Source organism: Amborella trichopoda, chromosome 6 (genome assembly GCF_054954075.1).
Source record: "Amborella trichopoda isolate Santa Cruz 75 chromosome 6, AtrichopodaSantaCruz75HAP2 v2.0, whole genome shotgun sequence".
NCBI lineage: Eukaryota > Viridiplantae > Streptophyta > Magnoliopsida > Amborellales > Amborellaceae > Amborella > Amborella trichopoda.
In genome coordinates this window covers 8,911,907-8,966,517 of record NC_142341.1, presented here as the reverse complement: position 1 = coordinate 8,966,517, position 54,611 = coordinate 8,911,907, and the positions used below count along the sequence as shown (strand labels likewise).

The window sequence follows — 54,611 nt, the reverse complement described above, 5'->3', positions numbered from 1 at the left end:
GCACCGGTTCTAGCAGGTTTAGGCCTCAAAAACACTTTCACAATTGCCACACGCACATGCACGCATGCACGTGTGCACGCTCCCACACGTGCCACACACACTCCCACATGTACATGCACGCGTGCATCGGTTCTAGCTGGTTCAGACCTCAAAAACACTTTCACACGTGTGTACGCATCACACGTGCGACACACACTGCGTCACACGTGCGACACACACCACTCCCACATGCGCCACACGTGCGACACGCACATGCACGCGTACGCAAATGCCCTAGTGTTTTCACACTTATGTTTATCTTCCAATTACATTGTAATTTATATAGCATATTTGAATACTTATCCTTCGATGTGGGATAATTTTCAAACATCATTAAATGAAAACAGAATGTAAATATATGCTATTAATAGGTAATTTTAAATACATATGCTAAAGAGGCACGATAGTTATCACTAATGTTATTTGCTTTGACTTTTCAAGTTCGAATCTCCCCTTGGGCCATAAAATAGTTTATCCCTTCTTGAGTTAATTTTTGTTCCCCCTTGGGCATATAATAAATTAAAGTGTTATTTTCAAAATTTGTACATATTTTATTAATTTTTACATTGATAACCAAATCTTTTATTTTATTTATTAATTTTTACATTATAAATCATGTAATGTACTATTTTTCTTACAGTTGTCAATAATACATTTTAAATTAGATAATATTATAAAATATTTTTAATTTGTTATTATTTATCTAATAAAATAACTATAAAATATAAACTAATAATTATAATTTCAGTATATAATATTATAATTAGTTAGGTTGTAATAATTTTGTATTATAGTTAGTTAGTTTGTAACAATTTTGATTTTTTTAGCGGATTAGGGTTTTTTGCCAAAACGAGATTTTAATGGCCATTCTTTCATTGATTTAGTCTACTCTTTATTATAGTCTATGTATAATTATATATTTTATCCGTGATAATTCTAGGATTTTTCTTTTATGTGATGTAAATTTAATACTTAAGTTTATACAGGGAAAGAGCATCTCAATATTCACAAATTGATGAAAAAAATGAAAGTTAATAATGTAGTACCTTTATTTCTTATTGGATTCCTAAAAAACAACATTTATAATGAATTTTAATAATTTTTTTGGACTTTTTTGAAGCTTTAATCCAACGGATTCAGCTAATTCCCGATCCGGATCGCCGATCTAGATCGGTTGTTGAGGTGCTTGATCCGGGTCACCGATCCGCTTTTTAAACCATTGGTGTTAACTATATCAAGACTAAATAATAACTGTTCTTGTTTATGGGGATTCTTAACTTTATTTTCAAGAACTCATAAGTTTATGAATTCTTGAGGTAGAATCCTATCTTATCGGAGGTATTCATTTCTGTATTTGTGATCTTCATTGAGGCTTGTTGTTTTCTAGAGATCAAAGAAGTATTTTTCCTATTTACAGTAACCATGGGATCAAAATATAGTTTCATAGAACTGGGAGAAAAATACCGAAAGAGAAGATTTAAGAGTGATTGTACTCAGACAAGTAGCAGAAAATTAGAAGCGCAACGAATACTAATCTAAAATTGGAAATGAACAGAGAAAACCACTCATGCACCATTGTATTCCAAAAGAGTGATTTACATACGGAGTTTAAAATTTTATTTTAAGTAAAATACGAAATACTCCACCTATATGCGAAAATTACAAAGAATGTTGGTCAACCCTCTTTTTAGTTTTTCTAAGATTGCCCTTTGAGCAACTTGATTTTTTATTTATTTTTGTTTAGTTTTTTTGTTTGTAAAGAAGTGCCTTAAAGTTTGGGACACTACCTTACTAATGGAAAAACTAAAAAAATAAAACAAAATTTGGGTTGACCAAAGGACAATTTTGAAAAAAATGGTAGACGACATTGTTTGCAATTTTTGCATCTAAATGAACATTTCGTATTTTACTTAAAATTTTAAGATCTATACATAAATCACATGTACCAAAATTTACAGAGAAAAAACTCTTTTTTAAACTAATAAAATAAAAAAAAATTGTTTCATGTGGGTTGGACCGCATTTCTACAACATGCAGTCCACCAGTATAAAGCATCCATCTTAAAGAGGATGCAATTAGGTGGTCCATTTGAAAACAAGTGTAACTAATGGCTCACATATTTTTTTTAATATAACTATTATTATTAGTTTTCAATTTTTATTTTATATTCATGATCTCCATGTTAAAGATTAGAGTAATGATCCTATGAGACTCTCCCACACCTATATGTGTAGGACTCAAAGGATCACCATTAAATTTAGTACAGGTCTTTAAATGAATCAAGTCCAACGTCCATGTGATTATTTTTTTAGATATCTATACCAAATTTAATGATGATCCTTTAAAGTTTTAAGCATATGAGTGTTGGAGGGTCTCATAGGATCATTACTCTAAAGATTATATATTATTTAAATATTAAAATCAAATTATATTTTAAAAATATATTTATTATGAAGCCCCATTTCTACGGGCTGGCCGCATAAAAACCGTGTGCATAAACTTATTTTTTTTCTTTTTTTTTTTAAATCAGTGTCCATAAAGTAATAATGAGCATGAAAGATGACCGACCACCTATCTTCTGTCGTACATAACACGCTTCTCTCTACATACTTTTCTTTACTTTGGACGTGATTCTTTCTCTTTCCCACACTTGTTCTGACTTATTTTTATGATTTTATGCTAAACTAATTCAACACAATCCTCTATATATATTAAAGTAATACTGAGTATGAAAGATGACAGACCGCCTCTCTTTTGTCGCACTTAACACCCTCTCTCTATATATAACATTTCTTTCCCACACTTGTTCTAACTTATTTTTATGGTTTTATGCTAAACTAATTCATCACTATCCTTTATATATATATATATATATATGGATGGAAAATGATCTTGTGAGTTAGTGGGCCTTCAGATTGAATCTGGACGGATCTGACGATCACAGATGTCCAGTAGGGTTTGAATTTTAATTTTAATTTTTTTTTTACAAATCTGAAGCACTTGAAATTTTAAGGGTGTGTTCTTCTCTTCAAGTCGTACCTAATAATACTAAAAAAAAGTAATACATAAAAACAAATTAATCAAAATACCCCCTTTAAAGGGGTTTTTTGGTCAATATTTTTCATGTAAAATATTTTTTTGATATTTTTGAAAGATTTACCTATTGTTTATGAACACACGCCTAAAATTTCAAATGATTTGGATTTGTAGATAAAAAATTAAAATGCAAACACTCTCAATGGGCTCTGCTTGTACTAGCTGGGTGCTGAAAACATAATTTAAAGCAAAGTTAGCAACAGTAGGATCGTCGATGGCAACAATGCTATTACTAAGTTAAGTGTGGATGAAGGCACCCCTCCACTTGTTGCGGCACTTCTGGCAATGGCGGATCAGCCTAGTTCGGACTCCGATCAAGCGTTCACTCTCAAGAATGGCCATTCCCTTGGAAGATCTCAGCGACCTCCCCCACACTTTCTAACCTATTCTCTATCATTCCTGAAGATACAAGCGGCAAAGGATTCCTTGGCTGGGTCTATCAAGTCCTCCAAATTCACATATTCTGTGTCTATCAAGTCCTCCAAATTCACATACGCCATGATGTGACTCTCCGATCCGAACTTACATTGCTCGAACATCATCATATTGAGGAGGTCGTATTCCTGCCCCATGTACAATTATAAACTTAAAACAGAAATGGATCAACATAAGTTTTGACCACCTCTTGAGTGTGGCAGTGGTTTTTATGAATGAAGTAAAGGTGTGGCGTGCTCGCCCCTTAGTTTTTGTAACGTCTTACATTTTATTTGATGATGCTAGTGTCCTCTTGTCAAGGGATTGTATACAATGAGACCACTTACCTTTGATATAAGGTGGTCACAATTACTTACAACCATCCGATGTGAAGTTTGATAGCTTAGTTGTATCAAAAAGTTTGAGAAAATTTCTTTTGAAGTTTGAACTTGGTCAATGGAATAATTGCGGCCACCCAATTTCACATCTAATGGTCAAGATTAATGTCTCACCTTGTAAATGGTTTCATTCTATACTTTCCTAAAGATTATTCATGTAACATATGCTTTCTTTTTTAAATAAAATGGGTAGGAACGCAATATCCCCACTCATTCGCCCACATAGAATAGTGAGGACGACATGGACTGTAACAATCCTAAACTTTTGGAAAAAAAAAAAAAAAGAAGAAGAAAATAAACTTTTAATACATGATGATTCGTTTGAACATGATGGTCCTTAGGGACCATCTCTACTTTTCAAAGCTTTTCGTTTAAAAGCTTTGTTGCTTCTTTGCTCTTGACACGTCTACTAAAGGATGTGGGCTGTAGTCGTTTAAAGCGTAAGCTAACGTTCACACCTGTAACGTAATAAAAGAATAAAATAATATATTAGTAGAATTTAAATTCAGAGAGATGAGGACACTGACCTTAGAAAACTTATGAGATTTTTCCCTCTGGTCGAAACACAGTGAACTCCACTCTCTAGCCGAATTTTTATCGGAAGCTCCTTCTCAAGTATTTGTGGGTAAGTGACATCGTCTTCCTGAAAAATAGTCTGTTTTTAATAAATAGTGATATTTCCGTCCAGGATCTTTATTTTATAAGTTTTGTGTGTAAGTGACATCGTCTTCCTGAAAAATAGTATGTTTTTAATAAATAGTGATATTTCCGTCCAGGATCTTTATTTTATAAGTTTTGTGTGTAAGTGACATCGTCTTCCTGAAAAATAGTCTGTTTTTAATAAATAGTGATATTTCCGTCCAGGATCTTTATTTTATAAGTTTTGTGTGTAAGTGACATCGTCTTCCTGAAAAATAGTCTGTTTTTAATAAATAGTGATATTTCCGTCCAGGATCTTTATTTTATAAGTTTTGTGTGTAAGTGACATCGTCTTCCTGAAACATAGTCTGTTTTTAATAAATAGTGATATTTCTGTCCAGGATCTTTATTTTATAAGTTTTGTGTGTAAGTGACATCGTCTTCTTGAAAAATAGTCTGTTTTTAATAAATAGTTATATTTCCGTCCAGGATCTTTATTTTATCAGTTTTATGTGTAAGTGACCTCATTGTCTCGAAAAATAATCCATTCTTTTTAAAAATGAAATGAAATAATTATTTCTGCTTATTATCATGAATTTTAGATGCGATAAATTTTATGCGCACGTGACCTCATTATCTTGAAAAATAATCTTTTTAATAAAAATTGTGATATTTTATCTATGTTAGAAAGTTTGAATGCTGTAAATTAGAAAAATAAATTTATTTATTTTTCTTGTTTATTGTTAGAAATAAATGTGATATTTCTGCTTTTAGTAAAATTGTGATATTTCTTTCTACTGTTTTGAATATTTAGACATTGTAAAATTCTTGTGCAAATGACTACCTTATAATTTAAAAATTGACATTTTTGCAATTGATTATAGTATTGTTGTGAAATGTTTATTTGCAAATTAACATCCCATAAATTGTGATAATTCTGTATTCTTGAATTTTTATAAGAGTTTTTTTTTATACATATTAAATTGGCAATTATGCTAGAATGCCTTTACAAACTGCTACCTTTCTAAATTTGAGCCCAAAATATTTGATTGGTTATTTTAGAAATGTTATAGAGAGTGACTGTTATTAATGGTTTAAGTGAAATTCATTTTAATGATTTCAGTGATATGTTGAGTACATGATATTGCTGCTTTCGAATGTTTAAGAGATTTAGAAATAATTTAAGTATGCAAGTGGACTCATCCGGTTCGCCGGTGAGGTATAAGTGGACCTATCTGGGACGCCGGTAGGGATTAAGTGGACTCATCCGGTACGTCGGTGAGGTATAAGTGGACCTGCAGGGATTAAGTGGACCTATCTCGAACGCCGATAGGGATTAAGTGGACCCATCAGGACGCTGATGGGGTCTATAGGTGGCCTACTTGGGATGCCAGTAGGGTATTTTGTGAAATCTTTTGAATTATGTACTGCCGTTAAAAGTGTTATAAGCATTTCAATTACTCGGATTATACTTAATTATGCATTTATTGAAAATGAAACTGTTGATGTATTTCTGTTAATAGACCTTATTTTGGAAAATATTGATATCTTTCAATCATGATTATTTTTAGGATTATGATGACCACTTACTGAGTAGCCAAACTCATCAAACTATGGTAAACATATTTTTCAAGATAACTGCGGATTCATTTTGAGTGCTAGTCAAGATCAACCTTGGAAGATACTGTTGTGGTGCTAGCTTTCTTTATTTACTTTGTAAGACCTCGCCACTGTAAATTTGTCATATCGATAGATGTATATATGTTTTGTCTGTCACATCTTAGAAATAACAGTATTATAAATTCTTGGGGTGTGACATGGACATATTTATTTTTGTAAAATAATCTCCGTGTCTCTGGATAGTCGGCCCAAACAGCCATCCTCTGTTCTCATTTTGTTGTTTTAGATACCTGTGATTCGGGCATCACTCTTATGTGAGTTTCCGTCCCATGAGGACTGGGACACCATCTGTAAAATGAGAAAATTTTGGAAATGGAAAAATATCAATTATTACAGTTTCTTGTAAAAAGTGAGGCCGGAATGAGCTAAAAATTTAAAAAATAATTTGAGGTTTTTCTGTTTCTCAAAAGTGACATAGGGCATCTATTCTACAACTCTCGTGTGCATCAAGGGACGTATTTTTTTTATTTTTTTTCAATTTATTGATCTTAAATCCTCAAGTAATGTTTAATAGACTTGGGAAGAACCATTGTAATTCTTTTAGTATTTATTGGATTTTATAGGCTATGCTTAAGGTTCCCCCTCATTGTAGGATTTGAAGGCTGATCTGACAAGAACAATTGGTTTATTTGTATAGGCTAAAAGGGAGCATGTTATATATTGCGAAGATCTATATGCTCCCATTGAGCATGATGGAGACAAAGCAAAAGATATAATAGATGAGGAATCGAAGAAGCTGGATCGAAAACCTGTTGGGTTCATTCAACAATGGTTTGAATGATAGTGTGTTCCACATATATCAAGTAAAACTTTGGCAACATTCCATAGGAAAAATGTTGGAAAGGTCATATATAAAAAAAAACATAGTTTTCTTGATCCAAATGCTAGTTAATTTTGAAGTTTAAATAAGGTGCTTCAATTGCATAGCACAGGGTATCAACTCTCTTTGATGAAAATAGTGTCACATTATGATTTACAAGCCTTGTTACTACTCAGTTTGTTGCATGATAGTTGGTACAGATTGGTGGTGGCTCTTTGCAATTCCACATTGGGTGGGAAAGTATTAAGGGTCAAGTTATATGTAGTTTATTAAATAAAGTAACCAGAAGAAAATCCTTTGATTCCTCTTGCTCATAGGCTCTCATAACAAACAAAAATAGGTTTCTAGTATATATAAACAGGATATTTGTATTCCCACATGGGATTGGCCAAGAGACAAATATTTTAATTTTACCCAACTGTTAAAATTCATTATCTCTTTTTAATTTTGAAATACTAACATCTTGCATGATACTTTTCTGAGAAAAAAGTTTTGGAAAAATTTACGCATGGGCCTAATAAATGCAAAATTATAGCTTGGTCAATATATTCCGCCATTTGGCACCCAGGTCATACTTTTTTATTTTTTTGTTTTATTTATGCCCATGTTTTAATGTTGGCAATATGGAACCATTTTTTAAAAAAATAAATCTCTCTCTCTTTTCTTTTTTTTTTCTTTTTTTTTTCTTTTTTATTTATTAAATACATGCACGGCACTATAAAATTTTTTATATTCATACAATTTGTATAAAAAAAAAAAACTACTAAGCATTGGTTGTTAGATCAAACGGTCAGTGACTCACTTGGTTTAAATTGGATGGTTGGATTGGGGGGAATATATATAGGGAAAATATAGAAACCTTTCCCTTATGTAAGAGCACTTAACGTTTTTTAAAAAATAAGGTGGTTGTTTGGCCAATTTTTAAAAAATAAGGTGGTTGTTTGGCCAAAGATGTTCTTCTCTGGTATTATCATTTATTCCCTTGCGTAAAGGTAACAGCAGTTTTAGGATCCAAAATAAATTGAAACTGCAAATTTTATGTGGTTGAAAAACTTAACATCCCAATTCCCAAGATTGAACAAGTACTCTCCAATTTTTGAAACGCAAGGCCTAAGTGTTGTAGAGCCTACAAGGTTGGAGTAAACTGGTAAACTGGCCGGTTCAAATCGAACTAACCAAGCAAGTCTCGCTCAATCAAAAAATACTAAAAAGATAAATAGTTACAAAACAAATCCAAACAAATATATCAAGTATATTAAAGCATGATAAAACCAAGCACATCCAAATGACATCGAAAAGTAGTGAAAAATCGATTTGAAAAAATGGATTTGTGCCTCAGGGTATTTTTGAGATTTTCTAAAAAACATGGAAAAATGTAAAAATAAGAATTCTTGATCAACATACTTTCTAATCTTTTCCAAAATGATAAAATACATCACAAAACAGTTTACAAACAAATCTCTTATTTTTGGAATTTTATATTTTTTAACTATTTTTTAAAATACCCTGCTAGACCACTGAAAACAGCCAAAATCGGATAAGCTAGTGCCCTGTTACGGTTTGACTGGCCGGTTCGAAGTTGGACTAGTCGAGTTTTTGAACACTGGAGCTTAGTATCCATGTTTTTTCTTCTTCTTTTTTTTGAAAATATTTCTTTAGTGATTTTTTGACGGATCTAACATTTCATATCAAAGAAATACTCCCATACAATAATTTTTCCTGGAGTTAATATATAGTACACTCCTATGGGAGCATGCTATATTCAGATCAAAGAAATACTCCCAGCCAATAATTCAGGATTTTTAAAAACTTTTTTGAGGAGGAAGTCTTTAAACTTTTTTTGAGGAGGTAACTAATTGAACTAAGAAAATAAGTATAACCCCTCAAATTGAAATAGAGATTATTTAATTGCTTCAATTATCTTTTAAGGTGGTTTTATCTTCTCATTTGATTTTTTCCCTAAATTTAATAAAGAAAAAATGGGAGCAAGTATGCCTCTTTTTAGGGGATAAGAATTTTTTTTTTTTTTTTTTCGGTGAATCAGTGGAGATATTGGGCCACTAGCCATTTTATTAAAAAGGCAATAATATGTTACATGAACAATCTTTATACAACCCTTCACATGTAAGGAAAACACACCATCTTCTTGGAAAAAAATAAAAAATAAGGATAAATATCACATAAACAACTTAGGATATATTGATTTCGTCACCTCACTTACTACCTTATGATAGACCAACGAAATGGATGACATTTAACATGGGGATGTTTTATTATTTGAAAGATCTCCAACCTAATTTAATTATGACTCTAATCATCATCTAATAGATCGCCTAATTAGGAGTATTATCTTAATTGGGGGGTGGTTTATGGTAGGCCAAAACTGCATATAGAGCTTGGGTCAGTGTTAGCAGCAGGAGCACCGCTGCAACCAACCCAATAAACTTCCAAGGATCACTGAGGTAGCTTTGATGGAACTGAACCGAGATTCGGTTCCACAGCTTCTCGTAGCGTTGTCTCAGCTGCTTCTGCACCGTTGCGAATCGTCCATCCGAATCCATTGTCAACTCCTTTGAGAGTCTGTTGAAGAGATCTGCCACCTCTGCATCACTTCCCATTGCATTCTCAATGATGCTCGAGAAGCGCAAAACGTCCACGTCCTTAGCAGTGTCTATGAGGTTGTCCATGAACCACACGTACGACGAGACCTCGCACCCCGCCCCCACGTGAAGACTCTCGAAAGCCAGCAGATTCAAGAACTTGGATTCCTGCTCATGGTAGAAAATGGGTTGTTAGAATGTCAAGTAATAGAGAGGCCAACATTAAATAAGGGAAAATTTTTTCATGATGGCTGGACCGCATTTTTATATACGCGGTCTAGAAAGTGTAAAGCATCCATCGTGTTTCATCTAAAAACAATGGAAACTAACGGTCGAAATGTTTTCTTACTAGAATTATTATTTTTAATTTTTAAAATTTATTTATTTTTTCATAAGCATGATCTCCATGTTAGAGATTACATGTCTTTAAAAATTAAATCTTAAAATGCATCTCAAAAATAGATTTATTAAAAGGGTCGCATTTCTACATATCCGGGATTGGAACCGAGCCCTTCAATAAAGGCAGCTTGTATAACGCGTTAATCATAACCAATCAAAGTAGGGCACATTTTCAACCCCGCCGGAAGATGCAGTTTTGGGGCCGTAAACCCTTATAATCGACCAAAAAAGTATTTTCACCTCCAATTACAAAACCTAAAGCTGCAAAACTAGGACCACCTTAAAAATCTATTTCCACCTCCAATTACAAAACCTAAAGCTGCAAAACTAGGACTACCTTAAAAATCTATTTCCACCTCCAATCACGAAATTGAAAGCTTAAAAAATGATAAAGATCTAACAAATCTATAAACACTTAAAATCGAAATAATCATTTTATTGCTCAAGAGATCAGTCGTAGGGATGAGAAAATGGATGTAGAACTGATATAAAACTAGTTTTATAAGAAATGCTACCTACACAAACAAAAATAGGTTTTGTTGCAGGTAACATAGCAATTTGATTTTAAATAGATTTATTTTTGCATTTTCGAACATCCAAACACGTAGTTGATTGCGTCTTAAGCGTAGTCAAACTTGATTACAATGATAAAAGGACGCTAAATTTTTATAAACCTCAGTGTGTCCTAAATTATAGACCATTAAAAATTTATGTGTATTATTATTATTATTATTATGTTTTGTATAATTTTGATAAAGATGGTAAAGTGTTTTTATCATAAATACTTATTTTTATATTTTTCCTTCATTTATAGATTATTTTTAAAATACCCCATCACAAATTGAATTTTATCAAATCGTTTTTCACTCCTTTTAACTTTTTTTCAACCTTTTTTAAACATTTTTTGTTTAATTTTATTTTAAACAGTTTATCCTATTTTTAAAGATTTTTTTTATTTTTTATTTTTTACTAATTTGTTGCTACTGCAGTACTTGAAGTCGGCCGAGTCTCCGCCTAAGTCGTTGATTCGAACTGTTGGTCCCTGCAACATTTGGATGATGTCCATGAGTACTGTTATGGAGATGAAGGCCCATGGTATAAGAGAGAGACTTATCCCTGCAACATTTGGATGATGTCCATGGGTACTGTTATGGAGATGATGGCCCATGGTGTAAGACAGAGGCTTACGTGTCTTTGGGTAGAGAGAAATTACCTTATATTTTTAAAGAGAGAAAAACTTATGTTTTTGAAAGAGGACCATTGATTTCATGATAAAATACAAATGTCAACAAATTTCTAATTTAATGCAATACATAACTTACTATAAAAAATTAAGGCAATAAAGAATGGGTGCAGTTGGCACACGGATGCATCGTGCATCTTTAAATTTTATCATGGTATATAATTTTGATGTAAAATGTTCTTAGGATTATCTCAAAATTTATTTTTATATCTAATTATAAAATTTTAAATTTTAAAAATGGTTAAAATCAAGTAGATCTATAAATATATGAAAATCTTGAAAATGGACGGTGTAGATAATATGTTGTAGAATGCACTATTTCTTAGACTTAAAATATTTTTATTTTTCATAGTCATACATCTTGATGTCGAGATGATCAATCAAAGGGTTTTTCAACACTAAAACTATCTTTTCCGATGGATTTTTTAGGGGCATCTGTAGTTCTACATTATAAGGTAACATCCTTATATTAACTTTTTCCACAAAGAATTTACTATAATATTTTTGTGATTGGAACCTACCAAATATTTTTCAGCAAACTAACCAAAACAAGAGGGAAAATTACAAATAACACCCAAAAGTAGACTTTATATGCAAGTTACTCCCAACCAAACTTTGTTTTCTCACGTTTACCCCAAAATATATTTTGTTAGCAAATACCCCCCAACCCAAAAAAAGTTAAAAAAACTCTAAACTACCCTCCCATACTTTTACCATGCCTCTCTCTCTTTTTTCCCATGAAAAGGCGGTCCAACGTATTTTTAGGGTGGTCCGGCCGTGGAATATTGGTCCGGTAAATAACAGTGACCGTCCGACAGTACAACTGACGGTTCGGCACTGACAAAGAACGGTCTAGTAATAGGTCCATGCGGTCTGGCACTGCCACAGAGCAATCCGACAATAGGCCCATGTGGTCCGACAATAGGCTCACAGTGCGGTTTAGCAATGTCAAAGAGTAGTCCGGTAATGTCAAAGAGCGGTCTGGCAGCCCATGTAAGCCCACGTGAATGTCTGGCCAAAATTAAATTTTTATGTACAAAAAAAGGTGTTTTCGTCAAAAAAATGTACAGGTTTTTACTAAGGGATATTCGCTAGCAAAGTGTATTTTGGGGGAAGAAATGAGAAAAAAAGTTTGGCTGGGGATAACTCGCATAAAGTATCTAGTCTAGGGCGTTATTCGTAATTTTCTCAAAAAAAAAATGGACTTTTTTTTTGTCATCACATTGCCATGAAAAGGCGTTGCAGACAAAAGAAGTGCAAAACAAAAAATTGAGTCAAAATACATATAATTAAATGAAAAATAAATTCAAAATGCACATAATTATTGAAGCAAATCTCTCTAATAGACCATTTTGAAATCAGATGATTTACGACACACAAATCCCTCTAAAGCACCCCCTATGTAGTTCAAGGGGTATTGCCCAACATGGATATCTCGAGTTCATATTGATATACATCATTATGGATGTATATGTATATATCTCTTGATAAGGTTAGGTATCTAGAATTTAGAGACCAAGTTACTTGGTCATCAAGTTATCATACCATATTTATCTATATTTATCTTCTGTATTGTGTGATTGTCCTCTATATAGAGAGGTACTTCTTGATGTAAACATTCATTCAAATACTGAAGATGTAGCCAGTTGGGCTTTGGATCCGTGGACGTAAGCGTAAATATTGTATTCTCTCTTATTCTCTCCATTCAATGTTTGTGTTGCTCCCACGAATTCTAATATGGTATCAGAGTAAGGTTCACGATTTGGTATTTCGTCTCTCAATATTCGATTTGGTATTTCGTCTCTCAAGATTCATGAGCCTTTGATTTGGTATTTCGTCTCTCAAGGTTCACGATTTGGTATTTCATCTCTAAAGATTCGATTTGGTATTTCGTCTCTCAAGATTCACGAGCCTTTGATTTGGTATTTCATCTCTCAAGGTTCACGATTTCGTATTTCGACTCTCAAGAATCGAGCCTTTATTTGATCGGTGAAGCCCTCTAAGAATCTATCTTGCCCAGTTCTTACTTGCCTTCCAAGTCCACATTTTTTTTAGACTCCCCGAAGTGAAAAGGTCGGTAATCATATTCACAGTTCTCTTTTCGTCATCGATTCTCACTTGATTCCAAGCCATTGATCCCACAACTCCTCAAATAAAACCCTACTTTCATTATCTCTGCCATGCCAAAAATCCCCTTTCACCGCAAATTCCAAGACACCCTACTTTTAACATGGTATCAGAGTGATCGACGAGGACCTTAGCTCTGAGGTCGAGAAATTTCAAGATCGTCTACCCTGTTGTTGGCTTCCGAAAATTTCAAAGACATCTCTCTCTCCTTGTCCTGAAAAATCAGGCATATTATTTCCATGTAGTCTTCGGCGTTTGGTATCCAGCTCCATGCTCTGTTACCTTGCCCTCATCCTGGACTTACTCTGCTACCTTCCTTTGCGGGCTTCAAAACCCTAGTTTACCAAGGGCTCAAACTACTTTGTGGGCAATTATTTCAAAGGCCCCTCCAAACCAAGGCTCACAACCTGAATTTTCTTATGTGGAGAATTTTATGAATAAATGGAACATTGTTTACATACCTGAAATTGTACATGTTTTACAAAGGTGGAGGCTACGATTTCGGCCACTAGTGGAGGTTTCATGCATCAGGTCATTGATGGCGTTTGCGTGGGTAGATTTGCAGAAAGATTGATGGGAGCCCATGTTGGGAGAGAGAGAGAAGTTATGGAGTACTTGGGTTTAGGAGATTAATTATGTAGGGAGACTTCTCAAACAGGACAAGGGTTTTGTTGTTAAGATGGAGCAAACTATTTGTGAGGAGCTAGGCTATGAAGAGAATCTTCTCAAATCATCTAAAAACAAAGTTTTGATACTTTTTTTTTTATTTTAGGAGATAAATTTTGGAACTGGTGTGAGTTTGGGAGTGACATGCAGAAAAGAAATCTTATGGTTTAAGAGAGAGAAAGGGAGAGGTTTAGAGACTTCACAAGTGGACTTATAGAGGGAGAAAATGATTTGTGCAACTTCAGAGGTTACAGCAAAGAAAAAAAATCAGATTTTTCCTGTGAATGCACACAAACTATATTTGCAGAAATTGTTTCACAGAGAACAATTCTACTATTTCAGGGCGCACGATCTATGAAAGCGGAACCAATGAAATTCTATGAATTCAGTCGTGGAGAAAGAGTCAAACAAGAAAGGACAGATGATGCAATTTGAGAGAGAGAGAGAGAGAGAGAGAGAGAGAGAGAGTTTAAAAGAGAGGGAAGGAAGTAAAAGTTCTTGCGTGCACGGTTTGGTGCCAAAACTCTCTTCGTTTTGGGATTGTTCTCTTAAAAAAAAAAAAAGAAATTGAAGAAGTGGAAAGAAAAAAAAAAAGGTGGTATTTTTTAAAGATGTGGGCTATTGTCTAGAAGCCCAATTTCATTGACATATTTTTTTTATATAATTGTAATCAAAAGAAAAAAAAATATTGTATTTTACAAGTTGGGTGTTTCTTCGCATCCAAACCCAACTTGAGGGAGAGATTATAGGAGATATAAAGATGAGATGAGTAGAGATGAAGTCAACATCTCTAATGTAATCTCTATGTGGACAAGAAAATCCAGATTTAGGATCAATCCAACTACTAAGCAAAGGGATGTTATGGTTGATGATCAAGAGTTCCGTCTCCAGATGAGGAGATGAAGATGATCGAATTTCACAGTCCTGATTTATGATCAAGAGTTTTGTCTCCAGATGAGTAGATGAAGATAATTGAATTTCTCGATCCTGATTGATGATCAAGTTTTTGGTTATTTGATCTCGTTTGATGATGGAGTTTTTTGTTATTCTATCCTATGTGATGATCGAGTTTACTTGATCCTGTTTGTTCCAGATGCCTATGTTTCAATGATTGAGTTTTTTGTTATTCAATCCTATTGGATGATGGAGTTTGTTGTTGCTCCATCCTGTGTGATGATCATTTTCTTTTAGAGAGAAAAAGCGTCTAGAAAGAAAAGAAGCCTCCGAGAGATAAGATCTTCAGAGAAGAAGACCCTAGAGAGATAAGTCTCTAGAAGAAAGTAGAGAGCCCAAGAAAGGTTCTTTTTTGGAAGACCTTAAATAGAGAAAGTCTCTAGAAAAAAGTAAAGAGCCCAAGAAAGCATGTTTCTTAGAAGACCATGGAAGACCATAAAGAGAGAAAATCTCTAAAAGAAAGTAGAGAACCCAAGAAAGATTGTTTCTTAGAAGACCTTGGTAACCCATGAAATGTATCATAGATTTGATCACTACTCATTATTTTTTTTTGGCAACTTAGTATTGTTCAAATTCCAACTGCTTTGTGTCAAAGCATCTTGAGTTTGAGGGAGAGTGTTCGGATATGGATATCCCGGGTTCATATTGATATACATCATTATGGATGTATATGTATATATCTCTTGATAACGTTATGTATCTAGAAGATAGAGACCAAGTTACTTGGTCATCAAGTTATCATACCATATTTATCTTCTGTAATTATGTGATTGTCCTCTATATATAGAGGTACTTGATGTAAACATTCATCCAAATAATAAAGATGTATCCATTTGGGCTTTGGATCTATGGACGTCAGGCCTCGGCCTGAACCACGTAAATATTGTTTTCTCTCTTATTCTCTCCATTCAATATCTGTACATTCTATGCTCCCACGAAATCTAACATTGCCCATTTCCACAAGCATGTAACCAACTAGGACTTTTCTAAGTACCCTCACTCTTGCCTGTATTCCTTTTTTCTTTTTTCCTTTTTCCTTTTTCTTTTTTTTATTTACTTGATAAGCAACATTCATAGATCCATGAAGAGGGACATATATCAACTCACTCCAATTGAAAACATAATTAGGCACATACAAAAAAGAAAAAAAAAGAAAAAAAAAGGAAGAGGAAATCCAAGCCAAACAGAGAAGACTAATTGAAAAGAAATAATAAAATCAACAAATAAGCATATTTACCCACCTGCATCCTCACTCTTATACCGTTTGTTGATCCCTGTAAAACAACAAATAAATAAAAAAAACCAGAGAAAACTAGGGATAGGATTATCGATACTTGGGATCTGTCCCCAAACTACACGAGGAGCATGGGGTGCTAATCCAAATCCTATAAGCCGTACCCCATGGTGATGTGTATACAATGCAAGCAAATCAGCTCCCTTCCTCCCTTCTTTCGCTCTTTCATTCATTAAGAAACCTTCTATTTTATAGAGTCCCTACTGCATAGAATTAATTATAATAATGATGGCCTATAGGAGTTGAAATCTAATTTGTAACTTCTATCTCTATTCACCTTAAATGGCATTGGCAGTTTTAACAAGCTATGCACTAAAGACCCTTATATGGCTTTTTTCATATCAATACTATGATGTTACTAACTAATATATTAATAGAAAAGTTTACAAAGAGCTGAGGCTCTAAACAATCAAATTTGAGCCTACATCAAAAATTTCACTGGAAGCGGTTGTTTTGATGCCCAAATATCCTCAAATTGATCATCTTGACATCAAGATGCATGGACATGAGAAAAAAAAAAATTTCAAGTTTTTATAGATCTGTTGATCTACACTATTTTTGAATCTTTAAACTTTATAAATAAAGATCATAATATTTTTGAGACTATCACAAATATTTTAAGTATTGAAACTACATTTATCGAAACTATTTGAAGGTAGGCTCTATACAAACTGTGCCCATATATAATAATTGAATATCTTGAATAAAATGGCGTGAAAGGCCACATTTTCCAACACGAACACTGGCTAGGTCTATCACAGACTTTGCCAAACTTGAATATGCTCTCTCTCTCTCTCTCTCTCTCTCTCTCTCTCTCTCTCTCTCTCTCTCTCTCTCTCTCTCTCTCTCTCTCTCTCTCTCTCTCTCTCTCTCTCTCTCTCTCTCTCTCTCTCTCTCTCTCTCTCTCTCTCTCGCTCTCTTTCAAACAGGGCATGTGAGCTATGATCTCCCGCTCATAGGGCAAAATCTGTATTCACAAAATCGGTTGTGTGGTCGATCTAACCATGGCGGTTATTGGTTAGATCGCTCGGTTTTTCAAACAATGGGCAAAATAGATGGTTACACTAACCGTTGTGTCGTCGATGATTAAGTGCGGCAGGTACAGCACCCCGTCGGTGAAATGTACATCCATCAACCCCTTTGTTGTGCTCGGCCTGAAGTTCACCCTCGCATCATGCAATGTTGCAGCAGACCTCACAGCTAGCCCCCCAGTAGCCGCACTCGCCTCCCTTTGTGCCAAAGCCGAAGTCGGTGCCCGCACTAGGCACCGCCTATACGCATCGAGCATGTGCACACCTAAGCTATCAGCCCCTGCTAAATCCTTCATCTGAAAGAAGTCGAGCACCATCCTATTCAGCCTAGTGCAACAGGATATAAAGGCCGAGTCCAAGAGCCTACGCAACACCAGCAAGGGTATCTGGTTATGGAGCACCAACATATCTCTGCGTACAAATGGCAGCACGTGGGTAGCTCTGTGGTACCCAAATATGGCGTCATCGTGCACGTAACCGGTGAAATTCCCTTCGATTGTTGTTCGATGGATCTCAAGAAGGAAGCAACCTTCTCGCAGCAGCATCAGAAGGAATTCATCAGAGGTGATGCTCGTGAACGGCACACTGTAACAGTCTATGAGGTCTTTCTCCACAGCTTGCAGAGCGTCGAGATAGTCATTGATAGGGCACCTTGAGTGGCGGAGGAAGTGGATGAGTGCCCGTTGCTTGTGCTCTTCCATGGGTTTTAGGTGGGCATTGCTATCCTTGAAGGGATGATGGAAGGGGCCGAGGGAGACACGATGTGGGATGTAGGCATCCTGGTTGCAGCCGGCAAGGATGGCTGGAACAATGTATATGCATTGCTTCTTCCATCGCATGGACTCGTCGTCAAGGTTGTGCGTTCTCACAACATCATCAATATTTTTCCACCTCGGGGGTTTGCTGTGGAGGATGCGGGTTTCCACTCGCTGCGTAGGTTGTACTCTGGCAGTACCTTGTGTCTAGCTCTCAATATCTTCTACCTCTTGTGTGCTACCCATCTTCTCCTCCTCCATGGGCACATAGAGAGTTCACCCGAGGGCTCGTTGTGGACGATGATGGTTTGCGCCCCCACTAGTTGTCCACCCACAATACATTATCTTGCTTTCAATATTTCTTGATTGCTGCTACTTGAAAGAGGGTGTTTTTCATATATCTATATATAAAAAATTGCTCTTACTTATTGATGAAGATATCATAAAAAGTAATTTTTTAAAAACAAATAAACTACAAAATTAGTAAATCCACCATTCACAACTCTCTCTATCTTTATCCTTTGTAATTTGAAGGGTTGTGAAGTTTAGATTATCCCATATATATATGGAAGATACTACAAAACGCCTATAGGCAAAAATGAACAGTGATTTCGCCTGCCCTCATCACATCCAAAGTTCATCGCTCGGTCATGATTATCCGGTAGCGTTTTATTTTTTATTTTTTTTAAAAAAATCGGAATGACCTAAAATTTGGAGCGTGTGTTCATCAAAAATAGATGAATCTACAAAAAATGTCAAGAAAATATTTTACATGAAAAAATTGATCAAAATATCCTTGAAACATTTTGGCGGTATTTTGGTCAATTATGTTTTTACAAATTATTATTTTTATATTTTTATTAGATACGACTCACTAATATGTACACACGTGCCAAATTTTAGGTCATTCCAATTTGTAAAAAAAAATGAAAAAAGGAAATACTACCTGACAATCGTGACCGCGCGATGAACTTTGGACGGTGATGAGGGTAGGCAAAATCACTGTTCATTTACGCCTTGGGTAGACTTTTCATATATATATATATATATATATATATATATATATATATATATATATATATATATATATATATATATATATATATATATGGGAAAAGATGGAATTAGCTCACTAGCTCATATGAACATATGAGCCCAACGTCCCATATTGAATCTGGGCCGATCTGACGATCACAGATGTTCAATAGTGTTTGAATTTTAGTTTTTTTTCTATAAATCCAAATCACTTAAAATTTTAGGTGTGTATTCATTAAAAAGAGCTGAATCTTTGAAAAATATCAAAAAATATTTTATATGAAATAAATTAACCAAAATACCCCTAAAACTTTTTGAGGGTATTTTGGTTATTGTTTTTTTCACTGATAATTGTTTTTATATTTTTATTAGGTGCACTTTGATGAGAAGAACACACACCTAAAATTTCAAGTGATTAAGATCTGTAAAAATAAAATAAAATTTAAGTACTACCAGATATCCGTGATCGTCAGATCGACCCAGATTTAATATGAGCCGTTGCGCTCATATATTCATATAAGCTAGTGGACTAATCCCATATTTGCCCTATATATATATATATATTATTTTATTTATTTATTTTTTGTTTTTTACCTCAATGAATACAATTGTAAGTCTCACACTTTCTCCATTAATATTCAAACCATCGTTTGGACCGTGATGACCCCTATGAGTGAATATTTTGATCCTTCACTAAAAGCTAAAAAAAATTATTCTCCCTTGGAGCATATTGTACATCTCTCTAGGGTAAAACTTTATTTAGAAGTATACCGAGAATCTCAATTTATCCGGATATAACCTCCTCAGCCAATCTGGATAATTCTGAAAAGGAAAAAGAAAAGGAAGCTCTCTCTAAAAAAAAAAAAAAAAAAAGACACATCCTGATATTGTATAGTGATCACTTAAAATTTCGACTGATCTAAGTGATTAAGAACTAGGAATTTGTTTTCTGTTTTCTTACTAAAAATAAACTTCTTGTGATTTTCGAAATATTATATAGGAAACGGTATTGCGTCGAGATGGTAGAGGCAAGATTTTCCTTGCCCAACGCTTCAAGTGCAATTCCTATGTAACCTTGTCCAAAAAAAAACACTTATTATATAAATAGTGCGCTCCATCATGAGCACGCTGAATATGCTCTAAACTAAGAATTTAATACCCAGTGTAGATTTGCATGAATTCAAAATATAATAAACAACAAATTTATAATGGGCAACATCATGTTAGTGTCTTTACACAATGGCCGTGCAATCACAACCTACGTATTAGTTGCATATTTTCATGAATTTATTTATATTTCCAAGGAGAAAAATTTATATAATATGGACATGCATGTTCTAGAAATGGATACGACATCCCCATTCACTGTCTTTTTTTTGACACGTTTCGTTTTTAGAATGTGACTTTTTTTTTGTTAGAAAAACCATTATTCAATAAATAATATTTTATTTTGAAAGCAGAAAATATTGTAGAATAAAATAATGAAAGAAATGTCCATGGTTCCCTATGTCATTTATGATATGCGCATTTTTTATAAGATATTTTTAATTTTGAAAATATAAAATTTGAATCCCAATTTCATATTTTAAATAGGAAAAATTGTCCTTGCTTAGATATCAAAACTGTCCATATCAACATAAGTCAATTTTCAAAGTGCCCATCCCGTCATTTTTTTCAAAAATAGAATAAGAACTAAAACTCGTTTTTTGAATTAAAAATTAGCCTAATATTTTTTGCTTTTTTCATGATGGGGCTATAAGAAATTTTTGATGAATAAAATTCAGATCGACAAAATAATAATGTTTTTGTTATCATGTTTTACTATTGCTATTACATATCAATTGTAGTATATTTAAATGTATATATGAATTACACACTCACGTAAAGGGAAATGCTAATAGCATTGACCAGTAGGTGTACGCCTACATATGAGCCCAATGACCCAGATTCAATCTGAACCAATCTGACGGACATGACATCATTTCGTATTTAAATTTTAATTTGTTTTTTACATATCCAAATCACGTGAAATTTTAAGCATCTATTTTTCTCATCAAGGTGCACTTGATAAAAATATTAACAAAATAAATTGCAAGATAAAAATTGATCAAAATACCCTTAAAATGTTTCAAGAGTGTTTTACTCAATTTATTTTCCATGAAATATTCTTTTATATTTTTATTGGATTCTCCTATTTTTAAATAATACTCACCTCCAAAATTTAAGTGATTTAGATTTATAAAAAAAATTAAAATATTAAATACAAAATGCAATCATGTTCATTAGATCGGTCCAATTCAATATGGATCGTTGGGCTCATATGTAGCTATAGACCCACTTGGCCTATGCTAACATTTCTTTTATATATATATATATATCAATTGACAATTTATTGGGTTCTCATTTCTGACACTAGTATCTATATCATACACATGTGTCCGTATGCAAGAGTAAAATTCTCTAATTTGGCAACAAATGAGATGCATCACCAAACTCACTATTAAATGACAAGGTTAAATGGATTAAAGAAAGTAAGGTTTTGACCAAGGGTAATATGAACATTTTGCGGGGTAGGAAATTTATTATTGGAGCATCCAAGCCCAATAACACTGAATTTGTAATCTTGCATGGCCAAGAAAATCAATTTCTTTCACAATTATATTTATCTAAAATCTTAATATTACAACAGTTGGTATGGTCACAACTCAAGAGGTCTGGTCCACTTGGTTTCTTTAGACTCCATGATTTTTTTCGAATAAGTATTTGTATTGCCCTGCATTCCTTGCACAACAATGTGGATGCCTAATCTTCTTAACAAACCAAAATAAAGAAAAGGGAGTGTCCCATGTAACTCTGATTGGGGTGAAGGCATCAATCGATGTATCCTTGTACAACTTTGCTAGAAGAAAGAGATTTCATGTGGCAATGTTCCTTCCTCTCTTTGGTATAAAGGGCAACTAACTATATTCCATCAGCAAAACATCAATGAAAGGCCTAATGTCTTTTCCTTTATGTTTTCTTTTCTTCTTCTCTTTCTTTTCTTTTCTTCTTCTTTCTTTTCTTTTCTTTTCTTTTCCTTTGTTTTTTTTTTTTTTTTTTTTTTTTTTTTGAGGGAGGGGTTGATAATATTTTGGTTAGTAGCAAAAAGAGGTTACAAGCTTACAGGCTCCATAAATCCCGCTTGTAGTCTCATATTGGGGAGAAACTTTAATTGAAAAATTTGAAATAGAGACCATCATTTTTTTACCCTAAATAGAAATAGTGACTGCCACCGAGTAAATATTAGAGCAAGTTCACGATGAAGTAGATAATTAGGTGATGCATGAAATTTGATGACATAGAGAGTAATAAAATTTCGATGAAACATATTGACAGTGTCAATAAGAAAGCATGAGAAATACATCATCGATTTATAGTTAGGAATAAGAAAATATCTTATTATATCCTATTTTTAACTTTTATATCTCATCAAACTTAAGAATTTAAAATATTATTTTTAAATTAAATGACTCAATCTTTTCTATCTTCCAACCCCCTATACCCTTTTAACCATGTATTATTGACCTTAACAACTTATGAAATAACTCTATCTCTCTCTCTTTAAAACTCCATCTCTCTCTCATATCACCGTCTCTCTCTCTCAAAACTCCATCTTTCTCTCTCACATCATCGTCTCTCTCTCTCAAAACTCTATCTCTCTCCCTAAAACTCAAACTCCATCTCTTTCTCTCTAAAACTCTCTCTCTCTAAAACCCAAACTCTATCTTTCTCTACCTAAAACTCCGTCTCTCTCTCACATATAAGAATGTGTGCTCGTGTTCGAGCTCAAGCTAAACCCCTTGGATGGTAAACTCACCAAGAAGCAAAGAAAGAGAGAGAGAGATGGAGTTTTAGAGAGAGATGGAGTTTTAGAGAGAGAGATGGAGATAAGGAGATATTTTTCCATTAGGAATTGCTCTCTCCTTAGGGTTGGCAATAAGCCGGACCTTGGCCGGGCCAGCCTTGCCTCTAGCTCAGCCATAGTCCCCATAGGATGGGTGCAGGCCTGGCCTAGCCTGTCTAGGCCAAAGAGGCCCTACCCCTACACAGCTAGCCCAAATAAAATAAAAAATTATAAAAAAAAAAAGTACAAAGAAAAAGATAGCCGGGCTGGACCGACCCTAGCCTAGGTCCAGTATGGTTCTACCCTCAAGCCATGGTTCCCTAGCCCCTTGGGCCATATTATGTGACCTAAGCCCCTAGTTTTTAGGGTCGGGTTGACCGGGCCAGCTAGGCCGGTCCACCCGTAGTAACATTAGGTTACCAATTGTCGCTCTTCAACCTCATCCACAGTGACATCTTGGAGCTGATGAACTCGTTCCAACGACTTCATCAACAACACGATCAATGAAACCATTTTTAGTTCCCTGCACAGGAACAATTGTCTCCCTGTTGGAAATTTGCAGGAGCATTGATGTAATAATTTGATGGGAAAATAGTAAAAAATAATAATAAGGGTGAAGAGGAAGCAGTATCAACTGAATGATAATTCCCTATTTCATTGATACAATAAAAATAATTGTGATAACAAACAAATATAACGGTCTTTTAGGGACCATGACCTTTCTTTTGAGGTTTCTTTTACATATATCTCTCGAAACCTTTTTTTACTTTTTTTTATTTTTATTTTTTTATAGATTTTTGGATTGTCCAAATATGTTGAATGTCACCCCTTTTTATAGGTGTTTCGTACCATCATATCATTGTTTGCTAAGTCGCTCGATCTATCCGCTAACTGCCCGGATAGATAGGAACCAGCCAATGGCCAGTTCTGGTTTTGGAATAAGGAATTTGATTTGTAATGCATTTTTAAATATTCTTTACATTATGGTAAAGATAAAAAAAATGTTTTGGTCATTAATACTCATTTTTATATATTTTCCCATCTTTTTTTAAAAAAATTAAAAATAGCCTTTGGAAAATATAAAATGAGTTAAAATCCTTTTTTTAAAAAAAAAAATTTCTATTTCATTTGAATTTATTTTGTTTTAATCATTCCTTATATGTTTTTCATAGTTTAGTAGATTTTTTTTTTTAACACTTTTTGAGACGTGTCTGTTTAGAGCGGTTGAATCAACCGATTTACTAATTAGATCAGTTAAACTGCTTCCAGATCCTTGTCCGGATAACGGCTCCAGTCCTATTTTGCGAACACTGTGCCCTATGCACCATCATTTGGTACAACCTATTTACACCGTCATTTTGAAATGTTCTTGCAATGTTCTTTGGCGGCTGGTCATGAACTTTCTAAGGCAGCTTCCAATACCCTTTTTTTTTTCTTCTTCACTAAATAATATCCAACCGCGTGACTTTTCCATTTAGTAAGTGAAGAGTGAGTTCTAGCGAGAGAGAGAGAGAGAGAGAGAGAGAGGAGTGGAAAGGCCGTGGATGGGACCGCGTTTTGTTATACGTGGTAAATTATTATTTTAATATCTATTTTTAATTTGTCACTCTCATTATTTTTTTGAATTGGATAAATTTGTCTATTGAAATTGTGTCAGTGAAGATGTTTGTAAGCAGGTCATTTGTGTTGATGAATTTTGGCTTCATTTTTTTTTATCAGTCAGCTCCTTGATGAAACGATTAGTACTTCTATGTGCTTTGATCGGTTGTGAACTACTGGATTTTTTGTCATTGCAATGACTGACATGTTGTCACAAAAAATTATTGTGGGAGAATTTTGCTTTTGCTGTAAGTTTGATAAAACTCTTTTGAGGCAAACAGCTTTACATGCTGTACTTGTTGCTAGGATGTATTCGGCTTCAGCTGAAAATAGAGCCACAGTATTTTGCTTTTTTGATGACCACGATATCACTTTTGTTCTTATGCATAATATATAGCTGGAAGTGCTTTTTCGATCACCAATAGAACATACCCAATTACTACCAGAAATCCAACATGATTAGTATTATTTTCAGAAATATATTTGGTACCGGGTCTCTTTGTTCCCTGAATATATCTTATTTGCTTCTGCAAAATGTAGTTTACTTGGTTTATCTATGAACATTGAACAAATATTGATTGCGTGCACAATATTTGGTGTTGTGTTGTCAAATAAATTAAGGATCCAACCAAGCTTCTATAAATTGATGCATCTATTTTTTTTGCACCATCATATTTTGACAATTTTTCATTCATTGCCATTGGAGTACTCACTAGCATGCAATTTTACATTCTGAATTTCTTCAAGAAATCTTTAACATATTTTTCTTGAGAGATAAAAATTTCTCCATCTGCTTGTTTTACTTGGATTCCAAAAAAATATTTCATAATTCCCAAATCAAACGGTTCATATTCTTTCATCATGGCTTTCGTAGACTCTTCCATTATTTTTTGGTCTGTACCAATATAAATCAAATCATCCACATGAAGGCATACAATTAGAAAAGAATTTTCATTTCCCTTTTTCACATAAAGTAAAGGTTCACTTAGGCTCCTTTCAAATCTACTTTTTTGAAAATATTTATCAATTTTACTATTCCAAGCTCTTGGAGCTTGTTTTAGCCCATACAATGCCTTTTTCAGTTTATAAAATTTTTTATCCTTTTTTTTTTCAATAAAACCCAATGGTTGTTCAACATATACTTCTTCTTCAGTTCTCCATTCAAAAAAGTATATTTTACATCCTACTGAAAAACTGGAAATCTTAATTGGGCAGCTATGGCAAAAATAATTCGAATAGTTTCCATTCTGGTAACATGGGCAAAAGTTTCATTGAAATCTATTTCAGGTTGTTGTGAATAACCTTTTGCCACCAGAGGAGCTTTATGTTTTTGAATTGACTTATCTTCATTATATTTGGTTTTATAAATCCATTTGATACCAATTACTTCCTTTACTTTGGGGTGATCTACTAATTCCCATGTATTATTATTGTTATAACTGAAATTTCTTCATTCATGGCATTTACCTAAGTTTTCTGTTTGGCTGCTTCTTCGAAATTTTGTAGTTCACTAGAAAAGAAAGCAACATCACATGATTCATAAATATCTCAAAGAGGCCTTACTTTTTGGGGAGCGTCTCTGATTTTGAATCACTTGAACTTGGACTTCCTTGTCTTGGACTTTCTTGACTTGGACTTGAAGGGCTTGGATCTAACTTTTTATTTGAATCATCATTCTCTAAAAGTTTTGTTTCGTGTCAAGAATTTTCATTCCAATTCCATTCATTTTTGTCATCATGTTTTTTGATTGTAAAGACGATAAGCTTTTGAAACTTCACTGTATCCAACAAAGATATATTTTTCACTATTTTCATCAAAGTTTTCTTTATTTTCAGTGATAATTTTCCCATAAGCAATACATCCAAAAACTATGAAATAATTTACTTGGTTTTTTCTTATATCATGCCTCAAAAGGTGTTTTATTTTGGGGGGATTTTGTAAGAGACCTGTTCAAAATATAGACAACAGTAGAAATTGCTTCAGCCCACAATTTATTTGGAAAGTTATTGTCTTTCAACATACTTCGAACCATCTCAACTATTGTTTAGCTTCTTCTCTCTGCTACTCCATTTTGTTCAGAAATAAAAGTTCTAGCACTTCAAACGTGAAACTTTTACCAAATTGGAAAGATTTATTTTTGAAAGAAATATTTCAGCCAAACAAACATGCCGTAATAGATAATTCACATATCACAATAGAAGCCCTCTTGAAAAAACGTACTCCCCAATGTTAACCTCCCAAAACCAAAACCTGATATTTCCTTCCTATTAAAAAATAACATCATCTTCCATGTTCCTTATCCAAGTATAGGAACGGACCTCACCCACAAAAGATAACAATTTATTTATACCCAAAAAAAGACTTAACTTCCTAAAAAATACAGACTTGTTAACTAATGCAAAAAAACCCATACTAATTTTGTTTCTTAAAATTAACTTTAATAAAATAAATAAAAAATCTACCTATATCTCTAGAAATAAAACTATAGCAATCAAATCACATCTTGATCTGTATAAGAGAGAGCGTGGGAGATTTCGGTAGAAGAGAAACAGTGCCATTGAGGAAATTTAGTTGTGTCGCAAAGTGAGCAGGCAGTCCTTTACTATGCTGGCATCCACAAGACGTTGTGTGTCATCAACCGTGTCGATAGAGGTCGTCCATAAAACACACATACCAGGCAATTTTGGTTCATTTGCTCGAAGGCCGTGTAATTCAAGAGCTCTGATTCCTGGACCATGAGGAAAGAAATTAAAACGCCATGATCTGGAACTCTTTGGCCAAGCGGAAAGAAATTACAGGTCCCAGTTTCATACTTTTTCTTTTCATCGCAAATTAAATAACAGGAACGTTTTGGTATCTTATAGATGGATTTTGGATTCGAAAATAATTTGGGGGCCGAGAATCTCAACTATCATCAAAAAAATGAAAATACACTTTGAGAAGGTATCGAAATTCCTCCTTTTCATTGACACATCTATTCTCTCTAGATGTTTTCGACGTAGAGACTCTAAAGGCATCAAATAACTCAACATGCAGATACCCATTAACACTCTTTCACACACAAACAAACACATAACGAGACATGTAGATGAAACCCACAGCAAGGGCTTTACATCTGAACAACAACAGGAGGATCATCAAGAGTGGGGTATGGCGAAGTACTGGAGTAGCGAAACTATTGTTGAAAGGGTTGTGAGTGCGGTGATGAGGAGTCCTACAATAAACGCCATAACCGTCCATGGGTTCCTGAAATAGGTGTGCACAAAGTAAGCTCGCCACTTGTTCCATCGTTGGTCGCAATGCCTTTTCAACTGAATCCTCACACCGTGAAGAAAATCATTGAAGACCTCTGCCAATTTCTCCTGACTCCCTAAGTAGTTCTCTATTATACCTGCCTTCTCAAGTAACTCTACGTCCTTGATTGTGTCCATCAGTTCCTCCATAAAGGCCACATATATGAGCAGACCATTGTTTCAGTGCCTACTTGCAGCTGCTCAAACGCCATACAGTTCAAAAGCTCCGATCCCTACACCAGGCAGGTACAAATTACATAACCCCAAATGTCATTTCTCTTATTCGGTAAAGCATTCATTTATGTAAATTAAACCAGTGATGTGCATGTGTATTGAATATTAATTATTAAATAAAATAGAACTTTCTAAAAAGCGTAAAGTTTGTTTATAAAAAGGGTTTACAAAAGAGAGAGAATTTGATAGATCCATTTTCAGATATGAGCTTCTATTAGATAATAAATAATTTTTTGTGTTCTCAATTATATTGCGTTCTTACCTAGTACTAAGTAAACTAGTAAATATAATATATAAAAGTATATAATAAGACTATTTACCTTTGGTACAAGGTGGTCACAATTAATCTTTGACCAATGAATGTGAAATTCAGTGGATGCATTCATTAAATTGACAAAGCTAAAAGTTCAAAACGGAATTTTCTCAAAGTTTGTGACATACCCAAGTTATCAAATTTCACATTGGATGGTTATAAGTAATTATGAACTTCTTGTACCAAAGGTAAACGGTGTCATTGTATACAATCCCATATAATATTTAGTCATGAGTAAATATTATTTTGAAATATTATAAAAAATAAAATTGCAAAAGCATATCACATAAACTTGAAAAATATAATTGCAGTTCCATTTGCATTTTGAGCTAATTATTTTTCTAAAATAATTTGAATGGATGAAAGTAAAAGAAGAAAATTAGAGTGGGAAGATAATAACCCATTGAACTCTCCCAGAGCTCAAATTTGAACTTACCGTGTGGTCGTCGACGAATAGAGTCGGCATGCGCAGTACCCCATGACTGAAACTCACGTCCTTGAAGGCTCGTGTTCTGCGCGTTTTTAAGTTCACCCCGGCCTCGTCAAGATTCGTGGCCGTGAGCCGCTTGATAAAAAACTGCGTCTCCCTCTCATTCTCCTTACTCTGCTCCTCCGGAACCAGAGGCACCCCACACAATCTCTTTATCCATTCCCACATTCTCTTGAAAAACCTCGGCTTCTCCTTGAGCCCCTCGGGCCCTTTTATGCCTTCCCACTTGGTCTGCCTCTCCTTGTCCAACCAATGCAGCGCACCCATCTCCTTGAACCCTTCCAACATGATCTTTCCCTGCGCCTCGTCCATGTGATACAGCCTCTCCATCCCCTTTATCGCGTCGTATAAGCCTCTCGGCGACTGTTCGAGCAGAGTCTCTAGTACCAGTTGCGGTATCTGGTTCTCGAGCAGCAGCATGTCATTGAATACTTGGTACATATACTCTGCCTTTTTCTTGCCAAATATAGGGTCATTCTCCTCATCCTCTCTGAGAAACTCTAATAGGAAGCAGCCATCCAAGAGCATTATCTCCAAGAACTTGGCCTGATCCAGGCAGGCAAAGTCGGGAGGCCAGTCATAACAAGCCCAGAGCTTGTGCTCCACCTTTCGAAGGGCATTTTCAAAGTACTCGCGAGGTTTCTGCCTGCGATCGAGGAAGCGGTGGAGGGCCCTGGCCTTGTGAATTTCCATGCCACGGTAACGGGAATTACCGTGGTGGAAGGGGCCGAAGGAAATGAGCAAGGGAGTGAAGGCTCCCTTAGTGAGTTTCCCAGTTCGTCTTGTCTTGGGCCACATTGCTTATTTCTAATGTCCATTGCTCCTGTCCTGGCTTGTTCAATTCCTCAGTCATTTGGTACTGGGTCTTTCAGACCACGCTACCTGTCTTTGGCTTTTTAACTGCGAGGGAGGACGATCAACAGAGAGAGAGAAATGGCGATGCAGAGACTTAGGATGAAGGGGTTTATGTAGGGGAAATGAACTTGCTCCTAGCTTGGATTTTCTTCTCCCCCTTATGCTCTCTTTTGAAAAGTCTCTCGTACTGTTGCTTTTTGATCTTTCATTTTAACATTTGGGCCTAGTTTTTATGCTTTTCCTATTCCATAAAACTTATATACTTCCCCATATCCAACCCTCTATTTTAATGGACGACTGAGATGACCCCAATCACAATGCCACCTCTCCCTATTTTATTTTTAATGTTCTTACAAAAGATTTTGATACCAAATTTTGAGGATCTACTCCTCTCTTAAACTCGAATCGGTAAAACAAATAATCTCAATAAAATAAAATAACCAAAATACCTTTGAATGTTTGAAGAAGTATTTTGGTCATTATATTTTATCGAAAATTGTATTTAATATTTTTTTTAGGTGTGTCCCATTGAGAATATGACACTACCAAATTTTAGTTTCATACAATTTATAGAAACAAACTTAAAAATAAAATACTCTGAAGCATCGAATCTAGATGAAACAATGAGTGGCTCACCTTATCTAAATTAGACAGCTAGATGGGAAAAGTATATATCTTCACTTTCAATGTTCTAGGGGAAGTTTAGAACACTGATTATATATATATCAGTTGACAATTTATTGGGTTCACATTTCTGACACTAGTATCTATATCAACACTAGTATCTATATCATACACATGTCTCCGTATGCAAGAGTAAAATTCTCTAATTTGGCAACAAATGAGATGCATCACCAAACACAGTATTAAATGACAAGGTTAAATGGATTAAAGAAAGTAGGTTTTGACCAAGGGTAATATGAACATTTTGCGGGGTAGGAAATTTATTATTGGAGCATCCAAGCCCAATAACACTGAATTTGTAATCTTGCATGGCCAAGAAAATCAATTTCTTTATATTTATCTAAAATCTTAATATTACAACAGTTGGTGTGGTCACAACTCAAGAGGTCTGGTCCACTTGGTTTCTTTAGACTCCATGATTTTTTTCGAATAAGTATTTGTATTGCCCTGCATTCCTTGCACAACAATGTGGATGCCTAATCTTCTTAACAAACCAAAATAAAGAAAAGGGAGTGTCCCATGTAACTCTGATTGGGGTGAAGGCATCAATCGATGTATCCTGTACAACTTTTCTAGAAGAAAGAGATTTCATGTGGCAATGTTCCTTCCTCTCTTTGGTATAAAGGGCAACTAACTATAGTCCATCAGCAAAACATCAATGAAAGGCCTAATGTCTTTTCCTTTATGTTTTCTTTTTCTTCTTCTCTTTTTTTTCTTTTCTTTTCTTTTTTTTTTTCCTTTATTTTTTATTTTTTATTTTTTGAGGGAGGGGTTGATAATATTTTTGTTAGTAGCAAAAAGAGGTTACAAACTTACAGGCTCCATAAAGCCCGCATGTAGTCTCATATTGGGGAGAAACTTTAATTGAAAAATTTGAAATAGAGACCATCATATTTTTACCCTAAATAGAAATAGTGACTGCCACCGAGTAAATATTAGAGCAAGTTCACGATGAAGTAGATAATTAGGTGATGCATAAAATTTGATGACATAGAGAGTAATAAAATTTCGATGAAACATATTGACAGTGTCAATAAGATAGCATGAGAAATACATCATCGATTTATCATTAGGAATGAGAAAATATCTTATTATATCTTATTTTTAACTACTCAAGAATTGAAAATATTACTTGTAAACAAAAGGACTCAATCTTTTCTATCTTCCAACCCCTTAAACCCTTTTAACCCCTTAAACCCTTTTAACCATGAATTATTGACCTCAACAACTTATGAAATGACTCTCTCTCTCTCTTTAAAACTCCATCTCTCTCTCATATCACCATCTCTCTCTCTCAAAACTCCATCTCTCTTTCTCACATCATCGTCTCTATCTCAAAACTCTATCTCTCTCCCTAAAACTCAAACTCCATCTCTTTCTCTCAAAAACTCTCTCTCTCTCTAAAACCCAAAAGTCTATTTTTCTCTCTCTAAAACTCCATCTCTCTCTCACACATAAGGTGTGCTTGTGTTCAAGCTCAAGCTAAACCCCTTGACTGGTAAACTCATCAAGAAGCGAAGAGAGAGAGAGAGAGATGGAGTTTTAGAGAGAGAGATGGAGTTTGAATAGGATGTCATTTTAGTATTTGTTTATACCCAAAAAAAGACTTAACTTCCTAAAAAATACATACTACTTAACTAATGCAAAAAACACCATACTAATTTTATTTCTTAAAATTAACTTTAATAAAATAAACAAAAAATCTACCGATATCTCTAGAAATAAAACTATAGCAATCACATCTTGATCTGCATAAGAGAGAGCGTGGGAGATTTCGGTAAAAGAGAAACAGTACCATTGAGGAAATTTAGTTGTGTCGCAAGGTGAGCAGGCAGTCCTTTACTATACTGGCATGCTCAAGACGTTGTGTCATCAACCGTGTCGATAGAGGTCGTCCATAAAACACACATACCAGGCAATTTTGGTTCATTTGCTCGAAGGCCGTGTAATTCAAGAGCTCTGATTCCTAGACCATGAGGAAAGAAATTAAAACGCCATGATCTGGAACTCTTTGGCCAAGCGGAAAGAAATTACAGGTCCCAGTTTCATACTTTTTCTTTTCGTCGCAAATTAAATGACAGGAACGTTGTGGTATCTTATAGATGGATTTTGGATTCGAAAATTTGGGGGCCGAGAATCTCAACTATCATGAAAAAAGTGAAAATACATTTTGAGAAGGTATCGAAATTCTTCCTTTTCATTGACCCATCTATTCTCTCTATATGTTTTTGACATAGAGACTCTAAAGGCATCAAATAACTCAACATGCAGATGCCCATTAACACTCTTTCACACACAAACAAACACACTTTAACGAGACATGTAGATTAAACCCACAGCAAGGGCTTTACATCTGAACAACGACAGGAGGATCATCAAGGGTGGGATATGGCGAAGTATCGGAGTAGCGAAACGACTGTTGAAAGGGTTGTGAGTGCAGTGATGAGGAGTCCTACAATAAACGCGATAACCGTCCATGGGTTCCTGAAATAGGTGTGCACAAAGTAAGCTCGCCACTTGTTCCATCGTCGGTCGCAATGCCTTTTCACCTGAATCCTCACACCGCGAAGAAAATCATCCTCAACCGTAATCCCATCGCAGATGCCATTGAAGACCTCTGCCAATTTCTCCTGACTCCCTAAGTAGTTCTCTATTATACCTGCCTTCTCAAGTAACTCTACGTCCTTGATTGTGTCTATCAGTTGCTCCATAAAGGCCACATATGAGCAGACCTTTGTTTCAATACCTACTTGCAGCTGTTCAAACGCCATACAGTTCAAAAGCTCGGATCCCTACACCAGGCAGGTACAAATTACATAACCCCAAATGTCATTTCTCTTATTTCGGTAAGGCAATCATTTATGTAAATTAAACTAGTGATATTCATATGTATTGAATATTAATTATTAAATAAAATAGTACTTTCTGAAAAGCTTAAAGTTTGTTTATAAAAAGGGTTTATAAAAGAGAGAGAATTGGATAGATCTTATGCGCTTCTATTAGATAATAAATAATTTTTTGTGTTCTCAATTATATTGCGTTCTAACCTAGTACTAAGTAAACTAGTAAATATAATATGTAAACGTATATAATGAGACTATTCACCTTTGCTACAAGGTGGTCACAATTAATATTTGACCATTGAATGTCAAATTCGGTGAATGCATTCATTTTATTGACAAAGCTAAAAGTTCAAAAAAGAATTTTTTTTGAACTTTGTGACATACCCAAGTTATCAAATTTCACATTGGATGGTTATAAGTAATTATGAACTCTCTGCACCAAAGGTAAACGGTGTCATTATATACAATCCCATATAATAGTTAAGTCATGTGTAAATATTATTTTGGAATATTATAAAAAATAAAATTGCAAAAGCATATCACATAAACTTGAAAAATATAATAGCAGTTCCATTTGCATTTTGAGCTAATTATTTTTCTACAATAATTTCAATGGATGAAAGTAAAGGAAGAAAATTAGAGTGGGAAGATAATAACCCATTGAACTCTCCCAGAGCTCAAATTTGAACTAACCGTGTGGTCGTCGACGATTAGAGCCGGCATGCGCAGTACCCCATGACTGAAACTCACGTCCTTGAAGGCTCGTGTTCTGCTCTTTTTTAAGTTCACCCCGGCCTCGTCAAGATTCGTGGTCGTGAGCCGCTTGATAAAGGACTGCGTCTCCCTCTCATTCTCCTTACTCTGCTCCTCTTGAACCAGAGGGACCCCACACAATCTCTTTATCCATTCGCACATTCTCTTGAAAAACCTCGGCTTCTCCTTGAGCCCCTCGGGCCCTTTTATGCCTTCCCACTTGGTCTGCCTCTCCTTGTCCAACCAATGCAGCGCACCCATCTCCTTGAACCCTTCCAACATGATCTTCCCCTGTGCCTTGTCCATGTGATACAGCCTCTCCAACCCCTTTATCGCGTCGTATAAGCCTCTCGGCGACTGTTCGAGCAGAGTCTCTAGTACCAGTTGAGGTATCTGGTTCTCGAGCAGCAGCATGTCATTGAATACTTGGTACACATACTCTGCCTTTTTCTTGCCAAATATAGGGTCATTCTCCTCATCCTCTCTGAGAAACTCTAACAGGAAGCAGCCATCCAAGAGCATTATCTCCAAGAACTTGGCCTGATCCAGGCAGGCAAAGTCGGGAGGCCAGTCATAGCAAGCCCAGAGCTTATGCTCCACCTTTCGAAGGGCATTTTCAAAGTACTCGCGAGGTTTCTGCCTGCGATCGAGGAAGCGGTGGAGGGCCCTGGCCTTGTGAATTTCCATGCCACGGTAACGGGAATTACCGTGGTGGAAGGGGCCGAAGGACATGAGCAAGGGAGTGAAGGCTCCCTTGTGCAAGTCGGCCATGAAATCGGGAACTTTGTAAATGCAGTGAGTTTCCCAGTTCGTCTTGTCTTTGGCCACATTGCTAATTTCTAATGTCCATTGCTTCTCTCCCGGCTTGTTCAATTCCTCAGTCATTTGGTGCTGGGTCTTTCAGACCGTGCTACCTTTCTTCGGTTTTTTAACTGCAAGGGAGGACGATCAACAGAGAGAGAAATGGCGATGCAGAGACTTAAGATGAAGTGGTTTATGTAGGGAAATTATTGAACTTGTTCCCAGCTTGGCTTTTCTTCTCCCCCTTATGCTCCCTTTTGAAGAGTCTCTCGTACTGTTGCTTCTTGATCCTTCATTTTTACATTTGGGCCGGTTTTTTATGCTTTTTCTAATTCCTAAAACTTATATACTTCCCTATATCCAACCCTCTAATTTAATGGACGGTTGAGATGGTCCCAATCACAATGCCACCTCTCCTTATTTTATTTTTAATGTTCTTACAAAAGATTTTGATACCAAATTTTGAGGATCTACTCCTCTCTTAAACTCGAAATAGTAAAACAAATATTCTCAATAAAATAAAATAACCAAAATACCTTTGAATGTTTGAAGAGGTATTTTGGTCATTATATTTTATTGAAAATTGTATTTAATATTTTTTTTAGGTGTGTCCCATTTAGAATATGACACTACCAAATTTTAGTTTCATACAATTTATAGAACAAACTTAAAGATAAAATACTCTGAAGCATCGAATGTAGTTGAAACAATGAGTGGCTCACCTGATCTAAATTAGACAGCTGGATGGGGGAAGTATATATCTTCACTTTCAACTTTGTAGGGGAAGTTTAGAAGCCTTTCCCTTTAAATTTATCGCTCTTTTATGCTTTGCAGTTTTATTTGTAACAAAATTGCTCTCGTTAATAAATCTTATAAAAGTCAAAATAGCCATTTATATTTCTCTCCATCTCTTTCCCCTTTCCCCTTTATCTTCTCTCTCTCTCTAAGCCTATTTCTCTATTCATATTCATGTATCTCTCATTTACTCTAAAAAATGTGAATCAATTTGTTGGTTTCTCTTTTGAAAGTTCTCTCTCCAAAAACATAAATAAATATTTTGGTTTCGCTCTAAAAATGTGAATAGATTTGTTGGTTTCTCTCTTATCTTTGCCCTTTTTCTCTCTCTCTACGGAGATCCCAAACCAATTATATCCTGAGAGAGAAATCAACAAACTCATTTACATTTTTAGAGAAAATGTGAATATGAATAAAAATAGATTGTTCCATTCCTTGAAAAACGATGCGGAAACACTAATCTTCTTAACAAAGCAAAATACAGGGATGGAGATCCCAACTTCTTAACAAAGCAAAATAAAGAACAGGCACTGGGCCATCAACTGTGATTGCGTGAAGCATCAATCGATGTTTCCCGTACAACTTTGCCAAAAGAAGGAGATTACATGAAGTAATATTCCTCTGTTTGTTTCAAAAAAGAACATAAAGGAATTTTAGCTGCATTCCATGACTTGCCTGAGTCCAAGTTTGCTCGAGCAAGTTACTAGGACTCACCAAGTGGATGAGGCGGGGTAGGGGGTGTGATCCACAGCAACTCGCCCCGCCATTATAAGTGTTGTAAGAAGTGTAAAAAAAATTGAAAAAATTGTAGGAAAATTGAAAAAACAGTACTATATTTGTTAGAAACAAGTTTTTTGATCGTTTAGGTAGGTTTTAAGATGACTTTAGAACTTTCATAATTCTTCACTTTTTTAAAATTTCATGAAATATTCTAATTTTAAAAATGAAAATGTTCAAATAATCCGTATTTCATAGATCCATTTTATCTTTTTAGTCTTCCAACCTTTCTATTGCCTCTTTGATTTTTTTGTTATTTTTAACCATTAAAAAAAATTATCATTACTTTTTTTCTTTTGTTTTGGTACATAGCTTGTCCATTGGAACTGGTCTGAGTTACTTGCCGCAGCCAAGGCCCGAGTATCTTCACGGAGATGAGTTTCCATACTTTAATTTTGAGTTCTTATCCGCCAAGGTTTGGCAGTGCAAAAATTGGATCGGCGTGATTTTTTTTGAGGCAATTTCTAATGAAGAAATGCAACATCAAACATCAAGCATCATTAACAGTAACAGTAACACCACTGGTTTTGGGCTTTGTGGATGCTTGATCTTTGGGAGCACCTCACTCTAAGATCTCAACGCACCACAAACCCCATGAACGGCTAGCAACAATTACTGTTACAGAGTGGAAACAGACGAGCCCAATTCGATTCTGTTGCACCTAATTTGAATCTTTTGTTAAGGACGAGTCACAATCAACTTTTAATTATGGACTCAATTGATGCCTCGTGTCGGGAACTACAATATTCGCCAGATTCTTAGGGTGTCACCATGAATTCGCAAAGGTTGATGCTTTCCTCCCGCAAAGAGTCAAGTATAACATTATGGGACGTAGGATGCACAACAGCAATGTTAAGAAACATAATATTAATGCAGTACATAAAATATAACGGAAAGTATATAAAGAGAACATTTCCCTAAATGGTCACAATTAATCTTGACCATTGGATGTGAAATTGGGTGACTGCATTTATTTCATTGACCAAATTCAAAGTTCAAAAGAAATTTTTTCGAACTTTATAAACACCCAAGCTATCAGATTTCACATCAGATGGTAATAAGTAATTGTGACTTCTCTGTACCAAAGATAAATGATCTCATCGTATACAATGCCAAAATATTAATGTTGATGCTCTTTTGTGTATGCTTAACCAAGTGTGAACATGCACACCAATGGGTATTATACTTATTTGTATCTTACACAATACTAATTGGGGTTTCACTCTTGGCCAGTCCTATTTTCCACATATATTTGCTTATATGTCAGATTTCAAATTGCATACGCTTAATTAGTAAAGTAGGAAAGTCCGTAGACCACACATTTCCAATCCAATTGAAGAAACCAACTGAAAGAGAATAAGAGATCTTTGCCACGAGAAGTTTAAAGGGTCAACCGCGAGAAGAAGAAAAAAATGAAAAGAAAAGAAGAGATGATTATATGATCATTCTACAAAACTAAAATAAGGTCGCTCTAAGGTTTAAAAACCTTCAAATTAATTACTTTGACCTCAAGATTCATGGATACCAAAAAAAGAAAAAGAAAAGAAGGATTTCAAATCCTAAGCATATTTCGGCTTTTAACGCATCTAGACCGACCATTTTAAAGATATTCAAGTGTTTATAGATCAACATGATCGCCACTATTTTTGGATCTTTAAATTTCATAAATCGGGTTAGCAATAGCTTTTTCATGACATTGCAAGTCTTTCCGACACCGAGATTACATCTTTCGGCATAGTTTTGAGACGCACCTTTCTTCAATTATTTAAGGTTGACCTCCTTGTACAAACCCCACCATTTAAACTTAAACAATTATGTTCAAAACAAATATTCAAGAGAAGATTTTTCCCCTCAAAAATGAAAAATACGGATATCAAAATTTAGAAAATTAAAAAATAAAAAAATATTGGATCACATATCATATAGATTGTACAATTTATTGTGCAAAAAGATAGTGTACTTTCATCCTAATGTATTAGTATTTTCACACTGCCGCTTAATGCCATTAGTTTATTCACCCCAATTAGATGCTCAAGAGACAAGGGCGAAGGAAAATAGTCCCACATCTTCACATATTAATAGAAATACGGAGTACAAAATAAACAGTTGGGTAACGTGGCAAGCGCCGCCCGTGAGGAATGCCTTGGTTGGTGCCCTTGAGTGTACACTAAAAGCATTGAAGAAGTTCCTACCAAAGATAGGTTAAGCACTTCATCGTCGCTTCATCGTTATGATTCTCATTTGGTGGAAAAAAAACCCCATCTTTTTAAAAACCTCATCTACATATCGTTATGATTCTCATTTGGTGGAAAAAAAACCCCATCCTTTTAAAAACCTCATCTACATATTTTTTCAATATTTTCGAGTTGTTTTGGATGAAAATGACCTTTGGATGAAAATGACCTTCACGGTAATCTTTTTATCGTGAAGAACAGTATGGTAATTTATATAACGTAATGACTAGTAAATTTTATACGGTAATTTATTTACCGCAATTCTTAGAACATTATACGGTAATTTATTTACCGCAATTCTTAGAATATTTTATACGGTACTTTAATTACCGTAAAGTAATAACATTCAATTACGGCACTCGAACTACCGTAATACTTTTCATATATTATACGGTATTAAAATAACCGTAATGCTCTCCCGCCTTTTCTTTTTTTTACCATTTTTTTGCATAATACCCTATTTTCATAATTTTTTTAGCATTTTCTTTGTTCTTAGCCTCGTCCCTCTCCCATCCATTTTCTATATCTCTCATCCATTTTCATCTTATCATCTATTATATATCAATCTTGGAACGAGGTCTTTGAGAGCATCAAATATACACACCAACACCATTTTATATAGGTATGTCATCAATATATTATGTTGTTTTTATAGTACTTTATATAGTTTGATTAAAATATTGTATAAATAAGTTTTAGATTTATTTATATTGTTGCATAAATAAGTTTTAGATTTATTTATATTATTGCATAAATAAGTTTTAGACTTATTTAATGGTTGACCATCAAAATAATATTTTTCTATAATACTTGATGTAGTTGGATTGGCCATTGTAATTTTATTTATATTTTGGCATCTGTATTGCAATTTAATGTCCCTCTATAATGCAACATCTTCATTATATGTAAGTATTTTGAAACTTCTTGTAAGTATTTTATATTTGTTTCCATCTGAAATTTCTATGCAGTGATTGAGCTTGTACGCAACAATAATGGGAGACAACATAGTGAAAATCGTTTTACACTTTGGTGGTTTTTTTAAGAGGAATTCTAATGATAGATGTATTTTCTATGATGGTAGGGACGTGAAGGTTATATTTTTTAAAGGGATCCCATCATTTGACCAAGTACAGATCACTTGTCAAAAGTATCAAATTATTCCCCAAGTACCATGACTATTAGGTATATTGACCTAAGGTTACCAAGTAACAGTAATATGATATGTATTGATGATGATGAAGACATTGCAAATATGATGGAAGGGTCTTCTTCCATCGTCATGTAAGTATCAAACCGACCTATTGAGTCTGACTGCACTGAATATCGACCATCAATAACGCCCAATAATGGTCCATCAAGATTGGTCATATAAGAAGTTTACAATGAAAATAATTAATTTTCTTATATGTTAATTTTATGTTTTGTGTTAAGATAATTCTAACTTGTACTTAAATTTTTTTCCTACAGCACTTCCCAACCATAGGAAGTAGTTCATAGTGAAGATGTTGCTGCCATAGATGTAGAAGATTCCCATGATTCAGAAATCAAGCGGTATATCGACGATATCGATACGATAGAAATCCCCCTCTAGATTAACCATTACGAAATTGTACTTCAATAAGATCAGGATTTTGATGATATATAGGCATGTCATAATCACCTTATTGATTATGCCATATCACAAAACTTCAATATGAAGTTTATAAAAAGCGAGGAGAGACATGTATAAGCAAGGTATGTTGCAAATGGGTGTTCATGGCAAGTGCGTTGTTGGAGGGTTAATACACAAACTTCTTCAGGGTGAAGAAATTTGTAAACATGCACTCATGTGCCAGCGTATCAGCCGCTTGCCCGAAGCCACTGGGTGGCAAGCAAGATCAAAGATCGTTTGAATGATATGCCCAATCTGACGCCTAGATATGTGGTTAATGATATACAACGTGATCACGGTGTCATGCTATCTTACCAACAAGCATAGCGGGGCAAAGAGGTTGCACAAAAGATAAATGAGGGTTCCTACGTGAAGTAATACGAGGATCTTGCCAAATACCTTCATAAGATCTGAATCACTAACCCTGGAACCGTATTCAAACAGATGATCATGATAGGTTTAAGCGTGTGTTTATAGGCAATCGTTCATGTTTTTATGGTCTTATGTTTGGTTGCATGCCACTTATGGGATTAGATGAGATATTTTTTAAGGGAAGATACAAAAGGATACTATTGGCTGCAGTTGGGGTAAATGCAAATGAAAATATATTTTCTATAGCATATGCAGTGGTTGAGAGTGAAAATACACCAAGTTCGACTTGGTTTCTAGAGCTTCTCAATGAGCAGTTTAACGAGAGGCTTTGATTTGCCAATATTGACTATTATCTCAAATCGTCAGAAAGGTTTACAAGCCGCAATTGAAAAAGTATTCCCAACTAGTGAACAAGGCTATTGTATGATTCACCTTGTCAATAACTTAAAAAAGACCTATTGAAATCTGGCACTTACAAAACTTTATTGGAAACCTGCACGTGCATTGTCTATAACAGACTTCGATGAGTACATGACAAAGATTACGAATGCAAAGGCTGAGGCCTATGACTCGAGCATGTTACAACATTTGAAATATTGGGCAAACACATATTTTTAGGGGCATAGATACAATCATCTTACATCGAACATCTCTTAATTATATAATCGGTAGATATTAAAGGCTTGAGGGAAGCCCCCTTATTAGACTCCTTGAATGCCTAAGGGTTAAGCTTATGAGAAAATTTTCAAAGAAGATGGCTATGTCCCTAGAATGGAGCAGCGTACTTACATCGAAGGCCCAAAAGGTAATAAACATGAGGAGGGATAAGTCCAGATTCATTCATACAGTCACATGGGCACATGATGGTATGTATGAGATCAATGCGGATAAGAAATATGTTGTTAATCTGGCGACTCATACATGCAATTGTCGCGTGTGGCAGGTTAGTGGGTTGTCGTGCAGTCATGCAATCACCGCTATAGATCATAGGCATGAAGATGTTACAAACTTTTGAGGTATTTATTTCACAGTTCAAATGTACTGTAGAGCATATTCCATTCCCTTCAACCCAATTCCTGATGCACTAAAGTTGCCAGAGAATGTCTATACAACAATATTACCGCTAGCTGCAAGGGGAACCGCGGGTCGGCCAAAGAAACGGTGCAGGCAAATAGAGTACAATGAGATTTGGCCTCTTAAGTTGTTGTCGATGCGGGATCATGGACCATAACCGAAAGACATGTAAATCAAGTATATGAATTTGTAAAGAGGCTAATGCTTGCTGATATGATTTTTAGAAAGTATGTGATCAAGCTAGTTCAATTTTATATAATGTGGTATGTGTAAAATATGTTTAAGATCACTTAATTTCAAGCTTATTCAATTTTTCGCTGAGTACCTAGTTCATTCTTTTTGGTATTATTTTTACATTTTTCCTATCACTATTAGTATGGGGAAGACATGGACTTCAGGGGTACTACTTCTTTTTTTTGTTTTGACTAATTGAAGCATTAATGGATCGTTCGACGAATCGTTTTTCAATAAAAAGACTGAGATTATAGTTCAATCGGTCAAAGCACCGCCCTGTCAAGGCGGAATCTACGGGTTCGAGCCCCGTCGGAGAGATCCTTATTTCACATTTCTCATTACGGTAATTAAATTACCGTAAAGAGTATTAAGGAAGTAAGTAATAAGTATTATGATAATGTTTTTACCGTAATACTTATTACTTACTTATTACCATAAGTAATAAGCATTACGGTAGATGTTTTTCAGCATTACGGTCTTTTGAGTAACTTAATGCTCAAAATAATATTTACAGTAATGATTTTTTGAACATTACGGTCTTTTGAGTACCGTGATGCTCCAAAAAATGTTTACAGTAATCTTTTCACTGTAATACTTAATACTTATTACGGTAAAAAGATTACTGTAATGATTTTTTTAGCATTACGCTACTCAAAAGACCATAACGCTTTTGGAACTTATTATGGTAAAAAGATCACCGTAATGATGTTTTTAAGCATTACAGTACTCAAAAGACTGTAATGCTCAGGGTTTCTAAGAATTACAGTCTTTTGAGTACCGTAATGCTAAAAAAGAATACCGTAATGATGTTTTTGAGCATTACAATACTCAAAAGACTGTAATGCTCAGAAACCTTGTGAAATGTTTACGGCAATTTGAGCATTACTGTAAATCCAGAGGATTTCTGAGCATTACAGTCTTTTGAGTACCGTAATGCTAAAAAAAATGTTTACGATAATCTTTTCACCGTAATAAGTATTATGGTAAAAATATTATCGTAATGATGTTTTTGAGCATTGAGCATTACGGTACTCAAAAGACCATAATGCTCAGAAACCTTCTAGAATAGGCACATAGCTAATTGCTGAAACTAAGTTTTTGCATACATTCGCATTGGATGGTTTATTTGCATTAAGGTTCATTCTTATCATTTGGATATGCTATTTTCGAGTCAATCTATTAGGAATAGGCCTACATAGCTAAGGTTCATACGCATTAGATGGTTCATTCACATTAAGGTAAATATCAAATTGTTGAAACCAAGAGTAGTGTTATAAACTCATTGAACTAACACAACACAATAGCTTGGTGATACATCCAAGCTATCATAGGTTCTCATTCCAATAAGAATATAAGATGCAGAGTAGTGTTATAAACTCATTGATATTTCAATTTTTCATATATATCACACAAATATAAAAATATATATACAAATAATGCAAAATTTTAATATTTCAACTTTTCATATATATCACACATGTCACAATAAAATAATATAGGCACTACTGGCCTCTTTATACAGTATAGGCACTACTGCCCTCTTAACAACAAAAAAATATATTATCATGAACGCGTTCGTCATACTGATAACTTTGTACCCTATTGTGGCAATTACAATTCTGTATTTGAGCTGCTCTCCTACTGTGAGCTACTCTCATCTCGTCTTGCCACATGAAAACATAAGTTAAATTTAGGCTCATCTGGTTGAACCGGTGTGGGAATGGGTTGTGTACTACTTGGCTCCTCATCTGCTTGAGCAGGAAGCGATACTGGTGGCACATTATCTTCCATCTCATCATCCAACTCCAATTCCTCAAATGCATCATCATCTCCTACAGCTCCTTGGTTCATAAGATTTCAGCAATTCTAATGCTTTCCCAACTAGGTCCCAATTTTTTGAATTGTAAGCTTCATGTACAAGTTAAGCTACATGGCTGATGTCCCTAAGCTGCATCAAGTCCTATGAAATATGCAAATAGATTATTGAGACTTCTAAAATTAAAATGTCATGAATAAAACAACGGTTCTAAAATATTATTACCATTTTATCTTCATCATTATAACCTCGAGGTGTGTATTTTGAGGGATTTTTCCTAAATGAATTATGGATGAGGGGCATAATCTTTAACCTGTACCACTCAATGTACTCTTGTGTCGGCATCCCATTGAACATATCTTCATCTTCCTAATAAATATAATTTAACCTATTCGTCCACATATCAATTTCACTTTCAAGATAATCTGCCCAGTTGTTAGTCATCTTCCCCCTTCTCTCCCTTTTCTCCCACTGCAAGGGTTCAGCCGGTACCCCTTGGTGAAGTCTAAATTGCCGGAGCACACGATCAAGCATGTAACCCTCACAAATAAGTCCGCATATGAGATATATGCGAAGATAAAGCGGTCTGACGGATAATAAGACCATAATCTCTATCCTCTTCAGTTTTCTCTCCTAGGTTAGGATAATCATGGTATGGGGTCTACATGACCTATAACAAAAGAAGACAAATTTTAACTTAAATAACCTGCACCCAAATTTATTTAAAATATAAGTCAATGGTAATTATTCTATACTAACATCATTTATCCACGCATTATTAATCTCCTATTGCCCCACGAGACTGAAGTTGTGAGCGCTATCTCATTCTCTAGAAGGGATCCACCTGAAGGATCTAGGTTGCCCTGCCCTTAATTCTTTGAGAATTGGGTGCAATAATTTGAAATGCTCGTACACCCAGCACTAAAATACATGTATAAAAAAATTATAATTACAACAAAAAATATTTATCAAACTTTAAGAAAACTATGAAAACATTAATATACTAGCATTACAAAAAAAAGAGTGGTTGATCCACTTAGGTATTGATGACCAGGACGAACACCCTTTGAAAAGCCTCAAAACAAAAAAGCTAGGGCAGTTGCACCCCATGTATACTGACCAGCTACTTCCATATCCTCAAAAAACTGTAAATATATTGTAGAAACTGTGCCATCTGTGGAACCCGTAAATATTGTGCAGCCTACTAGATATAGGAGGTAGACACAAGTGTATTATAAAAGAGTAGTGTGGTTATAGTTGTGTAGTAGCCACTTAAAAGCGTTCCTCAACCATGTCAGCCGGATAATAGAATGGCTACAACCAGGTGGCAATTGTCTTATCATACAGACTATATATTTCCCGTAGTTCTCCACTCTCCTCAAAGTTACAGCTACACCAGTTACCTTAAACCGAAGAATCTTCCATGCATCTTCAGGAGTAGGCATCATCTCTTCGTCGTCTATATTGAAGTGCCCAATGCTCGTCTCTACGGGCCACCTCTCGATAATAGAAGATAATGTGCCACAGTCATGGTGAGTCATCGGAACAATGGTCAGAGGATACAATCCGGATCTCCGGACAAAATCAATTTGATCGTTGTTTGTTATAGGTCATAAAGAAGTTGCATTGGGCTTCTCATCAACCCTAGGGGCATTTTCTCGATCTTGAAATAAAATTTGTGATTTTAGTTACTAAAATAAATAAATTGTCAAACTAATATGATAATGAAAGAATAAAAACTTGTACATACATCTCCTTCCCAGATCTTTTGTGATACATGTTATCTCCGTCTATTAAGCAATGTAGGAATCTCAAGACCTCTAGGGAAGGGTGCATCTTCTGCCATGATCTCTATTAAAAAAGTCATCACAAACAACAAACTCATAATAATCACACTTGACTCTTTTGGTTTAATCACAGTGAATCAAGTAGGTTTAATCACACTGGACTCTTTTGGTACAAGTAAATCAAGTAAGTTTAATCACAGTAATTAGATGAACAAGATTGTCTGCTAGTCAAATCAATAGGTTGCCGACTCTCTGTAACCTCAAAGAAATATATAAATATGTTTTAGCACAAGAGAGATAGTCTACAATGATATTTTATATTTTTAACAAAAATATCGTATAACATAATCAAAAAAATTGAGTTCACTAAATCAAAATCATGAAATTTTCTCACTTAAAGAGACCAAAGCATAGGATAATTATGTAAGGCAATGACAATTATGATGCAAATAACTATGTAAAAAATCCCTAAATTATAAGCCACAAATAATGCATGCAATTGATATGTCGACATGTACTCGACTTAATGTTGTGTGCATAACAATTTTCAATATTCCAAAAAAAATGCACTAATTTCAAAAAAAAAATGCATTAATTGATATGCCTCTGTCTCTCTCTAAGGACTAGTTTGGATGTACCCAAAATTGCAATATTGGATTGCAATCCAAAAATCTTGTAAAATAGATTTGAATTGTTTGGACCAGTAGTAGTGCCGATAATGGAGCTTTCTTGGTCAAATTGTGCCATCAATAACACAAACCCCAAGTTTGCAGTGTCGGGCAAGTTTTCGCAGCAACCCTTCATCTTGGTCAGATTGTGGCATGAATAACACAAACCCCAATTATATGGAAGCAGATTTTTTTACTGATGGGAGGGAAATTGGAAAACCTTTTGAAATGGCAAGGCTGTTAACTTTTAGAAAGAGAGAATCATATAGAACCTGATTTTTTACTGATGGGAGGGATCCCTTCATGAAAACCTTTTGGAATTGCAACACAATGTTGGAAGGATAGAACGCAAACCCATACAAACATTGAGCCAATGAAATCTTGTATTTTCACACACCATCCAAACAATCGAGCAGAATAATAAAAAAAATATTATTATATTTCTCAATTAAGGTTAAAAAACTTACAATTTTTTTTCAATGTGAAGGTTTTTTTATTTGACATCCAAACTGGCCTAAAATTACAGCAGCAACTCTATATGTCTCTCTCTAAAATATCCACAACATCTTTTTCTCGCTAAAATTACAGCAACATATATTTTTTTATTTAATTTAATTAATTAATTAAAGAGAGAATACTAGTATTTTCTTTTAAATTAGCAAAAAAATGGGATTTAGAAATCACAAAAATCATGGCTTCTCATGAATATATTCATAATGGCAGTTCGCCACATTTCTTAACGCCATGAGACATAAGTTCATATACAATTAGGATCATGCTATTGTTATCTCCATAAGACAACGTCCGTATCATAAAGCGAAGCTTTCATCTATAACTATCTTGAAATGTTAGATATGTGGCACATTTTCAAGTTTATACGCATATATATATATCCAATGAATAAAAAACAAAAAATACACAATGCTGAACAACTCCAAAGAAACAAATATTATAATATAAAAACAATACAATCGATCATCACATAGACGGCTCGAAACGTGGAATCAAAAGATGAATATATATACAACCTAATTTATAAATCTAGAGAAATATTTATTACCTCAAATATTTGATGAGGGAGAGAGACCGAGAGAGATTGGTGAGAGATTGAGCGCAAAGGTTGATAGCTCCTTCCTAGTAGAACAAGAACCGTAAAGAAAGAACAAGCTTCAGTTTAGGGTTTATAATGTGCGAAAGTATTACGGCATATCGATTGCTATAGTAAAACTTTAACTTATTATGATACAAAGAATGCCGTAAAGAAAATGTAATATATTACGGTACGTAAAGTACCGTAATATTACTTAAAAGTTTTATGGTATTTTAATTACCGTAAAACTTGCAATATATATTACGGTAAAAAGACTACCGTGAAGGCCATTTTTGTCAGAAAAATTCCAAAAATAGTGAGAAAAGGTGTAGACGAGGTTTTTGAAAGTTTGGGGGTTTTTTTCAATTTTGTGAAAATATAGGTATATTTACGATAATTTCCCTTCTCATTTCCATAGTTATCTTCCATGACCTTCCCATTCTACCTTCTGGCCTTCACACATTTTCCATCAAAATTGTGGTATATTCAGAGGATCGCTTTGGTAAGACCCAAGAAAAAGACTTAAAACATCCATGAGAAGGTTTGACGCAATTAGGAAAGGGCCTCGAGTCATGATAGCACCCCACATTCTAATCACCACATTGTGGTTTCGATTCCCAGCACTAACACCACATTACTAATACTTTCAAAAAGCTAACTCCTTATCTACTTGAAAAAATGGGTAGGGGTTTGTGCTTCCCACTGAATTACCAAAAAAAAAAAGCAATGAAATCAATGAATCTTCGCTTACACGGAGTGATCATCCCAACGGAATTCGACTCATCTAGCCATCTTGTAACATTCAAATCACCTCCCACGCACCAAGAGTTGATTATCATTTACAAAACTTGACAAGTCATTCGAAAAAAAGCCTCCGGGCAAGGGAGAATTGAAGCCATATACCTTTGTAATCACACAGATAATATGAAGAAAATGGCTTTAAAAAGTCACAAAAATGCTTGTGAAACCTAGTACAAATTTAGTGGCCTTAAGAAATGTAAGGTCCCAAAGAATCCATAACACGTGACGGACCTTATAAGGTTACACCAGAGCATTGCAGAGGCCTACACCCCCAAAATAGGCCTAGCACTCCGAAGATTTTTCCCAAATAAGCATATTTAAGCTATCTTCCAAATATGATCAAGTATATGAGTGTTTTAAAAAGGTGTTTGCATAGAGACGAGGTTCTAAACACTCAATGTAAAGTGGACATTCAAATAGTATCGAGAAATGTCGTTTCAATACTGAAAATATTTGTGATAGCCATTAAATATATTTTCATCTCTAATTGTAAAATACAAAGCTTAAAAAGCAGTGTGGATCAAGAAGATCTATGAAAACTTGAAAATCTTGTAAATTGACGGTCTAAAAATGTGCACCAATATGCAATATTTCAAAAACTTGAAATCTATTTTTTTTCTCATGTCCATGTATCTTGACATCGAGATGATCAATTTGAGGATATTTGCATATTAAAACAACCTCTTCTAGTGAAATTTTTGAGGTGGGCTTTAATTTGATTGTTTAGAACTTCGGCTCTATATAGACTTTTTTCTTTAAAAAAGAGTTCCACTCCTGTTTTTTTTAAAAAAAAACAAAAAATCCTATATTGAACTTTTAGGTGAAAGATCAAGAGAAGAATTGGTTTTACAGCAAGCCAGTGAAATAGAGAAAGATCAGATAGATCGCGACATCAAGATAGAAAGGAGAAGGAGATGACGAGTGGAACTGAGCATACTAGCCCAGTAAGAGAGATCAAGATAGAGAGAGAGAGGGAAATTGGTTTTAGCAAGTGAAGAAGAAGATCAAGGGTGGGAAGGAGAGAGGTGAGGAAAATAGCCCGGGCTTAATTGGTTAGCGCTTGACGATTTGTTAGGCTATGTCCTAGGCTCAATTCTTACAAAGGGTTGGGACTCTCTCCCTACTGACTCACCCAAAAAAAATTAGAAATGTTGCTATGTGATCCCAACAACATAAAAGTTATATGCTAGCCACGATTGGTCATACCACAATGTCATGTCAAACACTATTTCATTTTTCATTTTTTTTCTACAATTTTTTTTTTATTAAATTTTATGCCTCCCATCAGAAAAATAAGGCGAACCTGGAAAAAATAAAAAAAAATATTTTATATAAAATAAATTATCAAAAGTCCCTTACAATTTTCAGGGGTATTCTGATAATTTATTATCTCCAGAAATATTTTTTCAATATTTTTATCATGTGTGCCCTTGTTAGATCGATATATGCACTAAATTTTGCTTCATTTGTAGAATAAAAATGAAAAATAAAATCCTATGAACCATCTGATCAAGATCTAACGGTTAAATGCTACCTTGTGACAATATGGCTCACACCATCTAGGTCATCTACTTAGATCTCATGGCTAAGGCTAGGGGTCGATGGCTAACGCATATAAAAAGCCCTCCCAAAAAAAAGGCAAGAAAGAGGAGAGAGTGAAAAAAAAAAAGTGTAGTTTTACATTAGTGTTGACAGCTATAAAAAACCAGATATTGAGTTTTCTATTTTGTATATTATAAGATATTACAAGATAGTAAGTTTCCTATTTCGTGGGATTACTATTATAGTGGGATTTGTTTCCTAAAAAACAAGAATTGTCTCTACGAATGAATACTGATTTACCATCTATGGGGCACCATTGCCGAACCACATATATCTAGTGTTGATATTTCTCTTTCTTCATTGTTTCATTTATTGCAAATTCTATGTAGTATCACCATGTATATCTCATGTTGATCTTTCTCTCTCTTTATTGTTTCATTTATTGTAAATTCTACATAGTATCAGAGCTGAGCGATTTATTATTGTCCGTTGATAAGATCTAACGCTGGGAAGAGAAAGTCGGATACGTTTTTCTTTTGCTGGTCAGGTTAAGCACGTCATCTTTTTTGTTGACGTTGTTCTCTTTGCAAACTTTTGGACGCTGCTTTTTCTCTTTGCAAAGTAAATAGCTTTGGATTGGCGTTGTTATCTTTACATAGATTTTTTGGTCGGCAACCTTTTTTTTAATCTGTTGTGGCATGCAAATTGTGTTCTCTTTGTATAAGTTTTGGCTTGATGATTTTTTATTCGCAGAAGTCAATGGATTTGGATTGCACGACCTTCTCTATACAAAGTTTTTGGTTTGCAAGTGTTTTTTTGCAAACGGTTTGATAGGCAAATTATTGGCTCTTAGTTTGCTATTTTGACGGTACTTTTTCTCTCGATATATTTACTTGTCCAACATTTGTAAGATTTGGTTTTGAAGGAAAGTAACCCGTTCTTGCTATTGTGTTCAAGCTATTGGATACATATTGACGATTTTTAAATAGATAAACAATTGTGTTTATTGAGGTCTTTAACTATTTTCAATTGAGGCGTTTTCTATTTTTTAAGTGCTATTTACTAATTAGGTCAATCTTCTGGTTCTTTTTATTTATGTGAACCTAACTCTAGTATAAAACTTACTATTGTTCATTTGAATGAACTTAATTATCTTGCCTGATGGAAAGTTGTTTCTCGTTCTTTATTTGGAAATTCTAAACTTGGACACATAATTAAGAAGAAAATCATGAATGTTGACTTCAAAACCTCTGAAGAAAGTGTTGAGAAATGTTTTTTGGTTGCTAATAAGAAGAAATACTAAACAAAAATGCCTCTAAATAGCGGTAATAGGACATCAGACAGATCTACCACTCAGACTACAACCACTCAAATCCATCATTGCAACTTTGATAATTCGCAGCAATCAAGTAACAAGAATGGTTCTTCCGCCACACATGATTGTTCATTTTTATTCTCGGATACAGGTAACCTTTATACTCTCATGTCATTCTCTGACACTTTTCTTGTTTTTGGATAATAGACTTAGGAGTCACAGATCATATGATTGATAACTTGAGGGGAAGTATTGACAATTATAGAAACCAGATAATGAGTTTTCTATTTTGTATATTACAAAATAGTAAGTTTTCTATATTTTGTGGAATTATTATTGTAGTGGGATTTGTTTCCTAAAATACAAAAATTGTAACTCTATAAATCTCTGATAAACCAAACTAATTACTATGAATGAAATACTGATTTACCCTCTGTGAATGAAATTATGGATTACTCTTGTAGTGAGATTTGTTTATTTTATTGCAAATTCTACAATAAATGTGGTTTTACATATTTGTGAAGGAGAGAGAAAATATCAAGTATGGTGTGGTGGTTCTTTTTGATGGTAGGATAGCATGGAGTAAGGGGTTTGAAGGAATGTAAGTAGCAGAGGGACCACTCCAGCAACCACAGACGTAGTGCTTCATGGGTTACGAAAATAGGTATGCAAAAGGGCAGCTTGCCACTTGTTACACACGCTCGCTCTTGCGAGGCTTCATCAACTTCCTCCTCACCTGCACGATGAGGGAATGTTCAACCTTCGCGATCCCTTTGGAGATACCGCGCCAGTTGCTCGTCGCTCGCCAAGTAGCTCGTTATTATGCTTGCGTGCTGAAGAAGCTGCACGCACGTCCTTGGCCGTGTTGATCAGGTCCTCCATAAATAACACATGGGAGCAGACCTTGGTGCTCACCGTCTTTGACTGTGCGTGCTGCTCCAACTCCTTGAAATCCAGGAGGTAGGTTTCCTGTATACATAGCCAAAATATTTTATGATCCCCCGAGAGTGTATTTACTTTTATAGTAAACTAGAATTTTTAGTATCGCAAAATTTGGGGATCAATGGATTAAACTCAGTATAAATAAATAAATCTAAATTAGTACACATAAATAAATCTGAATCTCACACTCTACATGCATAAAAAATAATTTGACCACCCAATTTTTGGATGGTGAGATCCAAGTATTAGACTACTCAAAATAAAAAACTTTTCTTTTAAAAATATAGTGATTATTGTTAGAATTTAATAACCCTCTTATATACGGAAACAAGAATTCCAAAAGTTGGACCCCACCAAAATCGTGTTCTTATCCAAACAGAAACAAAATAAGAGAGAGCATGAGCCATAATACAAGAAATAAAACATGAAACAGACACGTTGAGCATGAGCCATAATACGATAAATAAAACATGAAATATACATGCCACAAGAACATAAAAATTTACGCCCTTCACGCTAGAAGGGTTACATCTATGGGCACCCCTGAAGGGTTACATCCATGGGAACGACAAACTGAAATCCACTATACCATTGAAAGTTATGTTGGATTTGGTGCTATCCAAAATCACCCATATAAGGAAATCTCATATTGTGTGGGATTGAAATATTCTCATATTATGTGGGGTTGAGACATTCTCATATTACGTGGAATTTAGATATTCCCATATTATATGGGATTGAGATTAATATTGACAAGTTTCTTAAAGAAAATAGAAATCCAAAAGGATTAGGACTTTTGGATATATATCTCTTAGTTTTGAGATGTATGTAACATATATAGGAAGTTTCCTATTTTGCATGGATTCCTAATCTCATATATATAGGATAAAGGTGCAGGGAATTTGTATGCCTTATTTGGGTCACCATATGGGAATGGTGGTTCCTCTAGAGAGAGGGGGGAGGGGGGGGGCAGAGCCTCCTATGCATAAGATACAAGATTTCCTCTTAGAGAGAATATAGCTTCCTATGTAGAGAAATTTTACAATGGTGCCTCTTGTAGACCCCTCAAGATTGAGAGGCTAGTTTCTTGTAGCTGTCACACCCCAAGAATTTACAATACTGTTATTCCTGAGATGTGACGGACAAAACATATATACATCTATTGATAGGACAAATTTACAGTGGCGAGGTCTTACAAAGTAAATAAAGAAAGCTAGCACAACAACAGTATCTTCCAAGGTTGATCTTGACTAGCACTCAAAATGAATCCGCAGTTATCCTGAAAAATGTTGACCATAGTTTGATGAGTTTGGCTACTCAGTAAGTGATCATCATAATCCCAAAAATAATCATGTTTGAAAGATATCAATATTTTCCAAAATGAGAACTATTAACAGAAATGCATCAACAGTTTCACTTTCAATAAATGCATAATTAAGTATAATCCGAGTAATTGAAATGCTTATAACACTTTTAACGGCAGTGCATAATTCAAAGGATTTCACAAAATACCCTACTGGCGTCCCAAGTAGGCCACCTATATACCCCATCAGCGTCCTGATGGGTCCACTTAATCCCTATCGGCATCCCAGATACGTCCACTTAATCCCTGCAGGTCCACTTATACCTCACCGGCGTACCGGATGAGTCCACTTAATCCCTACCGGCGTCCCAGATAGGTCCACTTATACCTCACCGGCGAACCGGATGAGTCCAATTGCATACTTAAATTATTTCTAAATCTCTTTAAACATTCGAAAGCACCAATATCATGTACTCAACATATCACTGAAATCATTAATATGAATTTCACTTAAACCATTAATAACAGGCACTCTCTATAACATTTCAAAAATAACCAATCAAATATTTTGGGCTCAAATTTAGAAAGGTAGCAGTTTGTAAAGGCATTCTAGCATAATTGCCAATTTAATATGTATAGAAAAACTCTTATAGAAATTCAAGAATACGGAATTATCACAATTTATGGGATATCAATCCACAATAAAAATTTCACAACAATACTATAATCAATTGCAAAAATGTCAATTTTTAAATAATAAGGCAGTCATTTGCACATGAATTTTACAATGTCTAAATATTCAAAACAGTAGAAAGAAATATCACAATTTTACTAAAAGCAGAAATATCACATTTATTTTTAACAATAGACAAGAAAAATAAATAAATTTATTTTTCTAATTTACAGCATTCAAAATTTCTGACATAGATAAAATATCACAATTTTTATTAAAAAGATTATTTTTCAAGATAATGAGGTCACGTGCGCATAAAATTTATCGCGCCTAAAATTCATGATAATAAGCAAAAATAATTATTTCATTTTATTTTTAAAAAGAATGGATTATTTTTTGAGACAATGAGGTGACTTACACATAAAACTGATAAAATAAAGATCCTAGACGGAAATACCACTATTTATTAAAAATAGACTAATTTTCGGGAAGACGATGTCACTTACCCACAAATATTTGAGAGGGAACTTCGATAAAATTCGGCTAGAGAGAGAGAGATCTCAAAATTTTCTAGGGTAGGAGTGCTCACCTCCCCTATT

At 34.6% G+C, this 54,611-nt stretch overlaps 2 protein-coding genes and 1 non-coding gene across 3 annotated transcripts; all 3 read right to left on the bottom strand.

Annotated features, from left to right (window-relative positions):
• Positions 1 to 3,518: 3,518 nt before the first annotated feature.
• Positions 3,519 to 18,239, bottom strand: LOC18438000 (UPF0481 protein At3g47200). The gene is made up of 3 exons (XM_006848208.2): positions 17,439 to 18,239; positions 9,510 to 9,854; positions 3,519 to 3,698 (listed from the first exon to the last, which is right to left on the bottom strand). Exons 1-3 carry the CDS (start codon positions 18,237 to 18,239, stop codon positions 3,519 to 3,521), a joined length of 1,326 nt encoding a protein of 441 aa, XP_006848271.2.
• A 9,452-nt stretch (positions 18,240 to 27,691) lies between these two features.
• Positions 27,692 to 29,894, bottom strand: LOC18437997 (UPF0481 protein At3g47200). The gene is made up of 2 exons (XR_002281643.2): positions 28,949 to 29,894; positions 27,692 to 28,198 (listed from the first exon to the last, which is right to left on the bottom strand). It is a non-coding gene; the product is annotated as a UPF0481 protein At3g47200 (transcript).
• A 2,824-nt stretch (positions 29,895 to 32,718) lies between these two features.
• Positions 32,719 to 35,825, bottom strand: LOC18437996 (UPF0481 protein At3g47200). The gene is made up of 2 exons (XM_006848204.3): positions 34,078 to 35,825; positions 32,719 to 33,333 (listed from the first exon to the last, which is right to left on the bottom strand). Exons 1-2 carry the CDS (start codon positions 35,020 to 35,022, stop codon positions 32,917 to 32,919), a joined length of 1,362 nt encoding a protein of 453 aa, XP_006848267.1. The 5' UTR covers positions 35,023 to 35,825; the 3' UTR covers positions 32,719 to 32,916.
• Positions 35,826 to 54,611: the final 18,786 nt, after the last annotated feature.

Bases quoted from the DNA above. Each gene is read 5' to 3' on its own strand.
- LOC18437996 (XM_006848204.3), bottom strand. From the start codon at position 35,022: ATGACTGAGGAATTGAACAAGCCGGGAGAGAAGCAATGGACATTAGAA. The intron at 33,334-34,077 runs GTTAGTTCAAAT...TGCCTGGTGTAG, and splicing joins TAATCGTCGACGACCACACG to GGATCCGAGCTTTTGAACTG.
- LOC18438000 (XM_006848208.2), bottom strand. From the start codon at position 18,239: ATGCGATGGAAGAAGCAATGCATATACATTGTTCCAGCCATCCTTGCC. The intron at 9,855-17,438 runs GTTAGTGTAACC...TACCATGAGCAG, and splicing joins TAATCATCGACGACACAACG to GAATCCAAGTTCTTGAATCT. The intron at 3,699-9,509 runs GTGCTCCTGCTG...TACATGGGGCAG, and splicing joins TTATTGGGTTGGTTGCAGCG to GAATACGACCTCCTCAATAT.